Source organism: Primulina eburnea, chromosome 2, assembly GCF_022965805.1.
Source record: "Primulina eburnea isolate SZY01 chromosome 2, ASM2296580v1, whole genome shotgun sequence".
NCBI lineage: Eukaryota > Viridiplantae > Streptophyta > Magnoliopsida > Lamiales > Gesneriaceae > Primulina > Primulina eburnea.
The window spans coordinates 12,003,338-12,075,426 of record NC_133102.1 but is presented as its reverse complement, the minus strand read 5'-3'; the positions used below and the strand labels follow the sequence as shown (position 1 = coordinate 12,075,426).

The 72,089-nt window shown below is 37.6% G+C and overlaps 1 protein-coding gene across 2 annotated transcripts; it reads left to right on the top strand.

Annotated features, from left to right (window-relative positions):
- The first annotated feature begins 38,576 nt into the window (after positions 1-38,576).
- LOC140822970 (protein MLN51 homolog) lies at positions 38,577-43,571 on the top strand. Of its 2 annotated transcripts, XM_073184016.1 has the most exons (10): positions 38,577-39,322; positions 39,754-39,856; positions 39,936-40,153; positions 40,232-41,058; positions 41,381-41,495; positions 41,680-41,805; positions 42,033-42,104; positions 42,177-42,394; positions 43,150-43,217; positions 43,339-43,571. In XM_073184016.1, exons 1-8 carry the CDS (start codon positions 38,802-38,804, stop codon positions 42,202-42,204), a joined length of 2,010 nt encoding a protein of 669 aa, XP_073040117.1. In that variant the 5' UTR covers positions 38,577-38,801; the 3' UTR covers positions 42,205-42,394; positions 43,150-43,217; positions 43,339-43,571. The 2 variants fall into 2 exon arrangements, with proteins under 2 accessions (XP_073040117.1, XP_073040118.1); XM_073184017.1 differs by lacking the exon at positions 43,150-43,217.
- Positions 43,572-72,089: the final 28,518 nt, after the last annotated feature.

The window sequence follows — 72,089 nt, the reverse complement described above, 5'->3', positions numbered from 1 at the left end:
AATACGTTGCATGCTTGGTTTTAAAGAAAATTACGTATATGCATGTTTTTATAAGTGATGAATATGATGATTTTTTTGAAGGATGAGAGTTTGTTGTGACTGACAATATATTTATACGATGAGCTGTAAGGCCAAGGATCAGTGGATAGGTAATACTGTTCATGATGTCCTCATCGTCGTGTACCACGGTTATATGTAGATGGATCCATCGAATAGAGCTGATACGAAAGTCACAACTAACGAACTGAATTCGATTAAGGAAAATGAATAAGTATATGATGATATGATGAGATGTTTTTGAAAGGGGATCGGTTAAAGTTCCCGGATGCGCAACGGAAGTTTCAAAAATCAAATTTTACAAGCAAAAACGAGCACCTCACTATGACGTGTAGCAAATAAGATAAAACATAAAAATGACATTGATAGAGTATTTTAGAAATTTTTACCTATCAATCACAAAAGATTGATGATGGCTCCAACTTAGTTGTGAAAAAACTAAGTTCTTGAATGATTGACCCAATCTACAAGCTTCTTTGAGCAGTCCTTGCTCAAGTTCCTTCTTTCCTTCAAATTAAGTCCACCACTAACAAGATATATCCACTCTAATTTTTCACATGAAAAATTAGAGCATTTTTGTTTTGAGAAGTGTGTGCACTTTGCTCAACAATTGAAGAAGCAAATTGAGAGGGAATACGTCTCAAAGTTTCGGCCCTTGCATTGTGTAGGGGAGAGAGAGAGGGAAAAACTTTTCTTGGTTTTATTTTTTTTAAAAAAAAGTTAAAGTGCATGTGAGAGACATGCCTTGTTTATTGAAAAAGAATTGTCTCCAACCCTTCACCTCCCAAGCATGCAATTTTATTTGGACATGTAACAATTACAAAGCCTGTGGACTTTTATTTAAATATCTCAAACACATTTGAGACCATTCAAACTTTAATTTATTTACACAAGCACACTAGTTGAATAATTATTTCCAATTGGGCTCTAAAAGACCCAATGTTATTTAATTAGTTCGACACTTGAATTAATTTAATTATTTGGACTCTACTAGGTCCACTAGTGTTTAATTAATTCAACACTTGAATTAATTTAATTTAGTCCATAATAATGTTTATGAAAATCATAATTTTTTCAAATACATTATTTATTTTAGTCATCTTTTAATTTAGAAACACTTCCTCAAATTAAAAGTTATATTCCCCATAATCCTCTTATAGAATTCATACTTCTATTTTTCTTTGTGCTTATAAACTCCTTTATAAGCCATTTAACAAATTAAACTATTTTTCTTCTCAACGGGATCTAGAAAGTTAGCATTTGTGTGACCCTCAATAGTTCATTGATACAACTAGCAGTGGGTTCACATCTCTATGTGATTCAGGACTAAACATGTCCTTATATGAGCATACCACATTTACTCCATTCTTACTTATCAACTCCTTGATAATAAGAATGTCGGAACTCAAGTTTGATAGTACCCAACCAATCATGTTAAATGCCTAGCAGCATCACTTACATGATTCCTTAGGTATCAAATGATAGTGCCTGCAAAAACCATTCAATTATGTTTAGCGTACAGTACGGTCCCTTCATCTCATATATCTCGACCGATTCGACAACTATTGGAATATAGAGAGTTGTCAAAGAATTGATACTATGTGTCATGTCGTAGTTGCACCGATGGTGTAATCTATAAAACCTTGTTCATAATTACCACCAACAATCTGATCAGAGATTTCAACTGCATACACATAGGATATCTATACCTAGAGATAAGCGGTGAATCCCCGACTACAATTCATCGACTCCTATATGTTTCGACAAAACACCCAACCTTGCCACCTGATGACCCCATGAGAGTCGGTAAACAAGTCAAAGTGCAATGTTAGCATATAGAGTCTCAATATTGTCCCGGGTCATAAGGACTAATGGTGTATAACCATAAACTAGAACGTTTCCACTCGATAAGTAAGAACCAATTAGAAAGTCCTTTATGGAGGGTTGTTCAGTGCACTCTACAAGGAGCACCTATCTGCATGCTCGGACATCATAATGTCCCCTACCAATGAAGCATGGTACTCACATCGTAGTTACTAGTCTAAAACTCGAGCGGCCTTTATCCTTCTTAGCGGCGACTGAATCGACTATGAACTGTGTTGAGGATCGATATAGAGTTTAGAGGGGGGTGAATAAACTCGTTCCTTTGACAGTCTTTTTTTCAAAGGGTGCTAGAATCCTGTTAGAGATTATAGCTAATCTTGTTCAAGAGTAAGTCCATCAGATCACAATAAAAAGTGCAAAAACGATCCGATGGAGTACGGTGAAATACAATAAATCAGTAGGTAGTAGAAAATGGTTGTTTAGGAAGTTCGAAGATAAAATCTTCTACGTCCCCCCTTCTTCTGTTTCCAGAAGGTATCACTAAAAGACTTTTGTTTTTATAGTACAAAACTTGGACACACCCACTTCAGCCGGACTTATCCTTTGCCTACTGAAACTCTTAGTAACTCAACACAATAAAACGAATACAGAAAAGTTCTGGAAAAGACTCTTTTCCAGTTTACAAACTCTTCTCAAAGATATAGAAACGTGAATATGTTTGTAGAGAGAGTAAGAAACAGTCATCATAATATGATCTCAAAAGATCAGATAACTAATATGAAGCGTGTGTTGCTTTTCTGTATATTGAGCTTGAAGATGATAAGAAGTTCTGAGTGCTCAAATCAACGTTAGTATATTGGAGAATGTGCTTGTAATTTTTGGTAACCTATAAACGTCGTTGATCTTGTGTATTTATAGGAGTCTTGAATCCAACGTCTATAAACAAAACGGCTTCTTTGACTTCTGATAAAATCAGCTTTATTTCCTAAAAAGGTTTCTGCAAAAAGCTTCAGAACAATCAGTCTTGTTTCATACCACATTTGGTAAAACGTATTAAATGACTTTGTTCAGCATTAATGAAGCATTAAATACTCGTACTTGGTAAATTAACGGTAACATTTAATATATGTACGATAGGTTCTGATTTAGTAAAAGTCAAGTTCTGCTTCTGTTTTTCTAAGCTGATAACTACTCGAGGAGTACTGCTTTGTGAAGGCGACACGAGAACTTCTGCTTTTATGCTATATTCTGATTTTACTAACGAGATCTACTGGTTTTGACTATCATCACCACAATTAAATTAAGTCTATCAATTTCTCCCTTTGTGGTGATGTCAAAACCTAGAAGTTAGTATGATGAAGAGAACAGTTAAATCAGAAATAGATAGTAATTATAACCAAATAATTGAAAGGTAATTAAATCGTAAAGAAGAGTTCAAAAGAGTATTAATCGAAAAGATTAATCAACAGTCCCAATATCGATGATTAGTACATCATCATCATCCTGAGGATCTTTGCTTCTGAAGGATGATTCTGCTTGATGATGTCCTCCCGATCTACCTTCCTCTATCCTTTCATCTCTCCTACGTTCTACTGCTTCCCCTTTTTGGGCATCAATGCGAGTAAGAAGTTCATGCATTTGTCCAGAAAGGCTGATAAAGCTATCATTCATCATCTCAAAAAATGGAACCTGATTCGAAACGCGATCATTAAGGGCCTGAAGGGATTGGGATTGGGACTCAATCTTGGCATCGATGGATTCAAGTTTCAAATCAGTAGCCTCAACTTTAGTTGTAATTGAGCGAAGAGACGACTCATGATCAGAGACAGTTCAAATAACGTCTGATTGTCCAAGAACGATGTTGGCATGACTGGTCAAGACATTCTTCCTAAAAATGTTAGATTCAACTTCAAGCTTAGCCAACGATTCTCCGGTTTTAACGACATGTTTCGTTATGCGTTCTCGAAAAAATTTTGTGGCCTCGACATCATCAGCATGTTTAGAGGATATCTGTTTGACGATCTCTGAAAGTCTGTCAATAATTCGTTTCAGTATGTCAATCTCAAATTCAAGATTAAAGCGCTTGTCATCTAAGGATGGACTTCTTGCAAGCACACGTTCTGATATTTCTGCATGATGCGCAATATGAGCAATGCGAGTTGGTGAATCAGTAGGAAGGACAACTAAGGCAGTGGAAGAAAAAAGATCTGTTGGAACAATAGTAACAGCAGTAGTTTGTCCAGCAGAGGATCCTTCAGCAGCAGAGGATTCATGAAGTGCTCTTTCTTCTGGTTGCTCGGCTTCCATGGCCTCAATTTGTTCAACTGCTGGAATTTGATCACTCAAGATGGCTACCATTTTTGCTTGATGTTCAGCAGAGAAAATCTCCAAATTTGGCAGTAACTGAGATGGGGCAGCAACCAATTCTGCTAAGTGTTGTTCTGCTGGATGAGCTCCTGATTGGACCATGTCATCAACCTGAGCTGCTTCTGGTGCAGCAGAGACATTAACAACAATAGATTGAATGACTTCATCCACTGAATCCAATTCAGTAACAGATAGAAGAGGTGAAGACTGAGTAGGCAACTTCGGAGATGCAGGAGTACTAGAGACCTTAGCTTCTGGTGGAGCTGTAGTCCTTTCCTCAACTGGCTTATTCTGAGCAAAGTCTGGAATGAAGCCTACTGAATACTGTAAAGATTCTTCAAATGTACTGTTCTTGAGCAAGAAGTTGCTCATTCATCATTCTCAATCGATCAGTAAGAATAAGGATCACATGCTGATCCTGAGCAGCAGTGGGTATCAAAGCATCAAAATTAGACTGAAGAGTCTTAAAACTGATTCCAGTTTCTGTCGTTTCAGCTGCTCAAGAATGAAGCTTCGGCATCTCATAGCTTCAATCACAGTTTCAGTCGTGGCAAGAGCAAATACCTTTTCTTCATTCTTTACCTTTTTTCGAAATGCACCTGGTGTTCTGAAGAATGTGAGAGGATGGAAAACTCGAATCTTATGTCAATCATCAAAGAAGGTCATTTCTTCATTGGCAGATTTCTCAACCTCTTCCAAATGAAGATCAATCCTAGTTAAAGCAGATGACTTGGCATTGTGAAGTTGTGGTTCTGCAAAGAGTTTGTAGTTGCCTTTATCTGAAGATGAGGCAGTCGTCCCGGGTCGAAAAGCAGAAGGCCCTGCAATAGATTCACGAATAACAACTCCAGACGAGGGTCTGAAGGTCGGAGCAGTAGAGGTTGTGGTAGCAGAAGTAGCTGCTGGCTTAGTGACATGAACATATACTTGCAAAGAAGATGTGGCTTCTAGACACACTTGTCTCAACGGGACAGTGTATAAATCAGCAATGGCTGCTGTTTTCTTGATGCGGAGCACCGTGCGAGCCTTCTTCTTGCTTGGGGTGGCAGGGATAGATGCTTGGGTAAGAGCAGAAGACTCCTCAGATGTTGGTTTATCAGAATCAGTGGTGATAACCACTCTTTTTCTTCTGATCTTCTTCTGAGGTCCTTGAACCTTAGATTAAGCATTTCCTACCTCCTTCTTCAAGGCAATTAACTCAGCCACAAAGGGATTTGGTCTAAGAGCAAGTACATTTTCAGCATCAGCCATTGTAACATAAGAAGCGTCATGTTCAGTAGTGAAAGGAAAACCATCATCCTTAAGCATTTTGCTGATCTGAACAGCAAAACCAGAACTCTTCCTCAGAATCATATCCTTCAGGATTCTAAACAAGAATCCACACCAATCTACCTTAAATCCAGAAGTGATGACCAACATCACTTGAACCTTCTACTTGGTCAATTTTTCAAACGTACCAGCCTTGACCAACAGTGATTTTGCAACAATATCAGCAAGCACTTGATATTCCATCTTCAGTAGCTTCTTGAAGCAAGAAAGAGAGAGTTCCTCTCCAGAAGCTGAGAAAGTAACGAGGGCAGCCGACATCTCCTCCTTAGAGGTATCAGAAAAGTCAGAGATACCTAAGCATGGGAGAAAAAACGTCGATCCCAGTAGTGCAGCATCGATAGAGATGGCAACCTCCTTGAGAGTAAATGATTTTACCATTCTCTACAGTGGCTTTGGCGTAGAAGTCTAAAAGAGTAGTTCTGTAGATGATAGCAGATGCTTCTAAAAACCTTCTTAGACCAGATTTCTCGATGGCTTTAAACATTTTAACAAGATTTTCGTCCTTGATTGTCAGAACTGAAGCAAAGTTAACTTGATAAGCATTTAGAGTGTAAGCTCCAGCCATTTCTGCAAACAAAGAGTATTTGGAGTGGATTCTGCAGTAAAATGTGAAAACGAGATTGAACAGTAGCTAATATGCGAAGGATCTAAAAGCGTAAAGGTGAAATAACTAAGAAAAGATGGTTAAAGTCTAGAATGTACAGCCGTCAGTGAAACATAAGGACACGTGTCAATATGTTTATGGTTGAATTTGAAAAGTTGAGCAGAGAGAGTCAGATACGCCAAAATTTTAAACTAACTAAAAATAGGCTGGTTGTCCAAATGGTTACTAAAAATATCAGAATAGAGTTTGTCGTCTTATGATAATATCTACTGGAAGTTATGAAGCACTGAAATATTTTCATCATCTGGATAAAAACCAGTAGACACTGTTTTATCGAAAAGACAAGCCTTCTTTTGCTTCAGATAAACCACGGAAAAGGAAAAGAAATAATAAAATAACATTCCTCCTCAATTAATGCAACTAATAAATGCAATATATACGATATATGAGGGAAGGATGGATGACTCTTGATATTCGTGCATGATGTGACCGGTTGGATGTCTCTTTAGCTTCCCCAAGACTCTATATAAGTATCTGCAATCTCACAAATAAAGTTATGTACACAAATAACAAATCACAAATGGATGATGCAAAAATTCTCTCGGAGTCTTCTCCAGAGTTTGATTCAGCAGAGGAATTGCAAGGACAATTTCCATCTTCTCGTAAGATGATGTCTGAATACATCCTTTTTCAAGATATGAAGACTTGGAATAAATTCCTTGGCATGTAATATGAGCAGTCAGTTAGATTGTTCGTTCTTAGAAGGACTAAGTTGCGGAACAACCCCTTCCACAAACCATGATCATGCAAAAAGAGGGGATTCCAGCAGAGCTTAGGTTCCTGCTGAAGTACTTTGCAGTACTTCAAACTGCTGAAATCAACAAATGTAATAGATAGGACAATTTAATGCATCTGATTTTATGAATGAAATATTCTATTTTGTCATATTTTTGTTTATCTACTGCTTTTTACTCAATGCAAATAAATAAATAACAGCAAAAATAAACAAAAGAAAGAGTGAGAAAAACTTAGTCTGAATAATTTAATGTTCGATGACTCTTCGTCTTCCTCAAGTCTTGTCTATAAATGAAGATAATTTCTGTTTGTATTGTATTCCAATGGATTGTGAAAGCAGCACACATGTTCCTCATCCTTTCTGGACACCTCAATGTCTGAAGAATTAAAACAAGGTGCAGAAGACTTCATCTTTGCGGAGGTTATGTCCATTTGGACTACTGCTCATGACCTCCAAAAAATCAACACCGGAGAATTTCCTGCTTCTGCTGGACAGAGGTCACTTGCAAGATGGTTCAAGAGGCTTGCTCGGGTTGATCACATATCCGAGCTGGTCAAGGAAGATGTGCTGAATCACATGATGTTGTCAAGTGAGTGGGAGTTGCTTGACCTAGTTGTCAATTCCGAAAACATTCAGAATATTAGGAGTCATGATTTAAACAACTGGTTTAGAATTTGGCAATATGTTATTCTCAGGCAGAGGATTTGTAAAGATGTCTGTTGCTTGTTGATCAGTAGAAACGTATTCCAGACGAATGTCCTTCTTCTGCACATGATCTTTAATGAAATGATGTCTGATATCTATGTGCTTTGTTCTGGAATGAAGTACTGGATTTTGCGTGATTGCTATAGCACTTATATTGTCACAGAAGATAGGTGGTTCAGAAGCTTGAACTCAGTATTATTTAAGTTGTTGTTGTATCCACAGTATTTGAGAGCAGCAGCTTCCAGCGGCAAGGTATTCTGCTTCTACAGTAGACGTAGCTATGGAAGTCTGCTTTTTAGTAAACCAGGAGATTAGCCTATCACCAAGAAATTGACAAAAATCACTTGTGCTTTTACTCTCCAACTTGCAACCTGCATAATCAGCATCTGAATATCCAATAAGATTGAAAGATGAATCATTAGGATATCATAAGCCGACATTTTGAGTGTCCTTCAAATATTTCAGTTGCGCTTAGCAGCAATGTAATGTGACTGCTTAGGGTTAGATTGAAATCTTGCACAAATACAGACAACAAACATAATATCATGTCTACTGGTAGTAAGATATAACAGTGAACCAATAAGACCACGATATTGAGTTACCTCTACTGAAATTCCATTCTCATCCTTGTCAAGTTTAGTAGATGAGCTCATAGAAGTAGAAGCAGCAGAGCATGTTTCCATACCAAACTTTTTCAGTAGTTCCTTAGTATACTTAGCCTGATTTAAAAAGATTCCAGTAACAAGTTGCTTGATCTGCAGTCCTAGGAAGAATGTTAATTCTCCCATCATGCTCATTTCAAATTATTCCTGCATCAATTTGGAAAACTTTGCACACAATTTGGAGTTAGTTGACCCAAAGATGATGTCATCAACATAAATCTGTACTAACAGAATGTGCTTATTCCTAACTAAAGTGAACAAAGTTTTATCTACTGCGCCGATGGTGAAATCGTGATTAACAAGAAATTGTGAAAGTTTGTCATACCAAGCTCGAGGTGCCTGTTTTAAACCATACAGGGCTTTGTGTAATTTAAATACATGATTTGGTAAGAAATGATCGATAAAACCTGGAGGTTGTTCAACGTAGACCTCTTCTTGCAGTAGACCATTTAAGAAGGCGCTTTTCACGTCCATCTGATAAACTTTGATATTTTTGAAGGCAGCAAAGGCTAAAAATATTCTGATCGCTTCAAGCCTTGCTACTGGTGCATAGGTTTCATCATAGTCTATTCTTTTTTCTTGTCTGAAACCTTGAGCTACCAGTCTTGCTTTATTTCTGACCACAGTTCCTTCTTCATTTAGTTTGTTTCTAAACACCCACCGTGTTCCAATAACAGCTTGATGAGTTGGTCTAGGTACAAGAAACCAAACTTCGTTTCTTTTAAATCGATTCAACTCTTTTTGCATAGCTTCCATCCAACTGGGATTCAAAAGAGCTTCTTCAATTTTTTTTGGTTCATCATGAGAAATAAAAGTATCATGCATATATTCATTTATCATTTGCCTTCTGGTTCTCAATGGGGCTGCAGGATTACCAATAACCAAAGATGGAGGATGGGATTTCCTCTAGACAAAAGGGTTTAAAGAAATTTCTTCCTGGTTTGATAGATTTGAATCAGGCTCAGCTAAAGCAGTAGCAGGTTCTGGAAAGTTCACTTCTGGTTATGGTAAATCTTGTGTCTGAACAGTTGGTTATACCAGAGGCATGTCTTATTCTGGATTTGAGCATCTTTAACACTAGGTTCTGCATCATCTTCACTATCCAGTTTCAGATGAATCTTGTCTAACCTGTTACTTATATTTGACAAGTTAGAAATTCCAGGAGCACTGCTATCTTCATCAAAAGCAACATGAATGGATTCTTCAACATTAAAAGTTCTATTATTGAAAATCCTGAAAGCTTTGCTTATTGCTGAATAACCAAGGAATAGTCCAGCATCTGAATTTGAATCAAATGCCGACAAATAACTTTTACCATTATTGTGAACAAAACATCTGAAACCAAATACATGAAAATAAGATACGTTAGGCTTACTGCCTTTCCATATCTCATACGGAGTCTGATTGTGCCTTTTGTTGATTATTGTTCTGTTCTGTGTGTAGTATGTTGTGTTGATTGCTTCTGCCCAGAAGCGCTGAGAGATGTCTTCATCTGGTTGCATTGTTCTAGCGGCTTCTTTAAGAGTTATGTTTCTCCTCTCAGCTACTCCATTCTGTTGAGACGTTCTGGCAGCTGAATATTCATGATGAATGCCCTGTTCATCCAAGTATAACTCAAGAATCTTGTTAGTAAACTTAGTTCCCCGATCACTTCTGATTTTAATGATAGAAATTGATTTTTCATTTCGAATTCTTTTCAGAAGCTTGATCAGTAGACAACTGGTTTGATCTTTTCGAGCAAGAAATATTACTCAAGTAAATATGGAAAAATCATCAAAAACAACAAGTGCATACTTCATTCCCCCTAAGCTCATGATAGGGATTAGACCAAATAAGTCCATGTGTAATAATTCCAAACACCTTGAAGTTGATTTACTACCTTTATTCTTGAAGCTAGATCTGACTTGCTTACCAAGTTGACATGCATAACAGACATGATTCTTAACAAAGATTATATCAGGCAAATCATCAACTATGTTCTGCTTTCTGAGATTCTTGATTGACTTGAAATTCAGATGATTCAATCTCTTATGCCATAGACAATGTTTATCACTAAGAGAGGCAACTAAACATGTAGGAACATTAATATGATATTTATTACATGAAACTTTGTATGTGTTACCTTCTCTTTTTCCAGTTAATACAGTAGAATCTTCATCATTTTTAACTGTGCATGTGTGCTTACGAAAAACCACAGAGTAACCATTATCACACAGTTGACTAATGCTAATCAAGTTGTAACAAAGATTTTCAACTAATAGTACATCATTGATAGTAATGTTACCATGGATAATCTTACCCTTACCCATGGTTTTACCTTTTGAGTTGTCTCCAAATGTGATCTTTGGTCCAGTACAACTCATTACTTCTGATAATAGATTTTTATGTCCAATCATGTGTCTGGAACATCCAATGTCCAGATACCATATGGAGCTGCTGAATTTTGCTTTTCTCTCATGTTCCTACAAACACAAATTTTAGTATCTGGTACCCAATCTATTTGGGTCCAATCCTTATCAGTCCTTTGGGAACCCACATTTGTACAATTTTAGACCTTGTACTTCGGGTGTCCAAAGATGTGTGTGCAACAGAAGGTCTGTTATTTCTAACAGAATTCATCTTCGAATGTTGTTCTTCCCTTCTGTTTTTCTTGTCTGGTCTGTATCTCTTCTTAACAGGTCAAGAATTATAGTACTGATAGTTTTTAACCTTCAGAGAGGGTTGTCCTCCTGAGTTGAATCCTCTGATGGATCCAGAACTCTGGTGAACTCTTCCCTTAGGTTCAACATAACCCAGACCATAATGTTTCCTTCTGTTCGTCTGATCTACAGACCTTTCAACCCGAACAGTTGGTACTTCAGGTTCATATAACACACTGGATTTGACAAAGTGAATGGATTTCCCTTTGCCTTTATCCAGGTCTGGCTTAGTACTCGTTTCAGAAGTGCTTTCATTATTGCTGAATCCGAGACCACTCCTGTCACCGGATTGTTTCTTCAATTTTTTGCATCTTCTCTAAAGAAACAGAAGACTTGTTCCATGCATTTACCAAAACATATAGCTTCTGGTTTTCAGACCTCATTGTTTGGTAGTCTGCATTCACTGTTTCATTCTCAGTTCTTAACTTACTCATCTCAACTTTTAAATCATTGCATTTGTTCTCTTGCAAGCAAGTGAACTTACTGACTTGATTCTTTAAGTCTTGATTTTCAATCTTAACTTCCTCGAATGATTGAGAAAGTCTCGAGTACTCTTCCACCATGTTATACAGTGCTTTAATTAGATCAGTTCATGTAAATTCGTCAGAGTCAAAGTCAAGTGTCTCTCCAGATGTCAAGGTTGGTTAAATATCTGCCATGAGACATTTGATCTCTTCTGCATCACTTTCGCTAGAATGACTTTCTGAGTCAGAAGACTCAGAAATAGAATCTGCCCATTTAGACTTGCTTTCCTCAGCAATCATCGCTTTGCGGTCTCTTCTGAATTTCTTGTCATTCCTCTTGTATTCCTTTTTCTTCTGATCATCCTTCTTGGTCATCGGACAATCAGCAATAAAGTGACTGATCTTTCCACAGTTAAAACACGCCATGTAACCGGGTGGTGAATCCTTTTTGAAGTTCTGGTTAGGGCTTTGGTAAGCTCGATGATTCTTCTTCATGAATCTGGAGAATTTCTTCAGAAAAAGAGATATAGCATCATTGCTTATCTTTTCAGCAGTCTTTTTCAAAAGTGCTCTCAATAGTGGTAGTAGGCAATGCTTGTGGAACAACTGTAGCAGCAACAGCAATGGCAGCAGCAGCAGCAGTAATAGTAGCAATAAGAGCCTTGGTTGGTAGATTTGTGGAGGGCTCTTCTCCGCTTCTCACTTCCAGTTCGAACTCATAGGCATTTAAGTCAGCAAACAAGTCATGTAGATCCAACTTGTTTAGGTCTTTAGAGACTCTCATAGCCATTTTTTTAACGTTTCATTCCCTGTGTAAAGCTCTCATCATTTTGAGTGCTATTTTCCTGTTGCCATACTCTTTCCCAAAATCTGCTAGTTTATTAACCAGGCTGCTGAAACGTTCGTCAAACTCGTTCAGAGTTTCTCCAGCTTTCATTTTGAGAATCTCAAATTTCTGCATTGCTACGGATATTTTATTCTCTTTCATCTGCTCATTTCCTTCACAGATTTGGATGAGTTTTTCTCAAATCTCTTTAGCAGTAGAACACATCTTGATCTCACTGAAGGTATTTTTGTCGATGGTTTTGTAAAAAATTTCCTTCGCAACATTATCAAGATTGGCTTTCTTCTTATTTTTGCCAGTCCATTCACTTCTGTGCTTCTCAACCATTTGGGTTGCTCCCTCAGTATCAGCAACAGCAGTGTTAGATTTAAGATCTTCAAAGGACCATATGTGATGACATACCACATGTCATCATCTTGGGCTGCAACATGAGCTTGCATCCAGATCTTCCAGTCATCAAAGTCTTCTTTTGAGAACATGGGAACCTTGCTGAAGTGTGCCATAACTGTTGTAAATATAGAACAAGAAAATCATCTCTGATACCACTTGTTGAGGATCGATATAGAGTTTAGAGGGGAGGTGAATAAACTCATTCCTTTGATGGTCGTTTTTGCAAAGGGTGCTAGAATCCTGTTAGAGAGATCATAGCTAATCTTGTTCAAGAGTAAATCCAGCAGATCACAATAAAAATGTGGAAACGATCCGATGGAGTACGTGAAATACAATAAATCAGTAGGCAGTAGACAATGGTTGTTTATGGAAGTTCGAAGATAAAATCTTCTACGTCTCTCCTTCTTCTGTTACCAGAAGGTATCACTAAAAGACATTGCTTTTTACAGTACAACACTTGTACACACCCACTTCAGTAGGACTTATTCTTTTCCTACTGAAACTCTTAATAACTCAACACAATAAAACGTATACAGCAAATTTCTAGAAAAGATTCTTTTCCAGTTTACAAAACTCTTCTCAGAGATATAGTAACGTGAATATGTTTGTAGAGAGAGTAAGAAACAGTCAGCACAATATGATCTCAAAAGATTAGATAACTAATATGAAGCGTATGCTGCTTTTCTATATATTGAGCTTGAAGATGATAAGAAGTTCTGAGTGCTCAAACCAACGTTCGTATATTGGAGAATATGCTCGTAGTTTTTGGTAACCTATAAACGTCGTTGATCTTGTGTATTTATAGGAGTCTTGAATCCAACGTCTATAAACAAAACGGCTTCTTTGACTTCTGATAAAAGCAGCTTTATTTCCTAAAAAGGTTTCTGCAAAAAGCTTCAGAACAATCAGTCTTGTTTCATACCACATTTGGTAAAACGTATTAAATGACTTTGTTCAGCATTAATGAAGCATTAAATACTCGTACTTAGTAAAGTAACGGTAACATTTAATATATGAACGATAGGTTCTGATTTAGTAAAAGTCAAGTTCTGCTTCTGTTTTTCTAAGCTGATAACTACTCGAGGAGTACTGCTTTGTGAAGGCGACACGAGAACTTCTGCTTTTATGCTATATTCTGATTTTACTAACGAGATCTACTGGTTTTGACTATCATCACCACAATTAAATTAAGTCTATCAAACTGTTTAATTATACAGTATTCCAAATATGAATTTCATGATACTCATCATATTAGCATCTCATATTCTTTCTAATATTTTTATCTTCAAGGACTTTATTTATTTAACAAGCATGGTATATAAAGATATGCCAAAACAATAATTTCAAATATTATTAAAATAAAGATTGTTTATACATAGAGTTTCAATGTGAACCATTGGCCAACACTTGGCTCGACGGGCACCTACTCTAACAATATCTCACTTGCACTAGAGCAACCTACCCATATGTTTCAAACCCATCGATTCGCGATGCTTCTCAAATAAAGGTCCAGGTAAAGGCTTAGTTAGTGGATCAACAACATTATCTGTGGAGCCGACTTTATTAATCGACAATTCTTCTCTTTCCACAATCTCTCTGAGGATGTGGTACTTTCTCAATACATGTTTGGATTTCTGATGAGACATTGGCTCCTTTGCTTGAGCTATAGCTCCTGTGTTGTCACAAAACACCGGGACATGAGAATTTCCATTAGGAATGACGTCCAACTCTTGGACAAAATTCCTTAACCAAACAGCCTCCTTTGCTGCAACTGATGCAGCAATGTATTCGGCCTCAGTGATAGTACTGTCTTTCTTGGAACTCTTCCAACAGACAGCAGCACCATTGAGCATGAATACGAACCCAGAGGTTGAATTTGAGTAATTGATATCGCTTTGGAAGCTAGAGTCGGTATAGCCTTCCAAATTCAGTTCTCCACCTCCATAGATCAAGAACAACTTATTGGTCCTTCTCAAACAATTGAGGTTGTCTTTCATAGCTTTCCAGTGTGGAAGACCAGAGTTCGATTGATATCTACTCACTACACGTAGTGCATAAGCCACGTCAGGACGTGTAGATATCATCTCATACATGATACTACCAATTGCTGATACATACGGAATGCGTGTCATCGCCGCTATCTCTGCATTAGTCTTGGGAGACATAGACTTGGATAGGGACACGCCATGACACATTGGTAGATGTCCTCTCTTGGACTCATCCATCGAGAACCGCTTAACGATGGTATCAATGTATGTGGACTGGGTGAGCCCAAGCAATCTTCTCGATCTATCTTTATAGATCTGTATTCCCAATACAAAAGATGGTTCACCCAAGTCCTGCATCGAGAACTTACTCGATAACCATATTTTAGTTGATTACAACATTCCTACATCATTCCCAATGAGTAGAATGTCATCAACATAAAGCACCGGGAATGTCACAGCACTCCCTCTGACCTTCTTATATACATAGGGTTCCTCAGGATTTTAAGCAAAACCAAACTCTTTGATTGTACTATCGAATCTAAAGTTCCAACTCCTAGATGCCTGTTTTAGACCATAAATATATCTTTGAAGTTTGCATACCATATGCTCACTTCCGATAGATGTAAACCCTTCAGGTTGAGACATGTAAATCTCTACCTTAATATCTCCATTAAGAAATGTTGTCTTTACATCCATCTGCCATATCTCATAATCATACCATGCAGATATGGCTAGCAAAATCCTTATAGACTTGAGCATTGCAACTGGAAAAATGTTTCCTCGAAGTCAACTCCTTGTCTTTGAGTATATCATTTTGCTACCAATCGCGCCTTGAAGGTCAATACCTTCCCATCCGCCCCAAGTTTCCTCTTATAAATCCATTTACACCCTATGGGAACAGTTCCCTCAGGTGGATCCACAAGATTCTACACTTGGTTCGAATGCATGGAATTCATCTCAGATTCCATAGCTTCAAGCCACTTGGATGAATCGTCATCAGAAAATGCTTCCTTGAAGGTCCTCATCCATGGTCAGTGTAACGCTCCGAAAATTTAAAGGTTCACGCAAACCACATGTATGCAATTATTAAATCTTGTATTTTAATTAAATATTTTAATTACATGAATTAATTATGTTGTGTATATTTGCATGCTTAAAATATATTTTTCTACATGGTTTGCATTAAAATGTATTTTTAAAGGTTATTCGAGTTGCGATCGAGGAACGGATACCGAGGGCTGAAGAATAGAAAATGTTTTTATTAAATAATGGTTTTTAATTATAATATGGGTGATGATTTTTATTATTTTTGAAAATAAGGGTTTTGAGGTAATTTTATACGCCGGGACGTAGATTTTATCGGTGTTGGCTTTTCAACAAAAATACGAACTTTTTGGCAACCCAACTATTTAATCCACAAACTATTTTTACCAAAACTATTTTAATATTCTAATTAAATCTTAATTAAGACTAATGGGCCTAATTTGGAGGCTTAATGGGCTTAAGTTTAATTAAGGGTTTAATTAGTGTTTAAATATGTAAACTCACCCCAAACCTAGACACTTGCACGCCTCAAATTTCAGAATTTTTGCACACCAATACACGACACACAACACCACAATTTGAACAAGAAATAATCAAGAAAGCTCAAGGAGATTTCAAGCCAAAAGTCTTGCCCCGTTCTTCGACGTCGTCAACGAATAATCGTGCGTTCAAAACGCAAAGGCACGCCATATTTCTTCTTTTTCTTATCTTTGACATCATATTAATTATTTAAAATTATTTTGCATGAAAAACATGGCACACAAGATGGAATTTTCGTAACTACATGCATAGGTGTCTTAAACTTGTGTTTTTGCTTCCCAAAATCATGTTTTTATATTGTATAAAGGGCTGTCATGATTAGGACTTGATCAAGAATGAATTTACACAAGTTTAGGGTCATAAACTCAACCAAATAAGCTGCAAACGTAAGTAACAAAAGCTGGAAACCAAATTGATAATGTTGGTAGCATAGGTGATCGGTTAAGGGGAAAGGGGACACATGGCTCGGTTTGGCCGGACCAGGGCTAAGCTAGGGTCGTGCTTTGGTCAAGGGAAGAGTCCTAGTCACGCTAGGACTCGAACACCATGTCTGGGAAGGAGTCCTAGCAAGCTAGGACTCCAACCCGTGAGTTCAAGGAAGAGTAGTGCAGGTGGGCAGCAGCTTGTGCAGGGCTTGTTGGCTCAGTCAGGGGCTTTGGGCTGGGCTAGGTTAGGTCTTAGGGTCCTAAGAAGGTGCACAAGGGGCTGGTTCAAGGTCTGGTTTGGTGGTCAAGTGGCTAAGCAAGAAAACGTGGAGTCCTAGTCTAGGTGGGTTTTCTCGGCCATGATTGTGCTGAAGTGGGGGACTTCGGTTTTCAAGCTTGTGGCTCGAGTCCTATTGGTTCTAAGGGTCCAGGTGGGTGCCTATAGGGGCTTGTCATAAGCTGGTGCAGGGTGGCTCGACATGGCTCGAGCTAAGCACAAAACGTGGGGGGAGAAACTCACGACAGCAATTTAGGCGAGAAGTTGCTGTCAAGCTTCAGTGGTTTGCTGCTATCAACCAGGGGCTTGGGTTGGTCTGGGCTTGGTTTATGTGTGGTACAGGGAAGGTTAGGATCATGAGGGGTCAGTGGTTAGATGGCTGGAAGAGTCCTAGGCAACTAGGAAACCCAATTCAACAAGGACACTACAAACACACACACATGCAGAATTTTATGGCGACTTCCAGGAAGATTTTGATCGGGCCAAGGCTTGTTTTACGGGCCGGTCTTGGTTAGTAGGGTCCCTAGATGGGTTGGCTAAGTTTTGGCTCAAGGTGGCTCGGGCGTGGCTCGGGTAAATTAGTAGATGGCTCGATGTGTTCGATAAGGTGTCAAAAACAAAATTAATAAAGCTAAAATTGAATCCAAGGGTCCACGGGTGTAGCTCATGACTTGGCATGGTAGAATAAATCATAAAAAGGTTATGTTAAAAATTTGGGATCAAAATATTGAGTTTTGGATTTATTCAGGATTTAATCGCCGCACGAAACGCTAATTAATGAGTTAATTAAAACGCCTAGTTTTATGCTTCATAAAATTATGAAAAATTGTATTTAAACTCAAATAATTATTAAAAGCCTTTAATTTGGAAATTTTATATTAAGTTTTGGTTTAATTTGGGATTAAAACGCATTAATACGTCACATTTAAAGATTAATTTAAAAGTCATCGAATTAAGCTAAATAAAAATATGAGAAAATTCATGTAGGCTTAAATAATTATTTGTGACATGTTAGAATCAATGAAATTAAGAAAATGTCAAAAACGGGAATTTTACGTCTAAGGGTAAAACGGTCTTTTTACACCTAAAAATTAGTAAACATCATGGCAGTGCTCTAAATGTTGTTTTATATGCTAATATGATTATTTGTTAATATGTCAATTTTAAATGTTCATGGATTTTTAAGATGTTAATATGTTTAATGTTTTATGATTTAATATTCTAAAACGTTTATTTTAAATGTTTATGATTTACATGTTTATTTTAAACGTTTATGATGTTAAAATGTTTATTTTAAAAAATTTCATGGATGTTTATGGTTTTTAATATGTTAAGTTATGATTTTTAAATATCTATAATTTTTATGATTTAAATATGGACATTTAAAAGATATGTTGCATGCTTGATTTCAAAATAAAAATAATATTATGCATGTTTTTATTAAGTGATGATAACATGTTGAAGGACGTGAAAGGATTGTGACTACTACATGTTGGAAATATCGTGAGGGTTATGGTCCCAGTGGGAGCCCGACGATCGTGTTTCCTTAGATACGGATACGAAAACGAGTACGAATACGAATATGTTAATACGTAGGCCAGGGCCCAGTTGACCGGTGAGAGTGTTGCTGGTGTCCCCCGCTGCCCAGTACTGTGGTTTTTTTTAGATAGATCCATCGCCCAATACGTTTAAGAATACTAGTCACAATCACGATCTGAATTCACATATACGAACATTTTTATGAATATGTTAATATGAATATGAATACGAGGACATGAATATGTTGATATGAATATGGATATGAATATGAATATGTTTATGTTTATATGAAAATGTTTATGCATAAGATTATGAAAATGTTTTTATTTAAAAGTTTTATGCATCACGAAAATGTTTATGTTTATGCATCTTCATGAAAACGATATTTTAAGTACAAGTATTTTTCATTGTTATATGTTAACTATATTACGTATTACTCGTTATCAAGAATATGACGTGTTGAGTCTTTAGACTCACTAGGTGTGATTGATGCAGGTGATATTGATTATGAATACGATAATGTAGGTCTTGATTGTGGGTACCCGGACGCTAATCATTTTCTTAATCATCGTTGGGATTTAATTATCAGTTCTGATAAACAGGGTCTAAAAATTTTTCTTTTTAAAATGCATCTGCGGAAGGTAATGGAATCTAAATAATATACATCTCTGTATAAAAACTACATTTCAGTATAAAAGTACAATATTGTACAAACTAGGTCTAAGGTTCAGTTACTAAATTCAAGTAAATAAACCAAATCTACAGTAAGTCCGGAATCACCACGCTAACTCGTCTTCTCTCATCATCTTCTTGACCCTGATCCAGCCCCACCTGTTGTCATGCACACATACAAAACAAGACAACAGCCGGATAACTCCGGTGAGAATAAATCCCAGTATAAAACATGGTAAACATGCATATACACAAAGTAAATCATAATTTATTCTATCATGAATAAAACTAAAAGCCATAGGTTTCATACTCTATGAAATCAAATCAAATAAGCATGCAACTCGAATCTGATAAACATGCAGCTCAAATCAAATCATAAAAACATGCTATCATGACTGAAAGCAATAACAACGGGTTTCATAGTCTATGAAACCACATTCATAAACACATGCAGTTCTAGTCAAATCATGTCTAGACTCGACTCAACTATAACTCTAGGGATCCCGTGATGAATAAGACGTCAATGGCTGTTACCTACTCAACCGATCGTGGTAACTGTACGTCTTATTCCTAGACTTCGGCCATGGCTGTATCGTGGTGCTACAATCGGAGGGTGTCTGCTCCTATGTACGATACACCGAACGTCTAGAAGTCTGACTGAGCTGTCAAGACTTTCCTATCTTAAATGCAATGTATTACAATCTGTAAACAAAGCATAAATATCTTAAAATGCAATGTATAACAATCTGTAAACAAAGCATAATATAAACAATAAAGCTAGTATGTGATTTTTGCTGGGAAACTCAAATAGGATCTTATTTGAGTTGTGTCTTCCCAAATATCACATGAATTATACCTTTGTCGTCCCGGTCTGACGAAGACGATGACCTGTATTCAAATCTGTCCATCTCGAATCTGAAATGACAATATCGAATACATTATATCAGTGAATAACTCAATATACAATCTGTTCTGATCAATACTCAATTCAGTATACAATCTGATCAATGTCTGAACAAGATTCAATCTGAGTCATATCAATAATATACCAATCTAATCGAAATCATATCTGAATCTGATCAATCTAAGTCAACTGATGTTTCTACGGCATAACAATACAGTCTGAATAACCCCGTCAATCTGAACATCACAAATATAATACTGGAACTCATAATCTGTGTCAACATAACTCATACTCTGAATATTAACACAATTCTGATATAGAATCTCAGTCAATATCTTTCAAAAATCATAACAATTAAAGAAACGGTCTGTTCTTTAATCTGACTTCAATTCTATAATGTCTACGGTAGCAGAAACACCATATCTGAATCATATTCAATTCTGACAATATCATAAATTCAAATCTTGTCTAAACGTAACAAAACTTACGTCCAGATGAAGCCTGCGTCGATAGGAACACAGTACTGAAGTTGGATTCTAATTCGGACGGCCGGATTCCTCACAAAAGGCGTAAGGATTTTTCACTATTTTTCTGAAGCTTTTCTCGATCTTCGCTTATGCCTTCTCAGGGAATTAAGGCTTGTAATGTATATATATATATATATATATATATATATATATATACACGTTGCATGTCAAGCTACGTGTCATCTTTTTTCATCATTTTCAGGCGGCGCTCGAGCGGTCATAATCTACTGTTCGGGCGCCGAACATGCTGTTCGGTTACTCATCTTTCAACACACTGGCGCTCGAGCGGTCAAAAACTACCGCTCGGGCGCCAGACTTTCTGCCCAAGCCCTCAAGTTCTCATCCCCTGGCGCTCGGGCGGTCAAAAACTACCGCTCGGGCGCCAGCTATTCTGTCCAAGGGTAAGCTTATGGTGCATTGGCGCTCGGGCGGTAACTTTCTGCCGCTCGGGCGCCACAAGTTCTGTACCAAATATGCATAACTCACATGCTTCACCCAATCTTGTCTCGGAATGGCCCGGCTTCTTCGTTCCGGTTTGTATAATCTCAATCATGTCAGTTAATCAACGTCTGATTATAATGATTAAATTTCGGGCATTACATTTCTCCCCCTCTTAGATTTGAGTTCGTCCTCGAACTTATAAACAGTCGCTTTGGAGATAACAGAGGAAATGCATAATAGAGTTAAATCAAAACTCGAATATCTAATTCCAATCTGGAATAAGAATTCACTAAGCTTAATGTCCTAATATTTCTCCAAATTCTTTTGACAAAATCAATCTTGCAGTACTGGCTATACAACATCCGTATAGACCAATCTACAACTCATCACATATCAGTACCATCTACTGTTATCAAATCTGTTTATCCCAATCAAGGACATATACAATCTTCAGCTTCAAATACCAATCGTCATCATCCGACGTTAGTCTCTTAAATCTGTTCATTCTGAACTATCTTTCTCTTCTTTCGAATTTTCTTCAAAAGAAATCTGTAGTATTCACTGTATACTGTCTTGTCTACAACTATCTTATTACCCATCTGATAAGCCGATAGCTATAATTATACAATAGTTCACATAATGACAATATGTCATATCATCTAGTGCTAACATCCAGCATTACAGTTCTCTGAATATCTTCCAATATCTGGATAATACACTCTGACTGTCTGTAAAGCTGTAACTAATATGCAAAATAACTTATGGTATGATCTGCCATAATTGCAAACTTAATCAAAATCACGATCTGATATAGTCTATTTCTACATTCTAGTCACTCTGACTAGGTTCTGACATCAATCTGTGTCATTTGGTTCTGTTTGTACATCATCTTGTACAAACTAATAGATATAGATTGAACAATCTGTCAATCATAATCATATTATATCACAATCTGGAAAATATTGGGATAATCTTATTACGAAATTCATCGAAATATACTCCCCATGTCGAATCAGAAATATACTAAGTCTGTAATAAATCTTCTGATTTCTCTATTTCCATATTTTCTGTTAGCGATTCAGACATATCAGTACAATTTCTGCCAATATTTCTGTACAAATTCTGTCACGACTGATCCAATCCGTCTATATCATACCTGTCTGTTCGAATCTCATACATTCTCAGTCAGCAAAATGAACACTGAATCCACTACAATGCATTTCTGACACTATCTGTAATTTCAGATTCAAACTATTCGGTATAAACAAATCAGTTAATAATAAAATTTAAAGAAAAATACTTACCTGGTAATCGGCTCTGATTATAAATATCAATTCTGTTATACAACTCTGAAACATTCTGATATCATAACACAATCAGTCTAATACAAAACACAAAATAACATATATGTTTCTCTGACCGATACTCTGCTCTGATTATCGAAATACTGTTCTGACCACTCTGATCACGTTTCTGAACTGCTGAAATTCTCGAATTCATTTATGATACAAGCTGAACTGTGTATACTCTCAACGGTTCATAAAATCTGTATCAATACTGATTCAGAATAACAATAATCTATACTAATCTAGTAAATAAATATAGGATTGTAAGTTCTAACAATACTATCGATTCTGACAAATCAATCAGATCTTCATGCCATTCTGATCAACTGCTATGTATCATCTGCAAATATAATATGCTCCCCAAACAATGCAATCTGTATAAAATACTGATCTAGAAGCAATAATTCTCAAGCAGTTCAAAACACAAGCATATCAGATAATCTGTCAACTCATATAATATCAATCTCTGACAATTCTGACATTTCTGACTTTCTGATATTTCTGATATCGGTATCTGATCAGTCACTGATCACAATATCAACTGTCTCAAAATCAATCAGTATACTAACATTAGATATCATCTATTCTGAATACAATCTGTTTCGACAAAATACATATCTGAACAATTTCTGTATACAAGAATCATAATTCTCAGAATATTTAATATGATCTTTCAAATATTCTTTCAATTCATTTTGTATCATTCTATATAGTCAATACCATTCTGTACTAAATCTACTATACAAACAATACCTGATCTCAATTCAATTCTGAAATTTATCTTTCTGATATAACAAAATTCTGAAATCTTATCTAGGCAAACATCAGCCAACTCGTATATCACTGGCAAATCTGCCAATGCTAGGCTCGATTTCAGTGGATCTACTGGATACATAAGGATGCAATCTGCTCCTTTCTGTATTAATCGAGTCATATACAATACAGATATCAAAGGAATTCTAAATCTAGAATCCTTATCGTAGTGTCTCCACTGATCAGTCATCTCTGGTCTGAATCTTACTATTTCTGGAACAATTTCTACAATCTGTCTATACTTGTTCAGCATATATATATCACAATGCATTCAAATCAGAAAACACAAGTACATCATAATCTAACTCGATCTCATTCTTATCTTACTGCAGTATATAATATGTCACAGAAATCTCTGATATCAACATTTTCCTCAACAAGCTAGGAAATCAATACTACAGTACAACTAGACCCAACAGATACAGCATATCTCCATGCAACTCAGTCAAAGATATTCTTAACAAATGCATTGGTATATATCAATACATATGCAATAGAATCATAAAGAATAGTACCTGTTATGGATTCTGGGTCTATTTCTCAATTGAAAGTTGTTCCCTAAGATCTTCGGGACCGTCGCTGGGGACAAACTTTAGCAAAGTGTCCTAGCTTGTCTGCAGATACGACAACTACCAGTCACTCCCTGGCATTGCTCGGTGGGATGTCTCCCTCCGCAACTCCTGCAATACACTTCAGTATGGCTTGGACCAGAAACGCTAGAGCTAGATGAACCACCTCCCATTTTCTTGAATGGCTTCTTCCGAGCTTTCAGCAAATCTTGCTTTTCACTCGTACTGCCTCGATCAAATCGAAGAGGGGATTGTTGTGTCTGGGGTTGCTTCACACACAACCTCCCTAGCTGTCTAATCAGACTCGCCTCAGCTCTCTTTGCTCTACTCAAGATGTCAGCAAAATGGTAAGGTCGCTGCAAATTCATCAATACAACTACCTCTGAATTCAATCCTCTGATGAACTGATTCACTACAGCTTCATCATTCTCAGCTAAATGAGGAACAAAACGCAATAAAGTAGAGAATTTCACAGAATATTCATCAATATTCAATTGGCCTTGTCTCAAATTCTGCTCTTTTGTCCTTCCGGTATGAAACTGGGAAAAATCTTTGATAGAATTCAGCTTTGAAGACTTCCCATGTGATCACAATACCACGTTGTGCTAATACTCCGTTAATTGTAATCCACCAACTTCTGGCAACCTCTCGTAACTGGTGGAATACCAGTTTAACTTTCTGTTCATCTGTACAATCAAGGAAATCAAATAATATTTCTATGTCATCCAACCAGTTCTGACAGTCTTCAGATGTCTCGATACCACTCAAAATCGGCGGCTGAAATAACTGTAATTCTATCAACTTTACTTCTATCTGAGTTTCTGATGCATCTATCTGTTCAGACGAAGTACTACCCTTTTCTGGAATTCTCCGAGGCGGTATATCTGAATATCAAACAAATCAGTTACACAATCTATACAATCTGTCTCAGCCCTCCTCTGATCATATGCCTCTGATCCAGACTCGGTTCTGATTCAGGCTTAGTAATTACATGCTACAATCAACTCAGATAACAAACAACATGTAACAGGGAAAGCAATAAATCATGCTAGCACCCATAATGTAATTCAACATTATAATAAATCTCATGCTAGCAATCACATGCAAGGAAAGAAAATTCAATCTACCCCGCTCATTCTCTACTATCTCAATATAAAAGATCTATCAACTCTGACTATCTCAATCTAAAGAATCTATGGCTCTGATACCACCTGTTGTAGGGACCCGGACGCTAATCATTTTCTTAATCATCGTTGGGATTTAATTATCAGTTCTGATAAACAGGGTCTAAAAATTTTTCTTTTTAAAATGCATCTGCGGAAGGTAATGGAATCTAAATAATATACATCTCTGTATAAAAACTACATTTCAGTATTTAAGTACAATATTGTACAAACAAGGTCTAAGGTTCAGTTACTAAATTCAAGTAAATAAACCAAATCTACAGTAAGTCCGGAATCACCACGCTAACTCGTCTTCTCTCATCATCTTCTTGACCCTGATCCAGCCCCACCTGTTGTCATGCACACATACAAAACAAGACAACAGCCGGATAACTCCGGTGAGAATAAATCCCAGTATAAAACATGGTAAACATGCATATACACAAAGTAAATCATAATTTATTCTATCATGAATAAAACTAAAAGCCATGGGTTTCATACTCTATGAAATCAAATCAAATAAGCATGCACCTCGAATCTGATAAACATGCAGCTCAAATCAAATCATAAAAACATGCTATCATGACTGAAAGCAATAACAACGGGTTTCATAGTCTATGAAACCACATTCATAAACACATGCAGTTCTAGTCAAATCATGTCTAGACTCGACTCAACTATAACTCTAGGGATCCCGTGATGAATAAGACGTCAATGGCTGTTACCTACTCAACCGATCGTGGTAACTGTACGTCTTATTCCTAGACTTCGGCCATGGCTGTATCGTGGTGCTACAATCGGAGGGTGTCTGCTCCTATGTACGATACACCGAACATCTAGAAGTCTGACTGAGCTGTCAAGACTTTCCTATCTTAAATGCAATGTATTACAATCTGTAAACAAAGCATAAATATCTTAAAATGCAATGTATAACAATCTGTAACAAAGCATAATATAAACAATAAAGCTAGTATGTGATTTTTGCTGGGAAACTCAAATAGGATCTTATTTGAGTTGTGTCTTCCCAAATATCACATGAATTATACCTTTGTCGTCCCGGTCTGACGAAGACGATGACCTGTATTCAAATCTGTCCATCTCGAATCTGAAATGACAATATCGAATACATTATATCAGTGAATAACTCAATATACAATCTGTTCTGATCAATACTCAATTCAGTATACAATCTGATCAATGTCTGAACAAGATTCAATCTGAGTCATATAAATAATATCCCAATCTAATCGAAATCATATCTGAATCTGATCAATCTAAGTCAACTGAGGTTTCTACGGCATAACAATACAGTCTGAATAACTCCGTCAATCTGAACATCACAAATATAATACTGGAACTCATAATCTGTGTCAACATAACTCATACTCTGAATATTAACACAATTCTGATATAGAATCTCAGTCAATATCTTTCAAAAATCATAACAATTACAGAAACGGTTTGTTCTTTAATCTGACTTCAATTCTATAATGTCTACGGTAGCAGAAACACCATATCTGAATCATATTCAATTCTGACAATATCATAAATTCAAATCTTGTCTAAAAGTAACAAAACTTACGTCCAGATGAAGCCTGCGTCGATAGGAACACAGTACTGAAGTTGGATTCTAATTCGGACGGCCGGATTCCTCACAAAAGGCGTAAGGATTTTTCACTACTTTTCTGAAGCTTTTCTCGATCTTCGCTTATGCCTTCTCAGGGAATTAAGGCTTGTAATGTATATATATATATATATATATATATATATATATATATATACACGTTGCATGTCAAGCTACGTGTCATCTTTTTTCATCATTTTCAGGCGGCGCTCGAGCGGTCATAATCTACCGCTCGGGCGCCGAACATGCTGTTCGGTTACTCATCTTTCAACACACTGGCGCTCGAGCGGTCAAAAACTACCGCTCGGGCGCCAGACTTTCTGCCCAAGCCCTCAAGTTCTCATCCCCTGGCGCTCGGGCGGTCAAAAACTACCGCTCGGGCGCCAGCTATTCTGTCCAAGGGTAAGCTTATGGTGCATTGGCGCTCGGGCGGTAACTTTCTGCCGCTCGGGCGCCACCAGTTCTGCACCAAATATGCATAACTCACATGCTTCACCCAATCTTGTCTCGGAATGGCCCGGCTTCTTCATTCCAGTTTGTATAATCTCAATCATGTCAGTTAATCAACGTCTGATTATAATGATTAAATTTCGGGCATTACATTGATGGTTGACTTCGCTGGACTGAAGGTGCACATAACCCGAGGACCGATGCTAGTTTTCCGCACTAGTTATTATTTATGATTTTAAGTAATGTTAAAGATATTTTTACATCTTTTATTTATGTTATGAGAGATTTTTGAGAGGTTATAGTATGGGTTATACTTTTCAAATAATGTTTTTAGGTTGGTAAAATTTTTGACGATTTTATGCTTTAAAATATTTTCCTTTGGATTTTTAAATGGCAGTTGGATGTTTATTTTTAAAATGATGTCAAAAATATTTAATGGTTCGGCCGATGCTAAGTGAGGTTTTAAAAAAAATAAAAAATTCTAGCATGTCTTAAGAAAACGAACAGCAGACGTTTCAGTCAGTCTCATCATGGCCCTCTTTAAGAAGTAGACCATACCTTATAGGTGGTCTCGAGACTCTCTCGGATCTTCTAGGAGCTTGTATCTCCTCTCTTGGATCTTCGGGTGTGATTTCTACAATTGTGGGTGTCTCTCGAACCTCTTCGAGTTCTATCATCTCCTCTTTTCTATCCAATAGAAATTCCTTTTCCAAAAAGATTGCATTCCTATAAACAAACACATTTGTTTCTTGGGGATGATAGAAATATTATCCAACTGAATTTCTTGGATATCCACAATGTAACATAAAATGGATCGACTATCCAATTTATCTCCCACCGCCTGCTTCACATAAGCAGGGTATCCCCATATTCTAAGATAAGAATATTTGGGAGGCTTACCCATCCATATCTCATATGATGTCTTATCAACTGCCTTTGAATGGACATTGTTCAACAACAGTTCCATTGTCTCAAGTGCATATCCTCAAAAAGATGGCGGCAACTCCGTGAACCCCATCATAGACCAAACCGTGTCCATCAAAGCCCAATTACGACGCTTGAAAACACCATTAAACCACGGTGTAGCAGGCAGAGTCCACTGCGATAGAATCTCATTCTCCCTAAGATACTCTTAGAACTCGGCACTCAAATACTCACCACCTCGATCCGATCAAAGTGACTTGATTCTTTGTCCCAATTGTTTCTCTACTTCATTTCTGATTTCTTTGAACATTTCAAAAGCTTCAGATTTGTATTTCATCAAATAAACATACACATACCTCGAAAAGTCATCGATAAAGGTGATAAAGTAGGCATGTCCATGCTTAGTGGATGCTAAGTGGACAGCACACACCGGTATGGATCAAATCCAATAACCCTTTGGCTCGCTCCAAATGGCCCTTAAAGGGAATTTTGGTCATCTTTACTTTTAGAAAAGATTCACAAGTTGAGAGAGAATTAATATCAGGCATATCAAAAATGCCTACTCCCACTAGCTTGTTCATCCTTCTTAGAGAAATATGTCGTAATCGAGCATGCCATAATTTTGCCGAATTTAGAGTATCTTGTTTTCGCTTGTTTTTTGTTGTTATTGCTTGGACATTGTTTAGTGGAATATCTTTCAATTTTAAGTTATAGAGATCGTTTTCAAGTTTTCCAGTACTAATTAAACATTCATTCTTGTAAATGTTGCAAGCACCTTTGCTAAATAAACAATAATATCCATCTATATCAAGCATAGAAATGGAAACAATGTTTTTCACCAACTCAGTTACAAACAAAAAAATCTCTTGAAATCAACTTAAAATCATTGTTCAAAAGCAAGTAAACATCTCCAATGGCCTTGGCAACAACTCTTGCTCCATTGCCCATCCTCAAGAAGGTCTCACCTTCCCTAAGTCTCCTACTTCTTCCCATCACCTGCAAATCATTACAGAGATGTGAGCCACATCCGGTATCCAATACCCAAGAAGTAGAGTTAATTTAAATGTTTACTTCAATATAGAACAAACCATTTCCAAGACCTTTCTGGATAAGATATTCTCTGCAGTTATGCCTCCAATGTCCAGGCTTCTTGCAGTGATGACATACATCAGCAGGTTTGTCAGGCTTAACTGGTGTGGCTGCCACAACGGGATTCGGAGCTTGCCTCTTCAAGGGTACATTCTTCTTGGGACGTTGGAAAGAACGCGTCTCCTTTCCCATGTGAACCAATCTTCGTACCAGATGAAGAACCTACATAAAGAACCGACTTCTCTTTCTTGATGGTGGCTTCAAACGTAACAAGCATATTCACCAACTCCTCAAGGGTAGGCTCTAGCTTGTTCATGTTGAAATTAACCACAAAAGGATCAAATGAGCTAGGCAGTGACAAGAGCAACACATAGGTGGTCAACTTCGAAGACAACATAAGATCCATGCCAACGAGCTTGTCCACAAGCCCAATCATCTTTAGGCCATGCTCGTGGACCGAGGCCCCATCTCGCATGCGTAAAGTGATTAGCTCTTTGATGGTAGCATGCCTAAGAGGCTGTGTTTGCTCACCAAAGAGCTCCTTGAGATGCAAATGAATGTCAACAGCACTCTTTGCATTCTCAAAACGCCTCTGCAGCTCATCATTCATAAAAGCCTGCATATAACACTTGGCTTTCAAGTCATGGTCATACTATTCCTTGTAAGTCTGCAATTCCTCGGGAGTGCAGTCAATCGGAGCCTCAACAGGGGGCGACTCAATTAGTGTATATGCTATCCTTTCCGAATTCAAGAAGATTTTTAAGTTTCTTAGCCAATTGAGATAATTAGGTCCGGTTAATATGTGTTTGTCGAGTATTGCAGATAATGGGTTGCGAATCGAATACATTGTCAAATTTGTACCAAAAGTAAAATAGATAAATGTCATGACTATTTTAAAATATTTAGTAAGATATAAAGTATAGACTTTTACTTCATAAATTTTCGCTCCCACTGTTTTGAAATCTTTCACTACCCTCTAGTGAAAACGGAAAACTCATTTCCTCAGTAGGTACGTAAGGTCCAATTAGTAAATTATGATCACGAATAATATCAGCTAATCAAAATTCCTAAAAGGTAGTTTCCAATTGCATCTCCATGCAACCCTTTACGTAAACTTTTGTCTAACGTTTGATTAGGACCTAATAATATGACGTCATTCATCTTTACGTGTCAACCCTTACCCATCGATATTGAACCTTAATGGACGGTCGCCATGAGTTCCCTCAATAATATGAGCCGAAATCATGGGAGTTCCACGTAGTTCACATCATCATGTCAATGGATGTCACAGCTTTTCGTGTCCAGGGCCCCTCAATAATATGAGTCGAGCCCCGAGCACGGGTAGCGTTCATCATGCACCTATTATCGATGGAAGACATGAAAATTATAAACACTTTTATAATTCTACTTTTCGTGCTTGATATTAATTTTGAATCTTATTCAAAATGAAGGTTTTTAATTTTTAAGTGTCTCATCATTAATTTTGTTTAAAAGCTCGCCATGTTTGATCGTATGTTTGCCCGATTCATGCAACTTTGTTATTATCATAATAATAACGCACATACTCATTATTTATAATATATCATGCATATATCATAAATAGTAAATTAAACAAGGATGATCAATTGTCCCAATACTAATGACCCGTGTGAGCTAAGCACAGGCCTAGGTCCAATCCTAGGGAAATGCATGGGATGCAAATGCAACTTTACATAAGCTTCCAATATTTATATGTCTTCGATCTTCATAATTATCAAGGCCAACATCTTCCAATCTTGATCTTCCACTATAGTAATATTTATAATTAAATATTCATGGAAAATAAAGATACATCTAATGGGGTGGGGAACGAGCCATAAACCAAGCCAACTTATAAATTGATAATTATTATAATCATTCAACACAAAATATCCTAGCATACACATAGCAAATTGGGCTTGGACTTTTGATCATCCTTCATGCATAATATCACATATCATACACAATCAATTAATTATCACAATAATCAATTGATCCAATATTATATATCTTGATCCAATCACTAACCGCCATGATTATAAACTAAATCAACAAAGTAAACAAACTCTTTGTCTACTTTCTAATAAATTTATTTACAACCGAATTTCTTATAAATCACGATTTGCTATAAATAATTAAAGTCCAACTTCAAATATTTATTTTATGAGAAAATATGTATAACATTTGTAGATTTAAACTTAAGGGCACAATAAGACATTTTTCACCAAAAATATTTTGGCTCATTTAAATTTAACAAATTATGTTAACCATCTAATGGCCCAACAAATCAAGGCCCATGACACTTTGATATTTTAAAACACTTTTGGAAAACCTAGTCTTCATCGTCGTTGCCGGAGCTCCGTCATCGGATTTCGGCCAACAAAAAAAATTATTTTGAAAGGGGGGTTTGGGGGCTGCCATTGCTGCCCGAAATGGGCAGCCCCTCGAGTAGCCCGAGCGGCCCGAAATGTTGGTGTCCCGAAAATGCCCCAAAATTTTTCCTCGGTTTGTTGCAACAAATTATCTCATGCGGTTAGAAATTGACCTCAATATAATATCAAGTATTTCCTACACAAAATAGTAAACATAGCTCTGATACCACTTGAAAGGGGATCGGTTAAGGTGTCCGGATGCGCAACGGAAGTTTCAAAAATCAAATTTTACAAGCACAAACGAGCATCTCACTATGATGTGTAGCAAATAACATAAAACACAAAAATGACATTCATAGGGTATTTTAGAAATTTTTACCTATCAATCACAAAGGATTGATGAAGGCTCCAACTTAGTTGTAAAACAACTAAGCTCTTAAATGATTGACCCAATCTACAAGATTCCTTGAGCACTCCTTTCTCAAGTTCCTTCTTTCCTTCAAATTAGGTCCACCACTAACAAGGTAGATCCATCCTAATTTTGCACTAGAAAATTAGAGTATTTTTCTTTTGGGAAATGTGTGCTTTGCTTAACAATTGAAGAAGCAAATTGAGATATGTCTCAAAGTTTCGGCCCTTGCATTGTGTAGGAGAGAGAGAGAAAATTTTTTCTAGGTTTTGTTTTTTAAAAAAGTTAAAGTGCATGTGAGACACATGCCTTGTTTATTGAAAAAGTTGTCTTCAACCCTTCACCTCCCAAACATGAAATTTTATTTGGGCATGTAACAATTACAAAGTCCACGGGCTTTTATTTAAATATCTCAAACACATTTGAAATTATTTAAACTTTACTTGATTTTACTCAAACCCTCTAGTTGAATAATTTTTTCCAATTGGACTCTAAAAGACCCAATGTTATTTACTTAATTCAACACTTGAATTAATTTAATTATTTAGACTCTTCTAGGTCCACTAATGTTTAATTAATTCAACACTTGAATTAATTTAATTTAATCCACAATAATGTTTATGAAAATCACAATTTTCAAATACATTATTTATTTGAGTCATCTTTTAATTTAGGAACACTTCCTCAAATTAAAAGTTACATTCCCCATAATCCTCTTATAGAAGTCATACTTCTATTTTTCTTTGCGCTTATAAACTCCTTTATAAGCCGTTCAACACATTGAACTATTTTTCTTCTCAACGGGATCTCGAAAATTAGCACTTGTGTGACCCTCAATGGTTCATTGATACAACTAGCAGTAGGTTCACATCTCTATGTGATTCGGGACTAAACATGTCCTTATATGAGCATATCCCAGTTGCTCCATTCTTACTTATCAACTCCTTGATAATATGAATGTTAAAAATCATGTCTGATAGTACCCAACCAATCATGTTAAACGCCTAGCAGCATCGCTTACATGATTCCCTAGGTATCAAATGATAGTGCCTGCAAGAACCATTCAATTATGGTTAGCGTACAGTACAGTCCCTTCATCTCATATACCCGACCGATTCGACAACTATTGGTATATCGAGAGCTGTCAAAAAATCGATACTATGTGTTATGTCGTAGTTGCATCGATGGTGTAATCTATGAAACCCCTTTCATAATTACCATCAACACTCTGATCAGAGATTTCAAACTACATACACATAGGATATCCATACCCGATGGTAAGCGGTGAATCCTGACTACAATGCATCATCTCCTATATGTTTCGATAGAACACCCAACATTGCCACCTGATGACCCCATGAGAGTCGGTAAACATGTCAAAGTGCTATGCTAGCATATAAAGTCTCCATGTTGTCCCGGGTCATAAAGACTAATAGTATACAACCATAAACTAGGACGTTTACACTCAATAAGTGAGAATCACTTGGAAAGTCCTTTATAGAGGGTTATTCAGTGCACTCTACAAGGAGCACCTATCTGCATGCTCGGACATCATAATGTCCCATACCAATGAAACATGGTACTCACATCGCAGATACTAGTCTCAAACTCGAGCGGCCTTTATCCTTCTTAACAGCAGCTGAATCAACTAGGAACTGTTTAGAATATACAGTATTCCTAATATGAGTTTCATGATACTCATCATATGATCATCTCATATTCTTTCTACTATTTGTATATTCAAGGACTTTATCTATGTAACAAAGCATTGGTATACAGATAAAGATGTGTCAAAACAATAATTTCAAATATTATTAAAATAAAGATTGTTTATACATAGAGTTTCAATGTGAACCCTCGGCCAACACTTGGCTCGACTGGCACCTACTCTAACAGTTTTGACATGCTATGCCATGATATGAAATGTTTAAGTTCATGCTTCTTCTCAAGTTCATGAAATGTATTTTTTGTATGGTACTTTTCAGTGTTGCATGTTATGTATATGTACTTGCTATTAAGGTTACAGGTGTGTTGAGTCTTTAGACTCACTAGGTGTGAATGATGTAGTTGAGCGTGTTGATGAGGAGGCTGGAGGTGCCGAAATCTGAGTAGACGGGGCTGGATGTACGCACGTGAACCCGAGGATCATATACTTTCTGCACATCATGATTTGAGATAGGAATGGACATGAATTTTTTTACTCATTCATTTTATTATATTATTTGTTATCAGGATTTTTACTCGTTCATCTTTGTTTTATTTTAAATTGCAGTATTTCCATCCAGTAGATGATTACTCTAATTTTATAAAGGCCTCTTATTTCGTATTTTAAAATTTGTGAAAAAATTAAAAATTTTCTTTTTAAATAATTAAAATGTCTCGTTCATAAGATAAACTGATAAATAAAGTTTAATGTTCGAAATAACAGCGGAAGAAATTATTGTTTTTCAAAATAACAATTTGAAATAATCCAACAATGATAAAAAAAATGTTTGATCATAAAATGATAAATGTTGTAAATGAGGTCCTCGGGTTCCACTACTGCCGACCCACGCTAGCTCACTCGTTCCCGCCCTCGGTCCCGACATCATCAGTACCTACAACAATCAAGTCTAGTGAGTCTAAAGACTCAGCATGCATATATCGTACATAACAAGTAAATAAATAATAAAATCGCATGTAAAGTGAAAATATCGTGTCGTGAGGCATAACGTAAAATATCGTGTCATGAATTATTATAATATGTGCCTAACTGAACTGAAAATCATAAGTAAAAATGTTTGCTCCGTAGAGCCCTGTCATAAAATAACATGTCGTAGTTTTACTGTTGAGATTATGTTCTACGCAAGTGGCCCCATGAACTGCTCTGAACTGAACTGGTAAGTGACCACCGGGTGAAGTAATGAGCGTCTGATCAGACTAATGCCATAGTATACTGGGTGGAACTGAACTGAAATGACCGGTAAGTGACCACCGGGTGAAGCAATAATCCCATGACAGTGAAGTGACAACAAGCAATATCGCATAAATCTCAAAAATGAATATTTTATATATTTTTATGCACGTAAAATAATTAGTCGCATAATTAAATATCCTGTAATAATTTTACCACATGGATTGGATCGTTCCCAGGCTCGCTGCGACCTAAATCTCACATGAAAAATATGCAAATGGTTTAACTTGACCAAACTTTGTGATTGACTCCAAAAACGAGACAATTACGCCTAATGACTCAGTATTTAATCATGACTCCGTGTCAACCCGAACCAACACCGAATCATCATTTATTCACGATCAAAATACACCTAAACTGATGAAATAATGCTCCTACAATTACAGTACTCGAAAGTTTGGTGAAGGGAGGCCAAAACATGAAACTCTCTTTCGAGTATCACTTTGGCACATTGCACCGTAAATTCTAGTACGACCTCTAAACTGATCCGAATCACGAACCGCCAAAAACATGACCATCCTAACTTGATGAGGAACTGTCCAGTCAAAGGCCATAGGCTAAAAGCCAACCAAGATCCCGAAATACACCTCTGAACCGCAGCACACTTGCTGTCAAAAATACAGCAGCGTGCGTGAGCATTTCCTTGCGTTGTTTGCGAGGCTAATGGCCATTGGGGCTTGAACCACCGACCAGAACCTCTTACCAACATCCTAAAGAATGGTTTGAACCATGGATAAGGGCCCTAGGCCAGCCACAATTCGAACCATAGCCGAAACATGCCATACATCCCACCCGAACACTAAACCTGCGCGTGGGTTGTTGCTGTGGTTCTCGCTGTCATGGATCCTTCCAGTGGCCATTTGATTGACCATGGCATGATCTAGAAATCAAGGGGTATTGTATGAACCGTGGCCAAGGGCTATAGAGCCAACCAAGATCCACACCAACACCACAAACCGAACTACGCTTGTTGTAAAAAGTGAAGGGGACGAAGGGGGGTGGGGCTGTTCTTGTATCTTTTATTTGAAAACCGACTCCACCATGGACCAAGCCTCGAAAGGGCGAATTGGTCATGTCTTAGACATCACAAGGAGATGTTCTAACCATGGCTATAGGCCCTAGGGTTGCCAAGATCAGATCCATCTCCCTTGTCAACAAGAACAGAATTTTCGAACTCAAGAATGGCTTATTGGATGAGTTGTTGTATTTCTAAGTTTCCAGCGTACATGGGGCTTGAACGAATGGCCCAATATGATCCTAACATGTCCTAGAACATGTCTAGATGCAGCTTGGGAGCCTGGACACGAGCCGAACCCTGAACCATCATAAAAAACAGAAACGTGAAGCACAAGGGAATAAAAAAATCTGTGCAGAATTTGACAAAAGTTGATGTCCATATTTCGGTTTTTCATGATTCATGCTCGCATGTTGGTTTATAAAAATATAAATACAACTTGATTGAAGAGCAAGAGATGGTATATGCATGCCTGGATATTTTGTTTTTGAAAGAAAAACAAACGAGTGACGATGCGGCGCAGAGGAGGAGTGCCCTTTGCTTATTAGTTTTTCTCACTTTTCTCTCTTCTATTCTCTAACTTTTCTCACGGTTTTTCCTCACAATATTCACTCTGAAAGTTGCTCTGAATTTCGGTGGTGAGGGGAGGGAAAAAGGTTAGGAGAAATGAATGGAAATTGCAAGATATGTGGGAGATAAAAAGGTAAAACAAATATTGCTTTCTTTGAGTTTGCTTGGAGATAGAAAGGATATGATATCAAGGGATTTTTTTTGAGGAATATTGGAGAGGTGAGTGGCCGATTATTTGCTAGATAAAACCAAGGTAGGTATATTTCTTAATTACTAATTATTGGTGAATAAAAGGAATGGATATCATACCAAGGAAAAGATTAGGGAAATGAATCAAAAGTGAGTTGTTTAAACAAATTCAAATATTTTAAATTGTGGTGACCGAAATTTTCTAGCAAAGTGGGGTGGAAAATGTTTAATTAATAGTTATTAGGGAATTAAAAGGTGAGGGATTTATCTCCTGAATATTGTTAAGGAAGGAAGTCAACTAAATTGTGAGTTGTAAATTAAAAATAAATCTTTTAAAATAGGGGATGGCCGATTTTAAGCTTGTAAAATGGGGTGGAATATTTCTTGAATATTAATTAGTGGAGATTAAATTTTTATGGAATTATCTAACAAAAAAAGATAAGGAAAGATTTTAAAGAAATAGGTTGACAAATATTTTTAAATTAATTAAAGGTGATGGCCGATTTTTATAAATAAAGTAGGGGGGAGAAATTGTTTAAATATTAATTATTGAAGATTAAGTATGATAGAATTATCTCCCAAGAAAATGGGTAAGGAAGATATTAAATAATTGGATTGAAAACTATTTTTATATTAAATAAAGAGGGCCGAAAATCTTAAGAAGAATAAAGGGAAAATATTTCTTAATTATTGAATTTTAAATCTCTAGTGTTTTATCTACCCATTAAATATTTTAGAGAATTAAGAAATTAATTATTGAACTATATTTACTACTTAACTCAACTTATTTAAATAATTATTTAAACCTTCTTTTATTTTAAATTAACTTATTATTTATCTTAAATAAATTTTAGGAATGTTTTCTTAATATTAAAATTTATCTCTTTACTCCAACTCCAGTCCGGCCTCACTTATTTAATTGAAAAGATAGCAACTAAACTACTGCATGAAATAAATAAGTTTAAAGAAAAGAATTTAAATACTCATGCAATAGAAATCATTTTAATTTAAATATTAGAATTATGCATGGCTTATACGTAGTCTAATTTACGGGTTCTACAAATTTTTTAAAGGTGAAATTTTCAGCAACGTTGCATGTGTGCCTGATTTACGAAATTTTGAGAAATGAGCTTGTCAAAAAGTAGCATTTTTAAGCAGTAGACGTTTCAATTGGTATCAGAGCCGACCTCTCCTAGTACGATGTGGTTTGAGGATGAACTAAGCGGAAGCTGGTGGGCATGTGAGGCCCGCGGCCGAAGAGGGCGGGGGGTGATCGTCGGTTCCATGAGGTTGCACGGACAATGAGCGGCTCCTGACAGGCTTCTAGGCGGAGAGAACATGAATGAACCGATCTTACACCGGAAGGAGAGGGATTCCGAAACTGTTTAGGTATGAGACTGTGCAGTTGATGATGTCTTAAAAGATTTGATATATACTACTCATATCAAGAAGGTGCATCTTCTTTTCGGTAACTCATTACATAAGAACTCCAAAGTTAAGCGTGTTTAACTTGGGGCAATTCTGGGATGATGAACCCTTGAGAAGTTTCCTAGGATACGTGTGAGTGAGGACATAAGCACGCTGGAAAGACTCGCCTTTGTACAGTGAGGACAATCGTCGAATTTGAGGCGTTACGTAAAAAGTAGAGGGAGGACGTTTCATTACACACACTAAAATAATGATTCTCTCTGCCTGAACTTCTTATGTACATATTATTCATTTCAAACATATGAATTTCTCGAAGGAATTAGTCCCATTTTGAACACGAGTCTTTTACTTCAAAGAATGAGCAATATTCTCGAAATCTCATTATTTTATTAAAAAAATAAGAAAGTATTCAAATCTTATGAAATATAACATGCTAATCTAAAAGACCCATAATAATAATGGGCTAAACTCCAGAGAGGGCCCATATTTAAAGTGCAACCCATTAAATATTGAAATTGAAATTCCATAAATTAGTTGTATGGATTGATTAGCGAACGCACATCACATGATCACATCTTCCCCGTCTCTCTCTCTCTGTATATATATATATACATATAAAACCTAATCTGATCGGTTATTGCAATCGAGTCAATGCTTTAATTCCAGGAGTATTGTTGTTTAGGGTTTTTGATTTGATTTGATAACCCAAAACCCTAATATTTGAACCGGTTCGATGTTTCGAGTCCTGTGGGATTGAATTGATTGGCTTGTATGAGTGGTGGAGTGATGGCGGAGGAGCACATTGAGTACGAGAGCGATCCGGAGGAGACGAAGATGTCGCTGAAGATGCGGAGGAGGGAAGCTAGTGATGATGAGGAGGAGGTAGAGGGAGGGGAGGATGGCGGAGTGAAGACTGTGCGGAGGGTTGATGAATTTGATGGAGAATCAGAAGGTGCTGCCGCGGAGTATGAGGATGATTTGGAGGAGGAAGATTATTATGATTTGGATGAGGAGTATGTGGAAGAGGAAATAGAGGAGGCGAAATATGGAGAGAGAGGAAGTGAGATTGGTGGCGGCAGTGTGTTGGTTGTGCCGGTGGATGCTGGGGTTGACGGAGATATGGGGGATGAGATAGTGGTTAAGAATGAGGCTGAGACTAATGAAGAAATTCGTGTTGACGGTGATGGGCATGAGGTAGAGAAGAAGGAGATTGAGCCATATGCAGTACCTACGGCGGGTGCATTTTACATGCACGATGACAGGTTCCAAGACAACACTCGTGGAAGAAACAGGTATCAAGTTCTTTTCTTGGATTTTGGGTTGAATTGATACAATGTTTGGTCGTCGAAAGTTTGGATTATTGGACCTCAAAATGACTGATATTTGTTGTTCCTTAATGGCGGTCTTTTGGCCAGTATTAAGTTTATCTTTTAAAATGAAGCTTTCTATATCATGTTGTTTGTTTGTTTGGTAGGGCTGCAGCTATAGCATTTTAAGTTTTTCTTTGAAATAATATGCTAATTCAATTTTAGGTTCTTGCTATACAGTTATATTCCACCATCTGCTTTGGGAGAGGGGATGAAAACATTTTGGATTCAATTTGACTAATGATCTTTGACTAATGATTTGTAATAAAATTTCTAACTTGTGTTAAAACGTTCTATTGAGAGGAAAATAAATTCATTTAGAAACCAGTCCTCATTTTGAATTTTCTTGTATTTAGGCGAATGCTGGCCGGAAGAAAGCTATGGGAATCTAAAGATAACAGGAAATGGGGGCATGATATGTTTGAGGAGCTAACTACGCCTGAAAGGCATTATGAAGAGGTGGATATTTTTCTTATGCCCTACTAATTTTGATTGCACATTTTTTTTCATTCTGGCTTACACATATTAATATCTTCAGCGGAGAGGATCAAGGGGAAGTTTTCGAGGTCGTGGTAGAAATAGAGGCGCAGGCTTTGGGTATGCGCGAGGATATAGGTCCCATGATTACTCTAATAATAGCTCTCAAAGTAATAATAATCTTGATAATGCTCCTAAGAGAACGAGAGGTCGAGGACCCGGGAGGTATCAGCCATCTTTGAAAAACAACAATGAGGGATCTCGCACACAAAATAAACAGTGAGTTGACTACTTTTCTCTTGCTTTTTTTTCCCTTTTGTATTTGTCATTTTCTCGCTGTTTAATTTTTATTTGTAGATCTAGGAAATCTGCTGAGAAGCCTTCCTATGTTATTTCTGTTAAAACCAACGAATCGGCTTCAAATGTAGAGATGGGCATGAATCTGCCTAGGAAACAAGGATTTGCTTCTAATTTGAGCATTGCTTCTCCTCCATTTTATCCCTCTGGTTCTTCTACAAAGCATAATGCTATAGAACACAAGAGTGATGTCCAAGCTGACATGAGCAATCGAAATAGTCAGCAATCAGTCGTAGATGAGAGTTTTAATGTGACACAATCTTCTGCGATGCTGAAGGGGAAGAGTATAGTTGATTCTGTTGGTGTTGAGAAGCTTGCCATTGATGATTCACTTTCTGCAACGTCAAGGAAGCCTTCAAACATTATGCATCTGCCGGCGTCTAGCTCTCTCTCTACTAATGCTACTCAACCTCAAATGAGGGGTCATGGAAGAGGAAAAACTTCCTCGACAAAATTGGCCTATCAACCAACATACTCTAATAACCAAGTCAACAGAGTCCCTACACAAAGCCAGCTACAAACTGTTCCCAGATATCCTGGTCAGTCTCATGCTCAATCTTCTGTACAAACTCCTGATCAGCAGTTTGCACGTGTGCCCAGTGGTTCACGTGCTTCTTCTCCACCAAAGATGGCTGTGCTTGAATCTAGCAAGCTGGAGTATCCTTCAGAATACAGTAAATCCACGACTGCATTGGTTGCTACAGGAACAGAAAAAAGCAATGTGCAAAGCAGGAGTTCCTTTCTGTATGGCGGAGCTCATTTCCTGGGTGCCTCTGGCAATCTGGGAGCTGTTCATGGTGATCAAAACTTTTCATCTTTCCTGCCAGGTAATTTACCCTCTATGGCGTCTTCCAGAGAGAGAAGGAATTTTAATGTGAATCTAGGAATGCAGTTCCTAAATTTCAAGTGCATAAAACAGCTAGTTTCATTCATATACAATTATTTTAAATTGTAGCTGTCATTTACTCCCAAAAGGACCTCCAAATTGCTTATCTATTTTATTCTTTGATAATTTTGTACATGTGCTTACATGAGAAACTTAAGATTTCCTTTTTCCCTTTTTTTCTAAATGATTTGATTATGAGTCTGCTGCATCTCTCTTTCATTAGTTTTACTTTTCCTGATGTTTATTATTTTTGGATGATTCAGTCATGCAATTTGGAGGCAAGCATTCCGGTGGAATGGGAGTTCCTGCAGTTGGCATGGCTTTTCCTGGATATGTTGGTCAACCACAACTTGGATTAGGGTCTTCTGAAATGACTTGGTAATAGTTGCTGATTTTTCAGTTTTTAATTACTCTGATTTGCTCTATGAAGTCCACGAGATTGATAGCTTAGTGGTTCCAAAATTATTTTCGTCAACATTTTTTATAGTTATAGAAATCCGGATTTCGGGATTCCAGTTCTTTAACAACTGTTTCAATTAGTCATTGTTTCTATAATATCCAGGTTACCTGTCATAGCTGGTGCTGCTGGAGCATTGGGGGCACAGTATCGCCCTCCATTTATCACTGCTGATGGTTTGTTTCATACTCAACCATCTGGAAAGGTGTCTACCATTACAGCTACCTCAAGGTAGATAGGACACTTCCATTGTTGCTTGTATCCAGCATCACCTCGATACTATTCATGTGATATATTTACTAGATTTCATATTCCTTTATTTTGTTTCGATCTCTGGTGTTTTGCATTTTAGCTTTCTTGTTTGGAGTTCTTGTATTCTTTCTATGTTTTAATGCCACAACTGTGATTTGATGAATTGATGCAACGGGAAACAATGACCCTGACAATTGTTGTTGCAGCAAAGAAAATAAAGTAGGATCTGCAGAGCTTGCAAATGATGAGTCTGGGCAAAGGCAAAAGAATACTCGCAGGCAAGTGGGGATTATTATACCTCCTACACTTTTTATATATGAATCCTGATCAATGCAGTTCTTGGTATGCAGATATACTGAGATGAAGTTTGACCAGTGAAATAACCAAATCGATTTTACTGGTTGCAATAACCAATATGATTCATGAAAGTTTTCAGTCAATATCGTCCATCTGTTGGGTATTCAGGAAGTTTCTTTATTGTGCTATTGATGCTGCTGACCTTTTAGGCCCTTTGCGTTTTCCAGTTGATCTGGAGCACTTTGGGCTGCTACATTCTAAGACGATTTAGGTATTTGCTCTGTTTTTTGGCTTTTTGTTTTGAGTTTGTTGATTATTAGCTTATGTTTTTAGGCTACTGTTAGAATCAAAATTCGGAAACCATTCATCCGTAAACCTAATCTCAACGTAATGCTAACAAATAGATGGAAGATTTTATTGATTGGAAGAAAGAGAACTCCTAGCCACTGCTAGTATAATTGAAATTTGGAATGATTTAAAATACCTGCAGTCATAGATTACTGGTTTCCTTGAATGGTACGTAGTCTTTTCTGTCTCTTTACCCTGTCATTCAGATTTAATACCAAGGAGCTCGAGATTGGCCTCTGATAGTGCAGTGGGTATTTTCTTCCCCTTCTCCGGAAGGTTGTCAGTTACTCATTACATCTACCCCCACCCAAAAAAAAAAAAAGAAACTTTGAAAAATCTCGATGCTGAGGATCTTAATCACGTACACCATTCCTGGAGTTTGGAAATGTTTGCATTCTGGTCGGAATCCGCCAAAACTTTTGTTATGCACTTATTGTAAAAATAAATTACGATGAAGGAGATGGCCTTCGCACACCTCAAAATATATAGGTATCATTTCATTGTTGTCCCTTTATTTGTTAACCAGTGATTTGGTAAAATTGTTTTGAAACTCGAACTTGCAACGTAGGAGGAGAAATTATATTATAGTATATGCCATTTTGCATTTTGGCGTGAAACTGAGATTATCAGCTCTCATTAATATCGAGTATTATTTATTCTCTCTTTTGATCCTAATAGGTATATGAGAATAAATGCCTGATCTGGCCGCTAAGATATAAAGGTTGTAACTTGCTTCAGAATTAAAGGTGGTATTTCCTTTATGTGATCTACCGTACGAACATCAAAATATTGAATGATCATAATCTTGTATTTGAATTGAAATTCCAAGGTGGACGAGGAAATGACTTTCATTGTATAACACCTCAGGTATTGTGCATTAGCCTTGTCGTGAAAATGCTTTGAAGAAAAATTGAAGGGAGTAAAGGAAGTTGTCAAGACGTAATCAAGCTTTCTGGGAATGTTAAATGTTTGGTTCATTGATAATTTTTTTCGATGTGCGTTTATCACTAATTAGCGTTTTAAGAGGATTTTCGTTGTATGATGGTATGTTGGTTTCGGTGTTACTCATTGGTTTGCAATAAAAGTTGCTTAGTATTGAACATTGTTCTAAAAAAGGGTAGGCGTTACTAACCGCCTAGCGCATTTGATATTTAGTTTTTGTTTATTTATTAATATTAATTGTCTTTTTTTTTTAACTTTAGAGACATATCATCAAACATGCACAGATGTACTTGTACCCTTCCAATATCTTATCATATTTTCTCTGATTCAGTACAATAAAAGAGTCGTCCTTCTGCCTACTTTTTTCTTCGCCGCCAAGTCGCCATAGGGGGGGGCGGAATCCTCCTGACTAGGAATTCGCGATCCCCCCCAACGGGTAGAGTTCCGCTGATGCTTCGTGTCCGCCAAAGAGGAAGAGGTTCTTAGCGTGGTTGAATGAGTTAAGGTTGGATATCAGCTTCTGGGACTGAACATGTCCGAGTTAGCCGAAACATATTTCCAAAAATTCCAAAAGTAGAGTCCGATAAGAATCTTTTTTATCCCCGAAAGTTGAGGACTCGCGTGGGTTTATCCAAGGAATTGCAAATCTCTTTTCAAATTAGTGGTTCACGCGTCGAGGAATAAATTTTTTTGTTCTTATTTTATTTTCTTTTTTAATATTTTGTTGTTTTTGGAGTAATATCACTTGGGAAATAATTAAGGCAAAACCCTCTTCTAGTTATATTCTTAATTATTGCGAATCCTTGTCCGCTTCTTCAACCTTTTTCGAGGTCTTTTCTATGTGGTATTAAATTTCTGGAGTTCATTTCCAAAATTAAGTTTTTCCCACATTTTGGTCAAATTTATAAGCAATATAAAATTAAACTAAATAAATACAAAATATGGAGTAAAAACATCATATAAGAACAAATATGACAAAATAAATCCTTTATAGCTTAAGGATTATCAGTAGTTAAAAAAGATTAAAAGAGGAAAAAATATTGGACAAACAAAATGTTTTCTTGAAATACGAAATAAATTATTTTCTTAAAAATTTACCCTCTTATGGTAGTTTCATATTTCTTTTATTTGTTAAATGATTGTTTTTTATTCCAACACTTGAAAAATGTTATGAACAAGTAAAAATTTATGGTAAAAAATAAAAATCTTAAAGTTTCAAAATTTACCAAACTACACACTTTATAAAAAAAAAAATTCTACTCAATTGTGATTTTCTTCACAAATGAGAGATCTATTTATATAATTTTTTTACAAATAATCCAAAAATAAATTCATCATTACATACATCATCACACACTAATTTTCAATATTTACAACTCTTATTTTCAACATTCAAATATTCAACATTCAAATATTCAATACACATATTTTAAATATTAATTTTCAACACTCTCCTTGTGATGATGATTATAATGATTGTCTTCATTACGTGTTTTTATACTGTCTCGTTAAAAACCTTACTAGAAAAAACACATTGGGATAAAAATCATAATAAAGGAAAAAGAGTGCAGTCACGTAAACTCCCCCTCATGTTGACACTAACAATTCTTCACAAATTTCGTAGATTGTGCATCCCAATATTATATATTTGTTTTCTGAATATTGTCGTAGGAAGTGCCTTTGTGAAAAGATCTAATGAGTTTTTACTTGATTAAATATGACGAACATCAATATATTTATTCTTCTCAAGCTCCTTGGTGAATGCGAAGAACTTAGGAGGAATATGTTTAGTTCTATCGCTTTTTATGTATCCTTCTTTCATTTGAGCAACACATGCAACATTATCTTCATACAGTATCACAGGCTTCTCGTTGAATGATAGTCTGCATGAGATTTGGATATGTTGGCTCATTGATTTTAACCATACACATTCACAGCTTGCTTCATGTAGTACAATAATCTTGGCATGATTTGATGAAGATGTTACGAGTGTTTGTTTCTGTGAACGCCAAGAAATTGCAGTGCCTCCATGAGTAAATACATATCCAGTTTGAGAACGTGTCTTATGTGGATCAGATAAGTATCCAACATCGACATAACCAATTATACTTGGATTAGCATCTTTTGAATACAAAAGTCCCAAGTTTGTCGTTCCTCGTAGATAACCGAATATATGTTTAATTCCGTTCCAGTGTCTCTTTGTTGGATATGTGTTAAATCTTGCCAATAAATTTACGGCAAAAGGTATATCAGGCCTTGTACAATTTGTAAGATACATAAGGGCACCGATAGCACTTAGATATGGTACTTCTGGACCAAGAATATCTTCATCATCTTCACATGGACGGAATGGATCATTTTCTATGTTTAATGATTTAACAACCATTGGAGTACTTAAAGGATTTGATTATCCATATGAAAAAATTTAAGGATCTTCTCTGTATAATTTGTCTGGTGAACAAATATTCCACATTCTTTTTGTTCAATTTGTAAACCCAGACAATACTTGGTTTTTCCAAGATCCTTCATTTCAAATTCTTCCTTCAAGTATGACACAACATCTTGAATTTCCTTATTCGTTCTAATGATGTTTAAATCATCAACATATACAGCAATAATTACGCAATCAGATGTTGTTTTCTTAATGAAACCACAAGGGCATATTGAATTATTTACATATCTCTTTTTCATCAAGTGATCACTTAGCCGATTATACCACATTCGACCGGATTACTTTAACCCATATAATGATCTTTGTAATTTCACAGAATAATATTCTATGGGTTTTGAACTTTGTGTTTAAGGAATCTTCAATCCTTCAAGTGATCTATATAAGTAAGCTGTAACAACATCCATAAAACGTATTTCTAAATTTTCAGATACCGCCAAGTTAATCAAATACCGAAACGTAATTGCATCAATCACGGGAGAATACGTTTCTTCATAATCAATTCCAGGCCTTTGAGAAAAACCTTATGCAATAAGTCGAGCTTTATATCTTACTATTTCATTTTTCTCATTTCGCTTTCGAATAAAAATCCATTTGCATCCAACAGGTTTTACACCTTCAGGTGTAAGGACTATAGGTCTAAAAACATTACGTTTATTTAGCGAATCCAATTCAACATGGATGACATCTTTCCATTTTATCCAATCATGCTGATTTTTACATTAAACAAAAGATTTTGGTACATGATCTTCATTAACATTTATGATGTCGATTGCCACATTATAAGAAAATATATCATCAATTTCTTCTATATCTTTTTGATTTCATATTTTCCAGTATTAATATAATTAATAGAGATTTTACGATTCTCGTCAGTTTGTGGTTCTGACATAACATTTTCATCATCATGTGTTTCTTCACGAACATGATTCTCTATTTTATGATCATCATGTGTTTCTTCAGGAACATCATTCTCTATTTTGTGATCATCGTATTTCTCTATGAATTTTCTTTTTCGAGGATTTTTATCCTTGGAACCGACTGGCCTTCCCGCTTCAGGCGTTTTATGACATCATGAGTTTTTCAATTTGTTTCTTTGGAATTTCAGTTCGAGCAGAAGCATTTACATCACGTATATATGATTTAGTTACACCTTTTTCATCTGTAAATACATCTGGTATTTGATTTGCTATTCTTTGCAAGTGCACAATTTGTTTTTACATCTTTTTCACATTGTTTTGTTCTTGGATCCAGATGTAACAATGGTGATACATACCATGTAATTTCTTTTTCTGTATGTTTTTTCCCCCTAACATTGGGAAGATTTTCTCATTAAAATGACAATCAGCAAAACGTATTGTGAACACGTCGCCTGTCTGAGGTTCAAGATATCGAATGATTGATGGACTCTCATAACCGATATAAATCCAATCTTTCTTTAAGGTCTCATTTTCTTTCGTTGAAGTGGTACAATATGCACATACACCATACATCCAAAAATTATCAGATGAGAAATGTCTGGTTCTTTACCAAATGCCAGCTGCAATGGAGAGTATTTATGATATGCACTTGGTTTGATGCGAATTACTGCAGCGGCATGTAAAATTGGATGTCCCCAAATAGAAATATGTAGCTTTGTTTTCATAATCATTGGTCTAGCAATCAGTTGCAGACGTTTAATCAATGATTCAGCCACTCCATTCTGTGTATGCAGATGAGCAACATGATGCTCAACAGTGATTCCCATAGACTTACAATAATCATTGAAAGTCTGGGAAGTGAATTCACCAGCATTATCAAGTCTAATTTTCTTGATTGTATAATCGAGAAATTGATTCCTCAATTTTATTATTTGAGCAAGTAATCTTACAAATGCAACATTTCTAGTTGACAATAAACATACATGTGACCAACTGCTGGAGGCATCAATCAATACCATAAAGTATCTAAATGGTCCATATGGTGGATGAATTGGTCCACAAATAGCAACCTGAATACGTTCAAGAAACATTGGTGATTCAGTTTGGATTTTGGCTGGTGATAGTTTTATAATAAGTTTTCCAAGATAACATGCTTTACATTGAAACTTATTATTCTGAAAGATCTTTTGGTTTTTCAGCGGATGACCATGTGTATTTTCTATAATTCTTCGCATCATTGTTGAACCATGATGTCCCTAATCGATCATGCCAATTGGTTAATATTGAAGAATTATCAACTACCATGTTTGATTCAATGGGATTTATATGTGTATAATGCAAACCAGTAGGGAGCATTGGTAGTTTTTCAATCACATATTTATTTCCTGATTTATATGTGGTAAGACACATATATTTCGCATTCCCTTCATTCATTGTTTGAGTATCATACCCATGAGAATATATATCATTAAAACTCAATAAATTTCTTTTCGATTGTGGTGAATACAAAACATCATTGATAAAAAAATTTGTACCATTAGGTAACAAAAATTGTGCTTTACCACAACCTTTAATCAAGTCTACAGGACCTGATATTATATTTACCATTGTTTTTGTTGGTTTTAGTTCCAAGAAATATCTTTTATCTCGGAGGATAGTGTGCGTTATATCACTATCATGTATGCAATCTTCAGCTTTGTTCATAGCTTTTTCCATATTTGAACTTCAAAAAAATATGTAATGAAATAAAATTACTGACAATACATTATAAAAATAAAATAAAATACAATACACATGTAAAAATATAACACACGATAAAACATTATCATACAAGTACATGAAAAAATAAAATATTTTACATATTTATTCCACCAGCAAATTGATCATTGTCTGAGAAATCAATCAAAAAATCTCCAGTATCAAAATAAGCTGAATCACTCAAAGGTTCACTGTGTTCGGTGAAGCTGGTCTCCTTTTCTTTCTCCTTTATTGATTCTTTATAAAGTTTTCAAAGGTACTCAAAGGCTCGACAAATACGAGACCAATGTCCTAGAATACCACATCTAAAACAAGAACTTTCAAATCTTTTGGAGTGATTCTCATTAACACTCATATTCTCATGATGTCTTTTCAGTGGATGGTTTGGGACGTTCTTTTGAGATGAGTTATAGAAGTGAATATCTCGATTATTTTCGAAACCACGGCCGCGTCCACGACCACGACCACTTCCACTTCTACGTCCACGACCATGACCTCGATTTCTTTCTCGACCAAAATATTGTTTATAACTTTGATTTTGGTTTCCAGATTTAAATTCATTTTTGCTTACAACATTTATTTCAGGAAATGCCGTTGAACCACTGGGTCGTGCCTGATTATTCCTCATTAACAGCTCATTATTTTTTTCTGCCACAAGGAGATAGGTGATAAGTTCAGAATATCTCAAAAATCCACGCACTCTATATTGTTGATGTAGAGTTATATTCGATGCGTGAAAAGTGAAAAATATTTTTTCAAGAATTCCCAATTCAGTAATCTCGTGCCCACAAAATTTCAATTGCAAGATTATTCTATACATCGCCGAGTTGTAATCACTGAATTTTTAAAAATCTTAGAATCGCAACGTCTTCCATTCATCCCGGGCGGTCGGAAGTATAACTTTCCTTATATGTTCGAATATTTATTTTAATCTCTTCCACAAAGCCATGTGATCTTTCTCAATTAGATATTCACATTTTAATCCCTCGTCGAGATGTCGACGCAAAAATATCATGGCTTTTTGCCTTTTCTTGTGCTGTGAATATGCCATTTTCTTTTATGATCTCATTTAGACCCAATAACTCAAGATGCATTTCTACATCGAGAGTTCATGGCATATAATTTTTCCCCGTAATATCAAGAGCAATGAATTCCAGCTTTGCCAAGTTTGACATGATAGTACTAAAAAAAATTACGATGCATTTTATTAGTTAATAAATATTGCAATACAAAGTAATGGATAAACAACAAGTACAAACATTCATAAAAATAAAGAAAACACACAAGGAGGATATTCTCTGATAAATACAAGACTTGTGAGTATTATAACCAAAATAATTAAAAATAACCTTGAGAAAGCCATCTTTTTTTTCTTCGATAATTTGATGAAGAATAACTGTTTAGAGAAGAAGAGAAAGTTTGAGTGATTGAATGTGTTTGTGATATCATATTTATAGGGCAAAAACTAGCCGTTTTGTTACCGTTTATGACCGTTGGTGTACAAAAAAATAAATGTATGTATTTGTATAATTTATGGTAATAATATGACGTATATAATATTAGTCATGTTTAAATAATTATGTATATCATATCAGATTATTATAATGAAGTGTCATAAGCTATTTTGTTTAAAAATCTTATAGGCTTTTATACTTGTCGTATCCCTTACCGGGAGTGTGTGATGTCGTCTTAACATCTTCACAGGATTTATAACAAGTTTTTTGAATTTTTTTATTATTTATGATATTTATTATATAATAACATTATATTAAATATATACACAATAAATAAATAAACAATAAAATAAATATTATTACTTTTGTTATCTTTTTTTTCTGTTTTGGAGTTTGGAAAAATATGGAGGAATTTTACAGCTTCGTGCTGATAACGTGTTATGAAAAGTAAAAATTTATGGTAAAAAGTAAAAATTTTAAGCTCTCAAAATTTACCAAACTACACACTTTATAAAAAATTTATCTCTATTCAATTGTGATTTTCTTCACAAATGAAAGATCTATTTATAGAATTTCTTTTCAAATAATCCAAAAATAAATTCATCATTACATACATTATCACACATTAATTTTCAATATTTACAATGTTTATTTTCAACATTCAAATATTCAATACATATATTTTAAATATTATTTTTCAAAAAAAACTTCAATTGTAGTTCACAAATTCAGTACACGTAAAATCATGCATTTATTTAATTGATAAATCAGTTATTTAAATTTAAAGTGAGTATTAACCGTGCGTGATTTATTTAAATGCATTATTTTAAATTATTTATGTTTGGTGATGCACGTTAAAATGCTTTTCTAGTTTCATGTTTCAGGCGATTATTCGATGCGGGACCGAGGAATAGAGACCGGTAATGATTTTGACAATTTTAAAATGTGGTGTTTTATTTTAATTTGAGTTTGGGGTATTTCAAATGAATTATTATGTTTTATCATTTTTCAAGTCTAATTGACTTATTTAATGAGTTTAGAATTTTTAAAACTTTTAAAGTTGGTGTGCAATTTATTTTGGTAAAAAGGAGAATTTAATAAAATTAGTGTGCATTTATTTCAATTAAAGGAATTGTTAAGTTAGTGTTTGATTAACATTTTATTAGCATTTATTAGTATTTTGATTAGCATTTTTAATTAGCCTTATTAACTCCTAATTAAACAATCTTTTCCCTTAATTATATTAAAACACACACACACACACACACACACACTATTACGCACACCTATAAACGACACACACGCACATACACACACACAATTTCAGATTTTTTTTAAAAAAACCTAGGGTTCTTGAGAGAAGAGCAGCCTCCCCTTTCCTTCGATTTCCCAGCAAGTTTTCGGTGATTTTATTGCAAGAAATTCGTGCCACGTTCATCCCGGATCAAGCCTCGCTCCGTCTCTGCTTCGGTATCACCGTATTGTGAGTTTTTCATATCAAAAGGCACGTATACACTTTCGTTTCTGCATCGATCTTGTCATAGTAATGATTTTTATTTTAATTGTGTGAAAAACGTGTGGATGTTATGAAGAAGTTTGAGCAAACATGGTTGGATCGGTTTTGAAATAATTTTTAGATCTAAAACTCGAATTTTGCTGTCAAATTAAATACTGCGACTTTTCGGTCGATTTTCTGGGAAAACGTTCAACACATAAAACGTAGAACTTTTTGATACCTTCGATTTGACAGTAAATTCGAATTATTTGGATAACAATTGAGTGAGTTATAATGGTTTTTGTGGGACTGCTCAAACTACGTTTCTGAAAAATTATGACATTGACGTGTTCTTGAGGTTTTATTGTTGCAGGCTTCGTTGGGGATCGACTGGTGATCGTTGCTGCATTTAGATATGTTATGAGAGGTATTTAGGCGTTATTTGGTGGTTCGTTTGGGTTAGGATTGGCTTGGGATGCAATAGAAGTCTTAGGAAGCTAAACGATGTCGAATTACGGGTTATTGTTGTATTGTAGTTGCTTGTCGATGTTTGGGGTGTTTGTACGGGTTTGAATCAATGTAATAGCATCATAGGATGAGTCTCGAGGTATTGGTTCATGGTCCTTAGGCTTGGATTGAAAGGGTGAATGATTAAGTTAGTGAATTTTCGTGAATTTCCAAATAGAGAGGGTACCCGGACTCCTTCCCTGATCCCAGCACGGAGTCCGTGTCCTTTTTCCTTCATACGAAATTTCAGTGCCTACCCGGACCCGTACACGGACCCCTACACGGGGTCCGTGTACCGTCCTCTTTAATTTTTTTTCCAAATTTGAATATAAAATATAGGATTCGTTTTGTTGTTATGAATATAGAACATAGGATTTATTTTGGGGTTCTATGCTATGCTTTAGGACGATAATTAAACGAGGTCAAGTCACGAGTGATCTAGAATGTCATAAGCTATTTATTTACTTCAGTGGAGAGCACGAGTTACTTACATATATGTCATGCAAGATAAGTGTTTGAACTCATAATAGAATGTGCAGCAGTGGCCCCAAGCAAGATCCAATGAATCTCTCAACGCCAAGTAAGTATGTTGACGTGCAAAGAAAACATTTTAAAGTTTTTGAGGTATGCTAAATGTCTTGTGACCAATTTATGAATGGGTTTGGAAGTCGGTGAACGTGGCCGAGGACCTCTCCACCCTGTTAAAGCATGAACGGGTTTAGATCAGGATTGGAAAGCGCTAAAGCATGAACGAGGACCAATCCACCCGTTAAAGCATGAACGGGTATCTCATGTATATGGCAGTGGTTCAACCCTGTCAGGCTAGTACTGTGGTTTAGTCTGATCAGGCGTAAGGGTCACTTGCTTTGAAAGATGCCTCTACGCAAAATGATGAAGTTATGTATGTACAAGTATGCAAGCATGTTTAAGAAAAGTTTCACGTTATTGCACGTCTATGTATATATGTAAGTTCAAGCTTTTATACGAACTTTCAAGTTCAAGTATGTATGCACTATTTGAAGTCGCATGTGGTTTTATTACCTATTACTTGCTACTTCCAGTTTATACGTGTTGAGTCTTTAGACTCACTAGACTTGATCGATACAGGTGAGGATGATTTCGAGGAGACGAAGGGTGGGGACCAAGGAGCAGGATTGGACTGAGCAGGTGGCTAGACCCGAAGACCGCCCAAGTTTTTAAGTTCTTATGAAAAGTCAAATACTCTGATTTCAAGCTACTGGTTATGAGATTTTAAACAACTACTTTTGTCAAACTTTATTTTAGATCTTTTGTTGCAACTACTTTTGGGACGTACAGTTTATTTTATCGAATTTTGAAGGTTCTCCTTTTATTTAAGAAATTTTTTAATTTTTCCGCAAATTTTAAGTAGTAAAAAGTACGGTACGTTACAGTTAGTATCAGAGCGGTGTTCTTGTAAAGGGTTATACCTACTGTCAGTTGCAAGAAGCTCACGAAGTCACACCTCAAGTCTGTAATTTTAAGGTTTTGAATTATGTTTTGCATTAAGCATTAAGTCATGATTTCAGCATGTCCATGTTTTAAAAGTTCAAACTACGTGCATCGTATGTTAATGATATTATGTTCATGTATATTGGGTTTACGTGTTGGGTAAATTATTGGAACAATATGCCTCCTAGACGCTTAATTAACTGTGAAGCTAGGGAAGATGACCGAGAGCCTCGAGACGAGGAATGGGCCAATCCTCCACCTCCACCTCCGGACATGCAGGCGCAGATGCTTGCAGGCATGACGCAGTTCTTCGCACAGTTTGCTGGGAACCTAGGCTGCAGTTGATACGGGGGCTAGGCCCCGACCAGAGGCGGTGTATGAGAGGTTCAAGAGGATGAACCCAAAGGAGTTTTCGGGGACCACTGACCCGATGATAACTGAGGGATGGATTAAGTCCATCGAGGTAATCTTTGACTTTATGGAACTGACAATAATAGATAGAGTTAGGTGTGCCACATTCCTTCTGGTAGGGGACGTCAGACTGTGGTGGGACAGTGCGTCAGTATCAGTTAATTTGCAGACGTTGACTTGAACCGGATTTAAGGAAGTCTTTTACTCCAAGTACTTTACTGAAGAATTACGATCCAGATTGACCAGGGAGTTCATGATGCTGCGACAGGGAGACAGTAGAGTGGCAGACTTCGTAAGAAAGTTTGAAGGGGGTGTCACTTTGTACCCCTGATAGCTAATGATGCCCAGGGGAAGCTGAGGCATTTCATGGATGGGTTGCGGCCGATCTTGCGCCGTGATGTCATGGTTGCTGGTCCTACTACCTATGCCATTGCAGTATCTAGAGCCTTGGCGGCAGAGAAGGACCAGAAGGATATCGAGATTGATAGGCAAGGCAAGAGGCTGATCGAGCAAAACTTGCACTGTGAAATCCTTAATAAAATTATGTTTTATATGCTCAAAATTAATCGCAAGTGCACGATGTCAAGTTATATTATAGTGTAAGTGAGTACGAGTATCGTTCCACTGAAGACTGTATTTAACAATTATTATTTTCAGTTATTGAACATTTAGCAACGAAAATTGATTTGATTGTTTTAACACTACTATTTTTGAACAAATATGCAAATAAAAAGATTCAATAATTAAATGATGAAAGATAATTTCTAAAATGGTTGATTAAAATTCAATGAGAAATGGATTTGTTGGGAATATCGGTTCACCTACCTCTCGTTAATTAATTAATTTATTCGATAATGATCATATGCTTCCGACAGGATTTCCTATTCAATTGAACACACTCTCTCAAACTATGCCAAACTAATTCTACTCAACGAAGTAATTAAATCTCTTTAATTATTTATCAAGAGTGAATCGCATTTCGATCTATGAAATCCCCTAGTTTTTGACCCTTAGGACTACAACTATCGACGCGTATCCAATTTCATATATCTATGCAAATTGTAGATCCACGGATTATACTACTCGTTCCTATCACAAGTTATTCTCTCGAACTCACTCGCAATATAAAAACGTTGTTAAAGTTAGCTACGCTCTAACAACACGAAAAAACAATAGTATAATCAAGAACAAATAAGAAATCGAGATGTAAATTAATTATATCAAAGTTTGGGGTAGGATCCCCTTAAATCCCAACAAATTATAAAAAAAAAAATTAGCTACTAGAATTCATTTTGAAAATAAACACAACAATGTTTAAAAGATGAAAACTAAATTAGAAATACTGTAATTGACGAAAAACGCGAAGAATGGTGCCCAGAACCCTCGAGTCTTCAATCCAAGCGCAAAAGTCTCTCCAAAGCTTGTGGCGGCTCTGAAATCTCGTCTGAATTTTTTAAAATCGTGCCTCCAACCCCTACCATATCATCCAACTTCAGAAAATAAGGAAAGGAATCGTCCAAAAATCTTTCCAAAATTACAGGCGCGCCCGGGCGGAGGTCTTCGCAGATCTCGGATTTTTATTACACCTTGATGCGCCCGGGCGGACATATGTTTATGCCCGGGCGGGTGGTCTTCGCAAATTTTCACTTTTTTATTTTCTTTGGCGTGCCCGGGCAGATATAAGTTTCCGCCCTGGCGGATGATTCTCGCAAAATTATTTCTCACGCCTTGTATGCGCCCGGGCGGAGGTGAATGTGCGCCCGGGCGGAGGTCTCTCGAATTTCTCCCTCTGATCTTCAGTTTTGCAAGAATCTCCTGCATTTTTTCCAACTAAACACATGAGCAAAACGAAGATATAAATTACTCTAAAATAAAACAAAATGCATGCCGTCTAAACGATAAATGCAGCACAACGAGGCATAACACGATATGAAAAACAAGTAAAATCCACCTATATCAACCCCCAATACTAAACTTTTGCTCGCCCTCCAGCAAAACAGGTGACAAGACAGAATGTGACATAAATTAGCTAGACAGTGAATTCATTGCCATCAACTAGCCTGAGCGAAACTCAACATATTCCCTTGTCAATCAACACAAAAGCACAATTCTTCGCACTTCCCTTGGTCTAGACATCGTTTCAATTAAAGCCTGAACGTTTGTGTGTGTTGTTAGTCCTAGCATCACAAATGATAGAGGGATCTATTCTCAACCATTGTCAGATATTTAAATCAGCCTATTAGTGTAAATATCACTCTCCTGTATTCCTTTGCACTCAGTATCCATCAGCAACTTTTATTTCTTTTTTTTTCTGAATAAGAATATAGTAATGAAAGCATTATATTAGAACTTTTCATTTCAGATTCAAATCCACGTGTTTTGCATTTTTAGCCAGGAATAGGATTTCATTCCCTTATTCGGCTCATCAACACCTTACATCTCCAACTTTACCCAGGAATAGGATTTCATTTCTTTATTCGGCTCCCCCACACCTTACATCTCCATCTTTTTCTATCTCTTTTTTTTTCGATGCTGATAGATACCTCGATTCAAGAGAATGTCGTCAAGTTCAATTTACACCTTCAAACATCTTCGTTCTCCACTTTAGTTTTTAAATTTTCACCATCTTATCATGCATGCTTCTAGTTCTAACATTTGTGCAAAGAGAGTTCAATGTTTTAAATAAAAATGTACGTCTTTACCATGGTGTGCAAATACACGACAGACAGGGCATGTCTAATCACTTCCTAATCATCCTTGGCTAACAATGTACTACTCCAAACACTGTCGGCTGACACACAAACACATGCAAAACAACTAAACCTACATGCCAACGAACAATACTAACAAAGCACCAACATGACAAAGACGACACAACACCCATCCACCCCCCAATACTAAAGTCGAGCAGTGTCCCCAATGCAGTAGACGATAGAAAAAGAGACAGATAGTGCATTACAAAACAGATGCAATATGACTTAAGCATGCAACAGAAATAGAAATAAACGAAACTAAATAAACTAAACGAAACGAAATGTGATAAGGAAAAGAAGGGATAGAAGTGATTCCCCTCTCACTGATCCTCCTCTTCGTGCGCCTCCGGGGGAACGATGCCAGCATCCGGCTCTGGTGCATCGCCGTAATGAAAATGGAACGACTGCGGGAAAGCTGGCATAGGTGGTGGGAGAAGGGCTGGGTCGACACCGTTGTGGCTCAGGGATAGGCGAAGCATGGCATCAGTAGCCGTCTGATACGTCTGACTCACGGCCTGCCGCTGTAATTGATGGTCTGCAAAGGCAGCAAACTCATCCATCCCCTCATGCAGAAGGCGACGTCTAGGTCGCGGGGCCGGTGGTGGAGGCTGCTCTGGCAGTGGATCAAAAGTCAAAATGTCCCATATAGGGCCAAACTGAGGGAACGCCTTCCGCCGTACTGCGGTCTTCTGTAGCCAGCTGGCGTCATCGAGGACCTTGGTCGGTGGCAGCCACTCATCGTCGTCCTGAAAAACTACCCCAGCGCTCGCACATAGTTCGGTTATAACATGGGGAAAGAATAACGCCACATTTGGATTATGGATGCTCAGCTTGATCTGTGAATGAATGATTTTCCCCGTGTTGAGCGGCATATGTGTGATCAGTGCATATCAACAATGCCCTTTCCCTCTGGATGTCACTCGTGTGCCCGACTGGCATCAATCGTGTGGTCAGAAAGGCATACCATATTGCAGCCGGGACTAGCAGATATTTTGCAGCGAAACAGGTGTGCGATCCAGGTGTCTTCCACGGAGACCCCGGATAGCATATGCAGCGCATCATCAACTCTAAATCTGGTTCTGCCGCCCATGCCGTATACAACGAATCGTCCACCGCCGGTGTTTCAAGCACCCTATTAATTTCTGTTGAACTAAAATTGTGGGGACTCAGACGCTAATCAAGTTCTTAATCATCTTTGAGACTAATTAATCAATTATAAAACAGGGTCTAAATTTTTTTTTAAAATGCGGAAAGTAGTGAAATCAAACTAATATACATATCAGTATAAAATACAATACAAGTCCTATACTGCATGCATTCAAAATAAACTAAGGTTCAACATCTAAATATCCAGTGTCAAAACCCTATATACATCCAAGTCCGAAGTCTCCACTCTACCACGATCTCTCCTCATCTCCTGGACCCTAATCCTGTCCCACCTGTTGCCATGTACACATACAGACAAGACAACAGTCGGATAATGTAGTATCCCGATGCCTAATTTGAGTTAATTATTGGATTAATTATATTTCGGTGGGATCGGAAGGATCGAACCGGGTTCGGATCGTCCGAATAGGGTTCGAATCGTCCGAAGAGGGTTCGGATCGTCCGAAGACAGGTGGCTGGACACGTGGAAGACATGCAGAGTTCGGATCGTCCGATCAGGGTTCGGATCGTCCGAAGACAGGTGTCTGGACACGTGGAAGACATGCAGGGTTCGGATCGTCCGATAAGGGTTCGGAAGGTCCGAAGGGTACAGGGTTCGGATCGTCCGAAGTGGATCGGATCGTCCGAAGAGGATCGGATCGTCCGATCGTTGTCTATAAATAGAGGCGCGAGGCTTCACTTTTTACTCGCCAATTCCGAGTGTTCCAGAGCGTTTTAGTCGTTTCTGATGGGTTTCTAGCCTTTTCCCGAGGTTTAGGCACTAGCGGGGAGCTACTGGTTTTGTAGCGGAGCTGTGCTCTAGTTGGGAGCTAGCGGCATCAGTGGGCTGACTACGGACGCAGGCTTGATTCTAGGGCTGATTTCTAGGATCTACTGGTTTGAGGTACGAAAGTACTATCCGAGATAGCAGGATTGAGTATGCTTTACTATGTGTTGCATGTTTATATGTTGCATTATTATCTGTCATATGATGCATGGTTTATTATGCGGCATTTGCATAATCATGTTGAGCCTGATTATCTTTGAGATAGCCTGTTGAGAGGGTGCTCAGCCCTCGTTTGTTGTGGATGGTTGGACCCCGTTGGTCGACGGTGGTCAGGTCACCGGTATATCCACAGGTTTATTTTGGTATGGGAGCCACCTCCTGGTGCGACGGCGCAGAGTGCTACATACCTTGACGTCATTTACCTGAGCAGTATTTCGATATACCCAGATCCTGGTATCCAGTACATTTTGCATACATGCATGTCATAGTCTTGTATACTCATGCTTTCGGTGCTGAGCGTTTTATGCTCACGTCCTCGGTTTATCTCTGTTTTGGACACCCTATTCGATGGGGCAGGTCTCAGATTGGACGGTCCAGGAGGGAGTGGACAGGGAGCTGGCAGAGGTTGACTTGTAGTTATTGGTATTTGTTCTTGAAATTTAGTTCGATCTGGTTGTTTAAGTATTTTGTACTTACAGATTCGATTGGGTTGTATTACTGTTTTTCCGCTGTTTTACCTGATTCAGTTTTAATGTTAATTTTGCATGCTTAAGTTCTGATTAGTAGGTGATTCTGGAACGGGTCACTACATTTATGGTATCAGAGCATGCATTAAGATTTTGGGATTAGGAACTGTTCTTTTGGGTTTAATCTCTAGTAACTTGTGTAGCTAGCGATGTCTGGTTTTGACGACGATGCTAGTAGTCATGGCAGCATTGGACGCTGGGGAGATCCGCGACGATCGGGAGCGCCGCCGAGAGCATCGAGAACGTCGTCAACACCGTTGTGATGAGCCTCGGAGTTTTAGTATGAATCGGTTCTTGCAGATGGGGCCGAAACCTCTTTCGGGCGGTGAGACTCCGGATGTTGCGGAGAACTGGCTCGAGAGGATGGAGAGCTGCTTCAAGACTTTTCAGTGCTCGGCGGAGCAGCAGATTGATACCCTTGATTTCTTGCTGGAGGGTGGTGCGCGCAAGTGGTGGAGGTCTACCTCTGCACCGATAGTTCAGCGACAGGGTCGAGTTCTTTGGGCCGATTTCCGAGCCGCTTTCATGCTGCTTTACTTTCCGCCAGCTCTTCTGCAGACCAAGGCGATTGAGTTGATCAATCTGAAGCAGGGAAGTTTGTCTGTTGATGAGTATCAGCAGAAGTTCTTTGAGCTGCTTCCGTATGTTCCGCATGTCAGTGACAATGCTATGGCCAAGTATAACCATTTTCTTCAGGGCCTCAATCAGGAGATTTATGATCGGGTTGTTGTCTGCGATGATCCGACATCGTATGAGGGTCTTGTGAATCGCTGTCGCCAGGCTGATGGCAGTTTGCTGAGAGGTCGAGCCATGCAGTCTGCTCGTCCTACTAGTTCTTTGGGTCCCCGCACCCAAGCATTCAAGAAGGCTGGATCTACTTCTTCTTCCTCTGGATCTGGAGGAATTCACCATTTTGGGAAGAAGAAGGGCCCGTGTCAGCATTGCGGGAAGGATCATCCGACGGAGCGTTGTCGCAAGGTTGCGGGTGCTTGTTACAAGTGCGGTGAGTTGGGCCACATGAAGAGAGATTGTCCACAGACGGGCGGAGGATCAGGATCTGGTTCTCAGGCTTCAGTTCATCAGAGGCCACAGCAGGGACAGTCTACTCAGGGTTCTAACCTCCGACCGCGTACTCAAGGGCAGGTCTTTGCTCTTAACCAGGATCAGGCGGCTGAGGAGAACGAGAGAGTTATCGCAGGTGTGTTTTTATTATGTGGATTACCTGCTTACGTTCTCATTGACACTGGTGCATCTCATTCATTCATATCTGCGAGATTTGCTAAGCGTCATGCATTACCCTTCACTTTTTTGGGCGTTGTGGTATCTGTTTCCACACCGATGGGTCATTCGGTGTTAGCTAAACGTCTAGTTTTGGGTTGTCCTCTAGAGTTTGAGGGTAATGTTTTAACTGCTAATTTGATGGTTCTTGCGATGGAGGATTTTGATTGCATTCTGGGAATAGATGTGCTGACTGTGTTTAGAGCTACTGTGGACTGTTATCAGAAGTTTGTGCAGTTTCGTCCAGTTGAGGGCGACAGTTGGTTTTTCTATGGAGAGGGAGCGCGACCCCCGATGCCCGTGGTTTCTGCTCTGAAAGCCTGTCGTGCTTTAGAGTCGGGCGGGGAAGGCTACCTTATCTATGATATTGATTCGTCCGCAGTTAGTGTCGGTATCAGTGACATTCCAGTGGTTTGCGATTTTCCGGATGTTTTTCCCGAGGAGATTCCTGGTTTTCCTCCCGTTCGGGAAGTGGATTTCGGCATTGATTTAGTGCCAGGCACGGCACCAATCTCTAGAGCTCCTTATCGTTTAGCTCCATCGGAGATGCAAGAATTGAAACAGCAGTTGCAGGATCTTCTTGACAAGGGGTATATTCGACCCAGTGTGTCCCCGTGGGGAGCACCAGTTCTTTTTGTCAAAAAGAAGGATGGTTCTATGCGGCTCTGCATAGATTATCGGCAGTTGAATCGTGCGACGATAAAGAATAAGTATCCGTTGCCACGGATTGATGATTTATTTGATCAACTGCAAGGTACCTCTGTGTATTCCAAGATTGATTTAAGGTCTGGTTATCATCAGCTTCGAGTTCATCAGGGAGATATATCGAAGACTGCATTCAGGACCCGGTATGGGCATTATGAGTTTCTGGTTATGCCTTTTGGAGTGACGAATGCACCAGCAGTTTTTATGGACCTGATGAATCGGGTATTTCGGGATTTCTTGGATAAGTTTGTTGTGGTGTTTATAGATGATATCTTAATCTATTCGCATGATCAGCAAGAACACGTACAACACTTAAGGATTATTTTACAGACACTTCGCGAGAATCAGCTTTATGCGAAGTTGAGTAAATGTGAGTTTTGGATTGACAGGGTTGTATTCCTTGGTCATGTCATTTCTAGCGAGGGAGTTTCAGTTGACCCAAGCAAGGTGGAAGCGGTATTGAACTGGTCGCGTCCGACGACAGTAGCCGAGATCCGCAGTTTTCTGGGATTGGCTGGGTATTATCGCCGTTTCATTGTCAACTTCTCTCAGATTGCTAAGCCACTCACTCAGCTCACTCGGAAAGATGTTTCATTTGAGTGGACATCAGAGTGCGAAGAGAGTTTCTTGGAACTTCGCAGACGTTTGACATCTGCGCCTGTTTTGGCTTTACCGTCTGGATCTGGTGGTTTCAGTGTTTACACCGATGCCTCTTTACAGGAACTAGGGTGTGTTCTGATGCAGAATGAGCATGTGATTGCTTATGCGTCGAGACAGTTAAAGCCTCATGAGGAAAACTATCCTGTTCATGATCTGGAATTAGCAGCGATCGTTTTTGCTTTGAAAAATCTGGCGCCATTATCTGTATGGTGAGCGATTTGAGATCTTCACTGATCATAAGAGTTTGAAGTATCTGTTCACTCAGGCTGAGTTGAACATGCGTCAGCGTCGTTGGATGGATCTACTCAAGGATTACGATTGTGAGATCAAGTATCATCCAGGATCTGCGAATCTCACGGCCGATGCTCTTAGTCGCAAGGTAAGGTTATCTGCTCTTCAGACTTGTGCTGTATCTGGAATTATTCAGGATTTCTGTTCGATGGGATTCAATTGTAAGCATCGGAAGGGAACAGAGAGTATCCGTATAGCTACTATTTTGTCCGAGCCAGTTTTGTATTCTCGGATTAGGGATGCTCAGATGTCTGATTCTAAGGTTCAGAAATTAGCTCGGTTGGCTGATGGAGATAATACTTCTGGATTCCACTATCAGTCCGAGGGTCTTTTGTGTTTATCTGGTCGTGTTGTTGTACCGGAAGATGACACTTTGAGGGAGGAGATTTTGTCCCAGGCTCATCGTAGCAAGTTGAGTGTTCATCCGGGGAGCAACAAGATGTATAAAGATTTGAGGACTCGATTTTGGTGGAAAGGTATGAAACGTAATGTTTATCAGTATGTCTCCAAGTGCCTAGTCTGTCAGCAGGTGAAGGCTGAGTATCGACGACCCGGAGGTTTGTTGCAGAATCTTCCTATTCCGGAGTGGAAGTGGGAGCATATCACGATGGACTTCGTGACTCACTTGCCTATGTCTGTGAGGAATAGAGATGCTATCTGGGTGGTAGTGGATCGACTTACTAAGTCTGCCCATTTTCTTCCGTATAACAGAGATTTCACTTTCGATCGGATGGCACGGTTGTACATTCAAGAGATTGTACGGTTTCATGGTGTGCCCGTGAGTATCGTTAGTGACAGAGATCCTCGATTTACATCTAGATTTTGGGGCAGCTTTCAGCAAGCTTTGGGCACTACCTTGAGTTTGAGTACTGCATATCACCCAGAGACTGACGGTCAGTCAGAGAGGACTATTCGTACTCTTGAGGATATGTTGAGATCTTGTGTGATGGATTTCGGGCCAGCTTGGCAGGATCATCTGCCACTGATAGAGTTTGCATACAACTACAGTTTTCATAGGAGTATTGGTATGTCTCCGTTTGAAGCATTGTATGGTCGACGTTGTCGTACTCCTCTGTTCTGGGAGGAAGTCGGAGAACGACAAGTCGAGGGTCCAGAATTGATTCAGCAGGCCATGGACAAAGTTCTTGTGATCAAACAGCGGATTAAGACTGCTCAGGATCGACAAGCGAGTTATGCGAACACCAAGCGCAGACCTCTTCATTTTGATGCAGGCGAGAAAGTGTTTCTCAAGGTATCACCTTTTCGGAGGATTCTGAGATTTGGACTCAAGGGTAAGCTATCTCCGAGATTCATTGGTCCTTTTGAGATCTTAGAATGTGTGGGAGATTTGGCCTACAGATTAGCTTTGCCACCGTATCTGTCTAGTGTTCACAATGTGTTTCATGTGTCCTTGTTGAGACGATACGTAGCGGATGAGTCTCATGTTTTGCATCCGACAGAAGTTCAGCTGAATCCGGATTTGTCTTTTGTAGAAAGACCGGTTTCGATCTTAGACCGGAAGGATAAGGTACTGCGGAATAAGACTATTCCTCTTGTCTTAGTGCAGTGGCAGCGCCGAGGTACTGAAGAAGCTACTTGGGAACTAGAGAGTCGCATGCGGTCAGAGCATCCAGAGTTGTTCTAGTTGTAGTATTTCAGTAATGATTGTAATTTCAGTTGTGCTTTCAGTTTTAATTCATTCTTAAGTTGAATGTATTGTTGTTCAGAATTGTCATTCTTCAGACTCGATTTCGCGGACGAAATCCTTTTTAGAGGGGGAGAATGTAGTATCCCGATGCCTAATTTGAGTTAATTATTGGATTAATTATATTTCGGTGGGATCGGAAGGACCGAACCGGGTTCGGATCGTCCGAATAGGGTTCGGATCGTCCGAAGAGGGTTCGGATCGTCCGAAGACAGGTGGCTGGACACGTGGAAGACATGCAGAGTTCGGATCGTCCGATCAGGGTTCGGATCGTCCGAAGACAGGTGTCTGGACACGTGGAAGACATGCAGGGTTCGGATCGTCCGATAAGGGTTCGGAAGGTCCGAAGGGTACAGGGTTCGGATCGTCCGAAGTGGATCGGATCGTCCGAAGAGGATCGGATCGTCCGATCGTTGTCTATAAATAGAGGCGCGAGGCTTCACTTTTTACTCGCCAATTCCGAGTGTTCCAGAGCGTTTTAGTCGTTTCTGATGGATTTCTAGCCTTTTCCCGAGGTTTAGGCACTAGCGGGGAGCTACTGGTTTTGTAGCGGAGCTGTGCTCTAGTTGGGAGCTAGCGGCATCAGTGGGCTGACTACGGACGCAGGCTTGATTCTAGGGCTGATTTCTAGGATCTACTGGTTTGAGGTACGAAAGTACTATCCGAGATAGCAGGATTGAGTATGCTTTACTATGTGTTGCATGTTTATATGTTGCATTATTATCTGTCATATGATGCATGGTTTATTATGCGGCATTTGCATAATCATGTTGAGCCTGATTATCTTTGAGATAGCCTGTTGAGAGGGTGCTCAGCCCTCGTTTGTTGTGGATGGTTGGACCCCGTTGGCCGACGGTGGTCAGGTCACCGGTATATCCACAGGTTTATTTTGGTATGGGAGCCACCTCCTGGTGCGACGGCGCAGAGTGCTACATACCTTGACGTCATTTACCTGAGCAGTATTTCGATATACCCAGATCCTGGTATCCAGTATATTTTGCATACATGCATGTCATAGTCTTGTATACTCATGCTTTCGGTGCTGAGCGTTTTATGCTCACGTCCTCGGTTTATCTCTGTTTTGGACACCCTATTCGATGGGGCAGGTCTCAGATTGGACGGTCCAGGAGGGAGTGGACAGGGAGCTGGCAGAGGTTGACTTGTAGTTATTGGTATTTGTTCTTGAAATTTAGTTCGATCTGGTTGTTTAAGTATTTTGTACTTACAGATTCGATTGGGTTGTATTACTGTTTTTCCGCTGTTTTACCTGATTCAGTTTTAATGTTAATTTTGCATGCTTAAGTTCTGATTAGTAGGTGATTCTGGAACGGGTCACTACAGATAACTCCGGTAAGAATATAATCCCAGTATAAATCAACGAAACATGCAATCATATAAACAAATATAAAGCATGTAATCAGGTAACAGTAATATGTATCACAATCTGAAACATAATTACCATTTTACAATTCAGACTAGACTCAATCCTAGTCTAGGAATCCCGGTTTCCAAATGTGGTGTTCCTATATCGAATTCCGTAATAGAAGGAACTCTGTTCCTATTACTCGATATAACCAAATATGGTGTTCCTATATCGAATTCCGTAATAGAAGAATTCCAATCCTATTTACTCGATATAACCAAACATCTGGTGTCCTGACCTAACCGTCATGGACTGTAGCTCTATCGCTAATATCTCATCTTGAGACATCGTGCAATGTGCCCGTGGCGATACCACCTGTGAAGTCCCGAAAAATTTTAAGTCCATATGAACCAAGTGCGTGCAAGTTATTAAATTCCTTATGTATTTTATTAAATGATTTTAATGCATGCTTTCATATAATTTATGAAATTTTAGTATTTTAATTATTTATATTTATTTAATGTACGTTAAAATGTTTTCTTGAGTTTTATATTCAGATGTTTATTCGAGACGGAATCGAGAAAAGGAGACCGGGACGATTTTAGTAAATATTATTGTGGTATTTTATTTTAAGTTAGGCATGAGGCATTTTTAAATACTTTATGAAGTTTAAAACCTAATTTGAATATTAAGTTATTTTAGAATTTTAAACTTTTAAAGTTTATTAATTTAAGGATGTATTATTTTTAGTAGAGAATCATCGTTTTTATTTAGTATACTAATTGATTAATTAGTATTTTTATTATATTAATTTAAAATCCTTAAAATAATCATTTACTAAATGATTTATTTAAACATGCAAGCACACAAAATTTGACTCACACACACACTCACACCTTTACACATACATATACACGTATATTACATATACATACAAAATAAAACACATGTTATTCAACCTATTTGACTAAGGAGAAAAGATAGTTTTTAAAAACTCTTCTCTCCATTATTATTTTTGTTCCTCTCCACTTTTCTTTATCAAATTGTCTTTCCAAGAGCACGTCCATCTTTTTCTTTGCAACATTCCAGCATCTTTTGGTTGAGGTTATTCAAGGAAAATTCGAGCAAAGTTCGTCCCGGATCGTCTTCCGTATCGTCTCCGCTTCGGTATCGTCGTTACGGTATTTTTAAATATCAAAAGGCACGTATAATCTGTTCTTGCTACATCGATCATGTCATATTATGTATTGAGTTGTTTTTTAAGCATAAAAATGTATGTATGATATAGAAGTTTGAGCAGAATATATACCGAATGTATTTGGAAGTATTTTTGGAGTTGAAATTTCGTGTTATGATGGTCTTTCGAAAACCGCGATTTTTCTGTACATATTTTGAGAAAACTTTCAACTACAAAAACGTAGATCTTTTCGATACGTTCGATTTGATATAAAATTCGAGTCATTTGGATTAAAAAAGAGTGAGTTATGGTGTTTTTAGTATGACTGCTCAAATTAAATCCGAAAACTCATGTTTTGATGTTCTTTCGAAAACTGCAATTTTTCGGTATATATTTTGAGAAAACTTTCAAATACAAAAACGTAGATCTTTTTGATACGTTCGATTTGATATAAAATTCGAGTTATTTGGATTAAAAACGAGTGAGTTATGGTGTTTTTAGTATGACTGCTCAAATTAAATCCGAAAACTCATGTTTTGATGTTCTTTCAAAAACTGTAATTTTTCGGTATATATTTTGAGAAAACTTTCAACTAACAAAACGTAGATCTTTTTGATACGTTCGATTTGATATAAAATCGAGTTATTTAGATTAAAAACGAGTGAGTTATGATGTTTTTCGTATGACTGCTCAAATCGTGTTTCAAGAAAGTTATGAATTTTAATGTGTTCTTGAAGTTTTTATGTTGCAGGCTTTGTTGGGGATCGATGGGTGATCGTTGCTGCATATAAGAAAGTTAGTAATGATGTTTAGAGTATTTTTGAGGTTTCGATTCATGTTGTTAAGAGCTTGAATTATTAAGAAGTCGTAATAAATAAACTTTAATATAAATGACAGTATTTTTGGTTCGTATAAATTGTAGGGTGATTATAAAAGTTTAGTTCATTGTTATGGTGTCCTAGAATGGTCTCATAGTGTTGAATCTTGATGCATTATGTGTTAATTGGGATAATAGACATGTCATAAAATTTTCATCAAATAATTCGTTGGGCAGACGGACACGGACCCGGAGACGGAGGTTAGCACGGGGTTCGTGCCTTCTCATTTCTTCGACACATATTTAAACGCACAGACACGGACCCCTACACGGACTTAGGGACGGGGTCCGTGCCCCTTCTTTTACATGACACATATGAGGCAGTACCTACACGGACCCGGGGCCTGACCTGGGTACGGGGTCCGTGTAGCTTCAGTTTTTGGGATAAATATTTTAACACTTAAGGTTTGGTTTGAGGTTTTATGCTATGATTTAACATTGATGTTTTACAAGGTCAAGTGGTGAGAAATTATAGAATGTTATAAGAATTTATTTAGCTTAAGATTAAGCATGACTTTTACGTTTAAGTTGTACACGTTAAGCTTATGAATTCATATTAGTATGTTGCAGCAACGACACGATTGACATCGAACGAATCCCTCAGCGCCAAGTAAGTATGTATGACGTGCAAAGAAAATATTTGAAGTTTTTGAGGTATGCTAAATGTCTTGTGACCAAAAGTGAATGGGTTTGGAAGTCGGTGAACGTGGCCGAGGACCTCTCCACCCCGTTAAATTATGAACGGGTTTGAACTTAGGATTGGAAAGCGTTAAATTATGAACGGGGACCAATCCGCCCGTTAAATTATGAACGGGTTAGATCGTGGTTGTGAAGCGTTAAATTATGAACGTGGATCAACTGGCCTGTTAAATTATGAACAGGGATCTCATGTATGTGGCAGTGGATACGTCCCTGTCAGCTCAGTACTGTGGTTTGTCTGATCAGATATTTATTATGTTATGGGTCACTTGCTTTGAAACATCCTCTACGAAAATGATGAAGTTACGTATGTTCAAGTATGTTCAAGTATGCAGTATGTTTATGAAAGTTTATGATGATGGCACGTCAGAGTATATATGTACGTATGTTCAAAGTCATTATGCAAAGTTCAAAGTTATTATGCAAAGTTCAAGCTATTATTCAAGTTCAAGTTTCAAAGTATGTATGTTCAAGTTTTAAGGTTATTATGAAAGTTTTAAATTTATTATGCAAGTTTCAAGTTTATTATGCAAGTTCAAGTTTCAAGTTATGTATGTTCTATTTTTAAGTTGCATGCGATTTTATTATGTAGTACTCGTTATTCCAGTTTATACGCGTTGAGTCTTTAGACTCACTAGACTTGATCGATGCAGGTGAGTATGTTGAGGAGGAGACATGAGGTGGCGATCAAGGGGCAGGCTTGGACTGAGCGGAAGGCTAAACCCGAGGACCACTATGTTTATGTTTTATGAAAACTTTAAAATATTATGTTTTTATGTTGGATGTGAGATGATTTGAAATAAGTACTTTGTTTGAAAATATCAGTTGGGAATGTTGATTTTAATATTATTAAGTTAAATGACAAGTGACGACCGTATGAAATTTTATGTTTAAGAAAATTTTTAATTTTTCCGCAAATTTTGAAGTAGTAAAAGTACGGTACGTTACATCACCACTATCAGGCACTTCAGTCACAAGATTACTCGTCTAACACCCGTCATCTATCATTCAAGAGAACAAGTATATCAATCAACTCAATGCAAATATCAATGCAATAAAGTAAAGTATGTGATTTAGGAAACTCAAGTCTAAACCGACTCAAGTCGATCTCCCAATACCACATTGACTTATACCTTTCTTTCGTCGGTTTCTGGCTCAGTCGAAGTCCTGAACTCACAGTCTGTCTGGCAATGACAATATCAATAATCTCATGTCAATATACCTTTCAAATCAATAACAATCTGATCAATCTTGATCTAATTCAAAATCAACGGCATAACGGTACAATTTCAATATCCCCGTCAATACAATATCCTCAGATCACAGTTACAATCCATAACCCATATTCAATACAATTCGTGATCCAATCACTATTCAAATCTGTCAGGTATAAATCAATATACCCTAAAAATTCATAACAATTCCATAATCAGTCCGTTTCTTAATCTGACTTCGATTCTATGATGTCTAATATGTCAAGAACATCATATATGAATCATATTCAATTCTGACAGTATCATAATTCCAAAACATGTCAAAACGTAGTAAAACTTACGTCCAGTCGTAGCCTACGTCGATAGGAATTCGGTACCGAAGTCGGATTCAAAATCAGACGGACGGATTTTTCACAAAAGGCGTAAGGATTTTCTATCACTTCACGGAGACATTTCTCGATTCTTTCTGATTTTTAAGGGATCAATTTGTTTGTTGATATATATATATATATACACATCCACGCATGTAAAGCAAATGGCTCACCCTACATGCAACAATTCTCGCGCATATGCGCGACATCCTGCGGCGCATATGCACGAGACCTACTGGTCTGCGCACCAAGCTTATCGGCAGCTCGCGCATATGCGCGAGACCTACTGGAATTCTTCTTGCCCCATCGCATAGCTCGCGCATATGCGCGCCCTTCTGTCGCGCATATGCGCGAGACCTTCTGTCCAATTCGCGCATGTGCGCGTCTCATGTCGCGCATGTGCGCCGATGGTACTGTCCTCGCACATACATTTTCACATGTTACCTCAAATCGTGTTCCGGTTAATCCTTTCATAATCATATCAAATTATAATTCAATAATTACAGATTACCAGGATTAAATTTCCGGACATTACATTTCTCCCCCCCTAAGATACGATTTCGTCCTCGAAATCACAGACAATTAATCATATCACTAAGGAGTATATACAGAAACTGTACAAGAAATGTAATAAAATTTTAAATCAGTGAAACAATGCTGGGAATTCTTATCTCATGTCAGATTCAGTCTCCCAAGTAGCTTATTCAACACCATGACGAGTCCATTGTACTTTCACCAACGGAATCATCTTCGTTCTAAGCTGTTTTTCTTTACGATCGATAATCCGGATCGACTTCTCGACATAACTCAATGTCTCATCCAGCTCAGTCTCGTCTGGTTGAATAACATGTGAATAATCAGGGAGATATTTCCGCAGCATCGATACATGAAAAACATCATGTATTCCAGATAATGAAGGCGGCAAGGCGAGTCGATAGGCACGATCTCCTATCTTTTCCAGAATCTCATAAGGACCAACGTATCGTGGAGAGAGTTTCCCTTTCCTGCCAAATCTGACAACTCCTCTGAAAGGAGAAATTTTCAGGAATACTCGGTCTCCTACCTCAAATACCAACGATCGTCTTCGGAGGTTGGCATATTTGGCTTGTCGGTCTTGAGCTGCCTTCATTTTCTTCTGAATAAATTTAACTTTCTCCGTCATATCTCTGATCATATCAGGTCCAGTCTCAGGAACTTCAGAGATATCATCCCAATAAAGAGGGGATCTGCATTTCTTTCCGTACAACGCTTCGAATGGGGCCATCTCAATACTCGTCTGATAGCTGTTGTTGTACGAAAATTCGCAAAGTGGCAATGCATCTTGCCAGTTAGTGCTAAAATCCAGCACTATAGCTCTTAGAATATCTTCCAATGTCTGAATCGTACGCTCTGACTGTCCGTCAGTCTGTGGATGATATGCGGTACTCAAATGTAATTTCGTACCAAGAGCTTGCTGCAAACTCTGCCAGAAGTGCGAAGTGAACCGAGGATCACTGGTCTGAAACAATCGACTTCGGCACTCCGTGCAGTCTAACCACTTCCTTGACATAGATATCGGCCATTTGGTCATATCTATAGGTAATTTTGTATGGAATAAAACATGCAGATTTGGTCAATCGATCAATCACGACCCAAATCGCATCACAACCTCGGGAGGATCTCGGTAACTGCGTCACAAAGTCCATGGAAATGTGATCCCACTTCCATTCAGGAATGGACAAACTCTGTAACAATCCTCCTGGCTTCTTCCTCTCAGCTTTCACCTGTTGGCAATTCAGACACTTGGCTACAAATTCACTCACATCAGATTTCATTTGTTTCCACCAATACTGTGTCTTTAAATCGTTATACATTTTCCTGCCACCAGGATGAATGCTAAAACGACTGTGGTGCGCTTCTGACAGTATTCGCTGTCTCAAATCTGAAATATTCGGCACAACAAGACGATTATTCACATACAAAATACCATTTCTCACCTGATATTCCGATCGATGTCCAGCTCTAACCATAGCAATCGACTTCTGTATATTCTGATCATCTTTCCGTGTCTCTTTAATTTTCAATATCAACTCTGATTCAACTTGAATTGTATATAATCTAAGAGGCTGACGATATCTTTCAAAAGCTAATCCAGACAAACAGCAGTCTTCTATCAAATTCGAGACACCCATCGTCGATAAGGATAGTGCACATACCTTTCGACTCAGCGCATCTGCTGCTGCGTTGGATTTCCCTGGATAGTATTTGATTTCACAATCAAAGTCTTTCAGTAAATCCAGCCATCTCCGTTGTCTCATATTCAGCTCTGATTGCGAAAACAGATATTTCAAACTTTTATGATCAGAATATATTTCGAATTTCTCACCGTAGAGGTAATGTCGCCATATCTTCAAAGCAAAGACTATGGCTGCCAATTCAAGATCATGAATTGGGTAACGAG

Excerpts from the sequence above, each read along its gene's own strand:
- LOC140822970 (XM_073184017.1), top strand. The coding sequence starts at position 38,802 with ATGAGTGGTGGAGTGATGGCGGAGGAGCACATTGAGTACGAGAGCGAT. Across the intron at positions 39,323-39,753 it reads AACACTCGTGGAAGAAACAG|GCGAATGCTGGCCGGAAGAA; the intron begins GTATCAAGTTCT and ends TCTTGTATTTAG. Across the intron at positions 40,154-40,231 it reads TCTCGCACACAAAATAAACA|ATCTAGGAAATCTGCTGAGA; the intron begins GTGAGTTGACTA and ends TTTTATTTGTAG.